We start from the raw sequence: 71,855 nt of genomic DNA, 5'->3' as shown, positions 1-71,855 counted from the left end.
TGGTTTTATACATTACGACACCACAACATTTGAAATTATGATATGTCAAATAATTGCAGTCCTTTTGATTTGCTTAAATATTTTGATTTGATTAAAGTTTCTATATTACGCAAAATTGACTCTTGTGAGATTCAAGCCATGTTGGAATTTTGTTACCTGGAGTTGCATTTTGTTTTGTTCATACATGTTTGGGTAATCCTTAGTTATTAGTCTGTATCTCCAAAACTCAAAATTCTCTTTTCTACTTTGTGATGTCATGAAGTGATAATTCTCAAGTTAACAGCTACCTTTAACCCTATGTTCAGTAGAGATCGCAACTCCAGGACTGAAATCATTCAAATAATTCTAGTGAAAGTGTATGGAGTTTAAAAACATAGTGGAGCACTTCCTGTATTACCACATGACATCACAAGGTTTTTTAATTTTGAGAAAACTCATACACAGTGCATAAATATACAAGGTTTGTGTGTGGGAGAATGAAACAAAACACAACTCCAGTTATGTTTGTGATGAGGAAATAATATTATAACAATTAACAACCCTTTAAAGACAATGCCAAATATGCTTTCATTATTATCAAGAGCAGCTTTTGAAATTGAGACTTTTTTGTTAAGATCTTATTATTTTTAAACTTGATGTCACATGTTGCTACTGTCAAATTATGAAAACATGAGTCTATGAATAAATGGGTGTAATGTGAGCTCATAGGCATAGCCCTGAGCAGTAGTTTTTGTGGATGGATGATTCTATTCTTTTTTTATCATCATATGTAGGACTTGACTTGTGCTTAAGTTTTTAATTTGGCTAATATAGTTTAATATCAGAGTGTCATTGTATCGTGATTCTGTGGTGTCTTTGGTGATTTAGGGATGCACAGATCTAGTTTTTACAGTTCTGATACTGATATCATAGCTTTATGTATCTGCCAATACCTGATAACAACAGATACCAATGCAAAGAGAGAAATATCATTTATTTTCTTTAAACAAAAAAGACTAAACTGATTCAGATGTTGGTTGGTGTTATGCAGCTATAATTTATGTCTCAAGTAACTACAGCTTTTCATAAATAAAAATTTGAATTTGTATGTTCAACCAGGATATCAGCTTAACCTATTTGGAGGCTGATATCCGATCCAGCAATTTTTTCAGTATCGGATTTCAGTAGTGGATCAGTCCATCCCTAGGTTTTTGTTCCTGAATCAAAAACATATTATATTTTGGGAGATTTATAGTTGGCATAGTTTTCACACATAGTTGGTTTTCAAAGAATTTTACCATAAAACTGATCTATATCTCCACTGCTGTGTAAACATAAACTCTTCAGATAATATTTATGATCATCCATATAGGTCTGGGTACTCTCTGTAATGGTATTGTCGTGCGTGGGTCTTTGATTGACAGGTGTCTCGTGCCGATCCTTGTACCAGAATTGGGTTGGCTTATATTAGGTTCACTACAGACCGATGTAATTGCTTTCTGTATATCTGGTGCATAGGCTGTCTGAAAACCAATAAAATAATTTTCCACTTAACTTTCCACAATATATTGATATTGGTCATAAAATTGAATTATAAATTATAATTATATATAATTATAATTTAAAAATACTTTGGCTTTGTGTGAATTAACGCTTTTACGGTAATTTCAAAGTTCATTCTGTCAATTGTAATAAGCACTTAATTAATTAATTCAAAAGGTTACATAACAGTGTCCTGAGCTGACTTTATAGACTGTTCTAAAAATGCTCAATGCAATAGTGGGCTCCATGTAATTTGCATTGTATAGCATTTTTTCTTTCTCTTTCTTTTTTTCAAGTCAAAATTCAGCCGCACCTCTCTAAAATCTACCCCACTTTAGCCTGAATAGAGGAAGATACTGTTTGCATTGGGAGTCAATTAGACCAACGGGAGCTGCCACACACACACACACGGGGCATTGTGTTCATTTCGGTCCGCGTCGTCATGGCAACAAGCAGCAGCTATTCAATGAAATGTCAAGGCATTCAGAGAAACCTGTGGTGCACACGCCCTAGATAGCGAATGTCCAGGTATCTACCCAGGTTTAAGACAAATGCATTCAAAATGCTATTAAAATGGGTGCATGTTTTACCTGGGTCACCGTGCCCTTTTTTTTTTTTTTTTTTTTTTAACCCTTTAGGTTGTCATATTTTAAGAGTTACAAAGCACACAAGGTTTAATAACTGAAAAAATAAAGATGGAAAGACAAGCACATAAAGCATGGTAAAATCATGGTAATAGAATAGAATTAGCATAAACATTAGAATATTATAATAGTATAAATTATTTGAATGGCTGGAATATTCATTTATACTGTCAATCAATATCAAATCTAGATACTCAGTTGATCAATACAAAATTACATGAACAACACAATGCACCTTTCCTAAATAGTTTTATGTGGTCTTCATCTATTTCATAACTAGTATAATCCCACATATTATTGGTAAAGAAACTACTTTTTGTTGAAAATTACATTACAATGTATTTTTACATTGTGGTATAGCCAAATCAGTATGGAGCTTTTTTTCTTGTTTGAAATTTTAGAACCATGACAACACCTGTCTTATCTCAGTTACCATTCCCTTTCTATTACTGTGCTTTTACTGTGTGCTGTGAAGTAAAAATGCAACAAAAAAGCCTTATTGAGGTGAAGAATGGCACAAAAATCAAAAGCTGGGCAGACTGCACCAACCTCTTCAGGCGAGATATTGCCACTCACAAACAAGAGTTCAAGAGTACACCATGTTGTATTGTGAGTTGCCTATCTCACTTCTCCAGGCTTTATATTGGTTTTCAGAGACACCACAGTCCCTGCTATTTGATGCCATTGTGCACAGAGTAATACTGGATATGCTGTTTGTATGTAGGAACCCTCCTCTGGCTCCACTGGATTAATCAACACTAATAAATCTGAGTCTGCTTCCTGTGTCATTAGCTGCAAATCTCATTATGTAATCGTAACAGGCAATGTGGAATGAGAAGAAATAGTTTAATGAATGAAATAGGGTTGTCAAAAGTATCGGAAATCACATACTAATTGATACCAAAACAGTACTGAAAGTAAATACACATTTCAGCAAGTATCAATACTAAAAAGTCACAAGACAGCAATGAACCTTTCCTGAATACATTTAGAATGATCTTGAGCTGTATCAGAACAAGTATAAGACCACATAGACAAGTACAGGCACATGGACTACTATGCAACCTACCTGGACAACTGAGGGATTACAGAGATATAACACCACATGGTAAAATAAATGAAAGTACTATGATTTAAAGCATGATTTGTTTTTTGTTGTTTTGTTTTTTTAATATTATAATCATGGTATCTGAGTCAGTATTGAGTATCGAGTCTATTCCTTAGGATTTGAAAGTTTGAAATGTGAGTATTGTGACAGTACTAGAATGGAAACAATGAGATCCAAAACATTTGTAATTATATAATGTCTAATATTGTATAAGCTCTATGTTGAATCAAAGATGTGGCATTTACTGAAGCTATGGCCTTCTCCATATTGACCATTTCCATCAATACTGTGCCCTTCCGTTTGTGGAAAAGAAGATATTATATTAGCTTTTAGTATAACACTGAACTAGTCTGCAGTCCTATATAAACACATAAAAATATAACTACAGAAGCCACCATTGGCAAAGCTTGCATAAGTCAACTCACACAATAACAAGGGTGGATTTACTATAAGTGATTGCAAATGTTGGAACTATTCTTGACTTCTGGTATCTATTGGTATAAAAGTCAACACATGCATTTCTACACTCACTGGTTAAAAGATTAAAAATGTATTATGTCATTTTTCTGGTGGGAAGTATGCTACCTGGTTGTCCCCATAGAAATGTTATTACTCTGAGTGTAACAGGTGTAAAAAAAAAAAAAAAAAAGAGAGATCAAAGAAAAGAAAGAAGTGGGAAGAGTGAGGCGGGTCACCTCTCCACAGATCTGGCCTGTTTCTTAACTTGATGGCAACCCCGGTGCTCGTATCCATGGATTTCATATCCAGTCTAGGGAAAACTAATCTTGATTCGTGTTCGTTTCCTAGATCAATTATGCACCACTTTTTGACAGGACAGCAACAGGTGCCAAAATTTGTCATGCCTGTGAAAATGTGATGCTCACCAGGAGTCTCTTTAATTACAAGTCTCACAAAGATTTACAAAAATTCAGAGAACTTATCCAGTATCTATCCTCCCCATTTACAGAAGAACTTGGTCAAGAAAGGGCGTCTGTGATAAAAATCAACTATGTTAATTACTGATGACTGCTGTCCAGATCCCAGAAGGGAAGAGCCGGAAAAACAGAGTAATTTTGCGTGATTGGTCAACCTCCACCAGCCTATAGCCAGTTTCAGATTCTAGCAGTAATTCTCCCCCACACCACACTGAATTGTAGGTGTTATAGGACTCGGCAAAGCAGTCAAAATGACCCATAACTGCCGGTTACTCAGGTCGACCAATTTACCCATCACACTGAACTCTACAGTGTCTGGGTCTGTGTGAGTTAATGACACAAATGTGAAGCCTTCTCATAGTGTTGATTCTTCACCTGCCGTGTTATGTCCCTGCCACTCTCCCTGTGATTTAGCCTCCAAATGATGTGATCATGGCTTATTTTAAACCTAGATATCTCCACCTGCAGTGCTGACATCTGGACAAGCTGTTAACATGTGGTTCAGTGTGGAATTGCACTCTATTTTTACTGTAATGAGTCAGTGAACAGAGCTGATATCAAGCTGAGAATTTCCCATTTTTATCTTTTTTGTGGCTTTATATGCACAATATATCACAATTGAAATTACAAGTTGTAGGTCAATATGTACACAGGTTGAAATCAATCTAATAAAAAAACAAAATATCTAGTTATTTTATTGAACAAGCAATGAAAAAGCAAAACTGGTACCCCTAGGGCCTATAATTTAGACTGCTAGAAAATATGCCTGGAAACAAATGCATGGGATTCCTGTATTTGTTTGACAGTTTATGTTTCAGCCTTCACTCAAATGTTACTGCACCTGGATGTGTTGAAATGTGCACAGTGAACAGAATCATACTTCGTAAATCGTAATTGCAATACTTGTCCAAACAAAGTGCTTAGATCTTTGTCCAAAATTTTGAAGCTAGTTATGTGGTGACTTACTGCCCGTATCTAGGTTCTGTATCTTTGTAGGTCTTGTTTCAAGACCACCCAAACTGCCCAAACTATTTTCATCTTGTTTACCACTTTGACATGTGCTCCCTGTTTACCAACTCTGTTTGGTTTACAGGTTAATTACACTTGGGCAGTTTTCACAAAAATGAACACACTTTCATGTAGTGATATATGATAATAGTGTAAAGGTTACACAGATCAGAATTAAATTCCACTGGATTTTAAGTAATACTAAATACTAAGTACTACACAAAATGAATGTTAGGCTTTATTGTGTGTGCATTTAATTTAGGAATGACAAGATTTTCAGTTAATCAGTAATCATGATTATCCAGTTTACTGCTGTGTCAGTACTGTCAATAATCGTGAGTAATCAATAAATAGTTGTTTTTAGTAAAAAATTTATATTTTGGCATCTGTTTGAGGGTCTCCTTTGAGATGTTTTTGCTTTGTCCAGAATGTTCCACAGTATGGCATTAACCCAAGGAGACAAGCAACTGACCTCATCAGCCCAAGTTACAGGTGAGATCTGTGGAGAGGCAAGCCCAAAATGTAAGCAATTATGCATGTGTAATTGAATAAATGCCAAAATATATTTAAAGCCTTACTGTGGAACATAACCCCATGGAGATAGGAAGGGGGCGGACTACTTATTTGAAAAGTTACAGTGTGTATCTTTTAATAACATTTTCCAATTCCATTATTCGACATAGCACTCACCTAGTCCAGGTATAAAGGTGTTCAGGAACAAGCAGATGACCGCCAGGGGGAAAGGCATTGTGGGTATGGCAGCCCTCAGTGGTCCTTTCTTCTCCCTCACCGCCACCACTACCCCCCCACCCGCCGTATGGGCCCCCACTGCTGCTTTGGGCCCCAGGCTGTCCCCACTCTTCATACGGCTCTGCTCCACTCCTGCCTCCTTCTGTGCCATCGTGTTCCTTTTTGTGTCAAGAGATTGGAGCACAGTCGGTCAGATGTAATTGAATTTTCGTCTTTTTAATCACACGTGTGCTGTATTGATGAGTGACTGGAAGTGTCCCCGAATGATCAGTCACTAGTTGAGTCTGTAGAGATGATGTACACTAACAGAGCACAAAGCACGTGTAAGTTTCAAATTGTAAACATAATTTGCATTTACGGTGAAATCAGTCAAATTTACAAATAAAATTGAAAATTCTGCTGTTTCCTTGAGGTTTTCCTGATTTGAAATTCCCAAGATGCACTTTGCAAGCTACTGCTCCATCACAAAAGTCCTGTTGTTTTGTATCCTTAAAGTGACCACACAGTTGGGTTACTGAAGTCCAGTGTTTGCTACCTTATTTCCAGCTCCAAAAATATCATAGTTCCTTGAAAAACAATCTGAAATCGATTCACAAAGCCGAAACTTTCTTTTCCTCTCTGTTTTTCTCCCTCTTTTAGTGAATCCACGCTGAACACACCCCTGTACAAGACACAGAAGAGATGTATGGTGGTGCCGCCCCCCTTTTTCTACTACTACTCCCTCTCTCTCCTTTTCTCCACTGTCTCCTGGCCCCTCCACTCCCTCCTCAGCTCCCACCATTTAAAGACACAGTGCACCGTATATTCATTCAACAGTAAGTACTATAAAAAATTTATATAATTTAAATATATATTCACACATGTGGCTTTTGTGGGTTCACATGTATCTTACCACCACCATAATAATCCAGTCCCCCTCTAAATGTATGAGTTTGACAAATTAATTATGTGAGTTACTGGTAGGCATGGCAGTAGGGATTATATCAGAAAGAAATTTCAAAAATAGTTGAGTTGAAGTTCAATTATAATATTGTGTATGTTGTCTTTTGTAAGATTATTATGCAAATAAGAAACTTGTAGTGCATATAGAAACTTCTAGTGCATATAGTTCCCATAAGAATTTTTGTCCATTTTTGTCTTTGCCCATTGCCCATTATGGTACAGATAACCCTATGCCCTGTCAATAATTTTTTTCCCCTTATGACATCATGTATTTAACGAGATATATCTATATTTCCTTATATTTAATTTTTACTTGTACATACAGTATACGCATATATAAGTATGCCTTGCTTGACACCAGTCTTTTGCTATTTTTGCTGCTTATTTTGAATTTATTATTACCATTTATATTTTTTTTACTGTATTATTATAATATGTTGTGTTGTGTGAGCGACTGTGTCCAAATAATAAAGTTTGTCTAAATCATTTTTATACTTGTGAGTCAAATTTATGTGTAGTTGGAAACTATAGATTGTTCTTGCATAATTCCCTCATAATGTAGCATATATATACTTGCTCTCTTATACTTTTCTTATCAACTATAATATTGTGGTAAATGGTCATGGTCACATTTTACATTTCCAGCACTTTTCCATCTTCAAGGCACTCAAAGCACTTTACTTATCTCTTACTTCAATAGTTGCTCACAGATCAGGGGTCAGTTATAATGTAAGATTCCTCTGCATATCCTCCTACTTTACCACATGTCTGAAACCAATGTCCAAGAATAGCAGGAGGGTACACACTACAGTAGTGGATCTAAATGACCTATTGCTTGTGAATGGGCCATTGGTCGCTGATTATAACCCTGCATTTAACTGGCATTTATCCAAGGTTTAACAGTAGCATTTAGCAGTAATGATCAGAGCCTTGTGGACTGATTTGGCTTTTGCATGCATTCCAACACTACATTTCTTCCCATACTTTTGATGCATCCTTAGGGGACATGTCAGAATTGCACATTAGACCTTAGAGGATTAGCTGATGCAGAAAGTGTGTGTTTATATGTGTTATGATGTTCACTTCTTTATTTTTCATTCATTACTTAACTCTTTAATGTTTTACTGAGAGAGGCTGTCATGACATTGTGCTCAGTGGGAGAGTAGTTACTGGTCTTGTCTCTTGGGTCTATTATATCTCAGAATGAAAATAGCATGTGTTCCTTGACCTTTCATACTCAAAAGTATATGTGAAAATGAAGACTTGTTTTCAATTCTACAGCCTACAGCTTAACAATTTAGGAAAATTACTTATTGTGTTTTTTGGAAAGCATCACAATTACGATAAGATTTGTGATTTTTATTTCAATAGTAGGATTCCGTTGTGCACATTGTTCTAGTAGCATTAAAGGTGCATTACGTAACTTTCAGGGTAGAGGGTCCACCGCCTGCTTGTCTCCATGGAGATGGTATTACTTTGTCTGAAACATTTCAGTGTGGCATTAAATTTATTCATCTCATTAATTCAGTTATAGGTGTTAGGTGTAGGTGTTAAGTAATTTAACACCTACAGTCAGCAGGCCAACATCTGCACTGATCTGACCAGTACCTTGGTCTGGTGGCATCTCCTGCTTATTTCCATGGAGAGGGTTAAGTTTAATTCCATACTGTGAAACATTCCAAGTAAAGCAATAACTATCATTGAGACAATGTAGGCAGACCGTTGCCCAGAGACGTTACAAAGTGTTTCTTTAGCATTTGATGAAAGACTGAAATATGAGCCACTAATACAAGAATCACACACATCTCAAACCATGTTTGTAGAGGTCTAAAATACTGTAGCAGGATATCTTTGTTTGCAAAGGAAATTTAAATAATTGCAGTCTTTCTGTTTTGCTAATTGCCACCAAAAATAGCCATATTTATTGGATTGTTATTCATCCTGTGTATTATGTATTATTAGAATGCATATAGTGAGGCTTGTTTCTTTAAATCCAAATTTGCAGTTTACATCTTTTCCTGAGATACGAGAGCTTAAACACATGTGAGGAGACATTTGGACATGTCCCTGTCATATTTCAGCTCCTTCTCGGTGATTATGTAATATTGTAATGCCATTCACACATATTCCCTTAAGAGTCTTCAGTGCATTCATAACGAGGTTTATCAGTATGAATAGACAGGGCTGGGAAATGAGCCAAAGATAAGGTACAATATATAGGCTGTGAATGCCAATGAATGAAATATAGAGTAAGTATTAATATGGGCAGCTTGGGAAAAGCACCAGGCGACAAGATGAAAGAGGTGTCTGTGTCAATATCTCAGTAATTATTCATGCGACCAGCCCAATCCCCTAAAGACTAGACATTTTGGCCCGATGTTTTAATAGGTGGTGTTCAGTGATGTCATAGTCTCCTATAATATCAAGATGGAGGACAACAGGTATACATAGAAACAGACATTGTATTTTGATTAAGGGAGAACAGTTGCTCAGTTAGTAGAGTGTTTGTCCACTGATCCAAAGGTTCCTACTCTCCACATAAACATCACTGGTTGAGTGGTCAGATACACTCACCCGCAGGGTTGGCTGGTGTGATTCCAACTCCCCCAGATGAATGCTGTCGTTGTGTCCTTGGGCAAGACACTTAACCCACCTTGCCCCTAGTGTGTATGAATGTGTGTGTGTGAATGAGTGAGTGGTTTCTTTATGTAAAGTGCTTTGAGTGCCTTGAAGGTGGAAAAGCGTTGTATAAATGTGTGACCATATCTAGTTTTCTACAAATTGCATGTACATTAATGAATATATATATATATATATATATATATATATATATATTTTATATATTTATATTTATTTATTTTTTTGTCTACTCCTTTCAGTGTCATCTCTGTTGATATGAGTGACTATGATCTCTAAATCATGGAAAAGTTGAGTTGCCCAAAAAGATCTATGTATAGCCTAAAGTTCATGTTTTGGTTTGGCAAATAAAGGGGCATTTCTGGTGGACGGTCTGAAACCTTTTTGACAATGTGGAGATGATATTGTTTTGCGACAACCACACTGAGGCATAATATCTATTTCCATGGAGACAAGCAGGTGATGCCAGGCCAAGTGTTGTTTTTTTTAGCAATAAAAAGCTCTTGTAATTGATAGACACTGTATCAAACTTTCATCCCATACTATGCAACATTGCAGGGAAGGCGATAAAATCTCCATGGAAACACGCAGGTGATGGACCCTCCACCAATAAATTTATTAAGATTCATTATTAACTATTATTGAACCCTCACAATAGTATCAAAAAGTGGGAATAGTTTTTCTTAAAGTATCCATACTTGTGTTTAATTAAATACAAAGAGTACAGAGAGGTTTGTATGTTTTTTGTTTTTTCCATGTATTTGTTATTATTAATATGTCCTATACTTTTTTCATTTTCTGCTTCTTACATGGATTCCTCCCTGTGTCTGTCATCTCATCTCTCACTTCCAGTGGCTGTCAACACGAGCCCTATTTAAACACAAGAGGTCATAACACAATAGAAATCAGCGCTTCACTGAAATCACTCTTTTGTGTCTCGTTTTCTCCTGTTCCTGCTTTCTTAGCTCTAGGTCGTCTCCTAGCAACCGAGGATGCTGTAAGTAATTAAGCCATTGATATTGATCTTCAGTTTTGTGGTGCCTCTTTCCCACTGTCCATCATCTCATCCTGTAATTTAAAACCGTTTGCCGGTTTTAATTTCCTGCTAATCTCATTTGAAGCCCCCAATATGGTGGCTGTGAGGTAAAATTTGTTTTTCATGTAAAGCAGATGTAAGGGTGTGTATGGGCAGATTGTGCGTCTGGACAATCTCTCAGTAGTTATCATTGGGTCCAGCTCCAGGCGTATTAATATGGCAATGTTAAATATGCATACATAAATATTATACTAAGCTTCATTATGTTTTGGATAAGTTTTTTTTTTTTTTTTAACTTATGATGTTTTCAGAATTGGTCCGGGTTTGAAATTTCAGGGGACCTATTATGCAAAATCGGCTTTTTGTTATTGTTTCCCTTTCTCATTTACCCATAGTTGTGTTTAGAGTGATTCATTCATGTTTGGGTCATCTTTATTCTCCTGCATTGAAGGCCTCATTGCTCTAATCTACCCCCTGGCATTTATGGAGGCGTATACATTTAAAGGAGCAAACCTGAATCAGCTCCTAATACCGCATTGGGCTCCACAACTCCGCAAGAAATTAGCAGACTGTTATCAAGTAGTATCGGAAAGATGGATAGATAGATACACTATATAGCAAATAAAATCGTAATATGTCTTCTTAAAAGTCATGCTTTTTGGGGAACTTCTGCATCAGTTATAGGCGAGTTTCAGCTGACGTCATTGTTATTAAAAGCCCGCGTTGCATGCTGGGAAACATTTTGGTGGGAGACAAGAAACACGGTAGCGGTCAAACACAGTACGTGACCTCGCGTATTTATCCCCGATAATGGTAAATTCCTGCTGCATTATCGGATGCACAAATAGAAGCACGGAAGAAGGAAAATGCCTTTTTCGTATTCCGAGTGAAAAGAACCGCCAACGGCGAATTAAACGGCTTTCAAACATCCGCAGAGCAAACGTAGAAGATCCTAGCAAACCGTGGACTGCAACAAGTTCAACAACGCTTCGGGACTCTTGGAGGCTTTCATCTTTTCTGCTGTGAATGGCCCAGGAGTTTCCACCAAGTCATTGTGGATATCACCGAAATGAATATTTGGCCAGGTAGTTGGCGATTCCGACCAGAAATTTGGTTTGGTCCACCTTATGTAGGGGTTGAAAAGGGTGAATTGGCGTCCATCGTTGCTTATGACCAATTTCTGGTCAAATGGTCTTCGGTCCTCTGCCGTTAGAGTGGATAAATAACCGGGATCAATACCCTTTACGTTCTTTCTCGCTCCGTCCGTCGTGTTGAATTAGTGTTTCTTGCCGCCGACCAAAACAATTCCCAGCATGCAACGCGCGCTTTTGTCAACAATGAAACTCGCCTATAGGCTATGGCACCTGTATGATTTCTGCATATTAAACGTTATCTTCTAAAGTATGTACTATTTTACATTTACAAAAATATTAAATATATCATGCTTCTTTTTGTTGACTTATTTGATCAATGTTTTCATTTGTTTAACAACAGACTCAACATGTACAAAATGCACTAACTGTATTGGCATGATTTGTACGTTTTTCTCCAGTGTAAAAACTTGATAACTCTGAATCTGTAAGCCAGTTTCCTTCTCAGAATTTCTTATATGAGAAATAAACAATCCCAATTTGGAAAATATGTAATAAATTGAAGAATAAAGTGCACTTAAATGTCTAATTATCGTTTTGTAGTTAAGCTCACTCACAGACCTCATATTTTTATCAACTGCACTATAAGTTCTTCCATTGTTTGCTATGTAAGACTGACTATATGGGTATTGCATTGGTCTCTTCAACCAACCAAACTGCATTAATCATCTTTACTGGAGATTAGTAATTGCCTATTATAAATTGCCTATAGCATGAATAAAGATTTGGTTTTGCTCTTATGAACTAAAGCTTTCAAGCCTGCTTCAAACAACTGACAAGGGCCTAGAACTGTGGAGAGGGCATGCTGGCCCTCAAGTACTGAAACTCCACTAAACCATAATTGGTCTACTATCTAACTGTGCCATATATAAACGTCATTGTTGCACATAAACAAGTAAACAAGACTGTTTAACCACAAGTTGATGTGTCCAAGTTAAGCCTGTAAACTTACTTCACATATATACTGTTTAAAGGTCCTATATTACAAAAAAAAAAAAAAAAAAAAAAAGCTTTAAGCCATGTTAGAAAGTTGTTTCATCATCAAAACATACCTGGAGTTGTGTTTTGTTTCATTCACACATGTTTGAGTAAAATTGATCTTCTAGTCTGTACATTATAACAGAGATCAGAAAATAGCATACTATAGACCCTTTAATAATTGTATCTGTCCTTTTTTCTTCGTTCTCCCAGGGTCTAATTTATGTTGATCTCATGTGTCAGGAAAAGCCGACATCACATGGAGGTTATTTATACACTGCTGTTGGTGTTTGGGCGCGTGTGCACATGATGGCATCCCATTGTGTAGCTCAGCCTGGACCAGATCACCGCGGCAACAGTTTTTTTCTTTTCCTAGCCTTTCCCCTTTCATGTGTCTGACTCCAGCGAGCTTTAATGTTGCTCTTTGTTCATGCTTTTTATTCCTCCCAATTCCCCAGAAAGCTTTGTGAATTCCCCCTGTACAAGTGTAACACAGCAGTGTTTCTGAACCAACGCTCTTTTAATGTTAAAATCAGCAGGCTGCTTTTTGCCTAGCAACGCTGTAGCCAAGGTCGCTCACTTGTTTCAGTTTTTTCTCCTTTTTGCAAATGTGGGTATGTTTGTGCAGAAGAAATGAGGCAATAGAATATGAACTTGATTACTTGAAGTTATAGATACTTGTGCTGTGCATCTTGTTGGCAAGCCGAGGTGAAATGGTTAGTGTGTCATAAGAGAATGATTTTGGTTTTACAGGGTACATTTGTGGACAAGGGAGTAAGAAAGTTGTAAATTAACACATGCAAGATAATGCCATACTGTATAATGCCGTACTGTGGAACATTTCACGTAGACAAGCAGCTGGCAGACCCCCCTCCAGCAAAGTTACATAGTGCACCTTTTAAATATACAAGCGTCTTGCTGGAAGAACTACACAGATGTCCTATTTTGCGCTGTCTGTGGTTTCCTGAAATGAACTCTATGAGGGGTGTGTGATTGTTTTCCCCATTTTAATAAAACAGGAAGTGGTTGCAGTTAGAGACACACCGAAATCTGATAACTATCTGATTTTGCAACTTTAAGATCAGATTAAATGATATGAAAACCAAAAAATCTGATGTGAGTAATTAGAGAGATTATTATCAGAAAGAAATCATTTTACTACAACCACTGAGGAGGTTAGAGCACTGCTAAATGTGTGCTTGATCCAGTAACCACTAGGGCTGAGTATCATTGAGAGGCTGCTGATACAATACATATCTCAATACAGGGCACTTTCAATTCAATACGATATATTTTTAAACGATTCAATATGGTTCAGTAAAAAACAAAGGCTCTGTCATTGCTGTGATACTAAGTTTTTATTAAACCACTAAGCTTGTGCAAAGGTAATATGAAAAACACAATTTTACTCATCAAAACAGCGAAAGCGTCAAAGGTATTGCATAAACAAGTTTCCTTTCTCCAAACAAGCAACACAATTGTAGCTCTTTCACAAAATAATTTAGTAAAATATACCAAAGAAAACACTCTGGTTGATATATTGATACAGCAGCCCACAATATCAGTACAGTATCATGAAATACACACATACAGAACATTCATTAATGGTTGATCTTTTATATGGAGTAGTAAGTAATAAGTAACCCTATCCATGGATCCAGCCTGATGAAAAAATAGGACCATTGCCATAGTGATTAACAATTAAAAAACATTATTACAGCTCAAGTACTCAAAATGTTGCATATCACAGGAAGCTGAAACTGATGAATAGTGCTTTTTGGTGTTGAATTACAAACATCTTTCTAACACAGAGGGACTCTACTGGTCCGCATTTCCACTATTACAAATATTTAAGCTACAATGGGCTACCACACTGCGACTGCCCTTTTAATAATATATTCACTGTTTAACATATTATCACATTTAAATCTTTACAGGTGATAAACTACCAGCTCGGTGTGGCCTAGGCTTTCATCCTTCTCCTCTGTCTGCCTCCCCATTTCTCCAAGGCTACAGGTAGTAGACAGCAGCGCATATGCAAATTTAATAGGACATCTCCCCACTGCCACTGTAGCCTGTGCATGGTCTGTTTCACCATAACAACAAGACAAAATGCAAACACCGCCTCATAACAATGACAAATCTCTATTGTAGCAGTCTGGAATGTAATTAGTTCTCAATAAGCCTTTTTTAATCTGAAATATTGAGTTTGAAAAGTGGAACACCAGCTAAATCTCCAGGCCAATTAATATGCAAATGTATGCAGCGGGGTCTTGCAAGAAACCTAATCAGACCATCTTACCGTAATGGGTCAGCCACAGAGGAAGTCTAGTCTCTCAAAATCTTTAGTGAAATGACAGCTGCGTAGACTACATCAAGATATATACAAGTTGTTCTAGGCATTGCCCGCTATTCCAACCTTTCCACCCTTACACAAATATTTGAACATGCCATAGTGTCTATCTGGAAAATACAACTTTATTTTACAATCATGTTTACATACTTCCATGATAGCGCAACACCTTTAGTCTTTTACAGCTGGTAACCGTGCAGTCATGATGATTTAAAACACAAGCTTGTATCCTTTTATTGCACTGACTTTTATTGCCCATAAGTGCCATTAAACTCATGATTAAACTATATTTCAATAGCGTTCTTGCTTCAGGCTGTGGAGATGAGTGTCATCTGGTGGCCACGAAGGTACACTGCATGTTCAGAAAGGTAAAAGAAAAGATTGAAAAATAGGCTGTGTGAAACTATATTGCAATGTAGAACAGTGGTTGTGGTCTGTATTTCCACTGACCTCAAATGTAACCTAAAATAATCAGGTTATGACTTTAAGAGTCATGTTCAAATTCTAAAAAACAAGTTAGATGTGAGAATGTTTATGGGTTTCACTTACAACTACACAGAGGCAACATTTTGAGGAATTATAAAATATAAGATAAAAGATATAATATTTAGGTTTAAATTGCTGCACTCATGAAATGTATGTATGTGTGCAGCTCACTTTCTTTTAAATGTAGTGGACATTTTAATCTATTGAGTTTTGATGAAATATCCACTACACAATGAAGTTTAAGTTAAGTTGTTAATCGTTATGGCAACAATTATATATTTTTTTCATCATTCATGGATATACTTTAGCCTTGTTTATTTCAAATGATATCCAATAACAGAGATACATTTTGTCACTGCAGCCTATATCTAATACTATGTGAACAGACATCGCATTTGACATTTGTGATACATATTTTTCCAGAAATTAAAGAAAGACAGAATCCTGTGTTTTATTTAGTATATCGTAATTTGTTTATTTAAAGATAAAATACATATAAGCTTATACGCATAGAAATAGCATCACCAAAAGGCCATATTGTGTTGAGCATTCATTGTGTCAGTGAGTGCAATAACAAGACTCGAAACTGGAAAAAGCAGGCAGAGTAACAAGTGAATATAAGAAACTTGATCAGGGTATTTTTGCAGCTTGAACAAAAAAATCATAATGCTTAAAAATTTACAATTACAGAAAATGCCTTTGTGGTTTATGGCTTGGGTTTATCTTCTCTCATCAACAAATTTGGTAACATTTGCAACCCAGTCTGCATCATGACGAACACAAAATTCCTTGCCATTCTTCATTTTTAAACTGAAAAACACACAGGATATAAGCTCATTACACATATTTGTACTTTAAACATGTTACCGTCATCATTTATAAGAGTTGCTATACTCACATGAATGCGGACTTGGCACAGTGTGAGCTTGTGCTTCTGTAGTCAGCCACTCTCTTTTTAGGCAAGGGGTCTTCTATAAAATGAAAGCAGCATTCGTCTGGGGTGAAGGCACCTATGGAGAGAAAAAAGGAAAGAAATTGTAAAAAATAAATAAATAGATAAATTCATATTAAACCTTAAATTTAAGTATATATCTTACCCTGAGATGCATAAACAGTGAGACAGCACAAAGCTACCACGCCCAACGCTATGATGATTACCTTTGCCATTGTTGAGGTTTTGTGCTCTTTCTCTGCTGTCTGAATTATCTATGTGTCTCATCAGAATCACAAACCTTGCCTTTTATCCCCCAGTGTGATGTGGGGTGAAGGGTATTACACAAACAAGTTCCATGACAAATACAAGAGGCTCGAACAAACTGGCGAGTGTGGTCGTGTGGTCAATGCTTCTGAGTAAAAAGGAAAAGGTGAGATGAGAGGAGGGGGACATTGTGGTTTGAGAAAAGCGACTCATGCATATGTGCAAATGCAATGTGGTTATATTTTAACTTTGCACGTGTTAAACAGAGTTAGTTGTTGAAGCCATTATATGTAACCACCGGAGTAGATTACAATGCAATTAGATTCAAATGTTGTTGTGGTATTAAATTTGCTGGGACATTTATCATTGTTAAATTGACTTAAAGCATGGGCTGAAAAAAATTTATATATTTATTTCCTTATATATATATATATATATATATATATATATATATATACTTTAACAGCCACATCAAATCAATAACATCCGCAGCCTTTTACCATCTAAAAAACAAAAGCAAAAATCAAAGGTTTACTGTCTAAAGCAGACTTGGAGAAACTTATCCATGCGTTTGTCTCCAGTAGATTAGACTACTGTAATGGTCTGCTCACTGGTCTCTCCAAACGAGCTGTGAGACAACTGCAGAACATTCAGAACGCTGCAGCTCGGGTCCTTACTCGAACTAGGAAATACGAGCACATAAGTCCTGTGCTCAGGTCTCTGCACTGGCTTCCTGTGCCTCAGAGAATAGACTTTAAAGCAGCTCTGCTTGTGTACAAGTCTCTCCATGGCCGAGCACCAAAGTACATCTGTGACATGTTAGTGTCATATGAACCATCTCGCACTCTGAGGACCTCAGGGACCGGCCTCCTGCTGGTGCCCAGAGTCAGGACTAAACAAGGGGAGTCAGCGTTTCAGGTTCATGCAGCTAAAACCTGGAACAGTCTTCCTGAACATGTGAGACAGACTCTTCTGTGACGCTGTTTAAATCCAGGCTCAAAACATTTCTGTTTAACTGTGCATATAACTGAAAGGTTTTCATTCCGCACTCTTCTCTCCAATTTATGTCTCTCTTTTTTAATTTTAATCTTCATGATTATTTATGTTTTGATTTGTTTTTATTATGATTTTAATGTATTTCTTATTCTTTAAAGCACTTTGAATTACTTTGTGTACGAATTGTGCTATACAAATAAACTTGCCTTGCCTTGCCTTGCCTATATATATATAAAAAAAAAAAAAGTGTTTCTCACCTTCCACGGTGGTAGGTCTCTCTCACCCTCATTCAGCTCGGGTCCTCTACCAGAGGCCTGGGAGCTTGAGAGTTCTGCGCAGTATCTTTGCTGTTCCCAGTACTGCACTTTTCTGGACTGAGATGTCCATTGTTTTTCCCGGTATCTGTTGAAGCCACTCTTCCAGTTTGGGGGTTACAGCCCCGAGTGCTCCGATCACCACAGGCACCACTGATGCCTTTACTTTCCAGGCTCTCTCCAGCTCTTCCTTGAGCCCCTGGTATTTCTCTAGCTTCTCGTGTTCCTTTTTCCTGATATTACCATCGCTTGGTATTGCGATGTCCACCACCACGGCTCTGCTCTGTTTCTTATCCACCACCACTATGTCTGGTTGGTTCGACATCACCATTCTGTCAGTCTGTATCTGGAAGTCCCACAGGATCTTGGCTTGGTCATTCTCCACAACCTTTGGAGGTGTTTCCCACCTTGATCCTGGGGTTTCCAGCCCGTACTCTGCACAGATGTTTCTGTACACTATGCCCGCCACTTGGTTATGTCGCTCCATGTATGCTTTCCCTGCCAGCATCTTACACTATATATATATATATATATATATATATATATATATTATATATATATATATATATATATATATATATATATATATATATATATATATATATATATATTATATATATATATATATATATATATATTATATATATTATATATATATTTATATATTTTTATTTTTTTTTTTTGCTATAATAATCTTGATAAAAATATCAAGATTATTATAGCAATTTCAGTTTTCTTAATCACGATTTAGTTCACACACAGATATTTCAGGCATGTCTAGTTGCCTCAACATTTGAGAGATAAAATTTTCAGTCTTAATGTAGGATTGATTTGTTTTTTTATTTTTATTTTTTTTAAAACGAATAGGTTTATTTAAAAAAAAAAAAAAAAAAAAATCTGTAAATGTACCAGAATTAGAGGCAATTTTGAATCTGTAGTTCCTGGACAGATGGTAAAAGTGTCACTTTTGCACAAAAGATAAGTTATATAAAAGTTATGTGTGTAATTATACAACAGTTCAGTTAAAAGTGAAATACAAACCATTTATTTTATTTATTTAATGAGATATGAGATTTATTTGTTTTCCTTTGTTGTAATTTTAATTTAATTTTAGACTATTTGGCTCATTTAAGTTGTAATAGGGTAGTCATTTATTAATTTGTTTAGTAATTTAAATATGGTAATATTCTTGTTTCATTTTAGTATATTTATATAATATATTCAAATATTTCAAAAATATATGTACAAAACATCAGATGCAGCCCTAATTACTTTACAATTACTTTGCTGTGTGTGTTTTATGTGGGTTATAGAGTGAACACCACAATAAATAGTACTATAATATACACTATTACTTTTGCCACCTTGTACCACCTTTATTACTGTGGCCTGTAAAAATGTGGGAGGAAATCTTCAGAAATAGCTGAATGCGCAGAATTGCAAGTTCCATCTGAACATCTAGTTACACACTGTGGTTTGGAAACAGGAAGAAAGGCTCTAAACACAAAGGTTAAAGTGAAATTATGAGAAAATTCTATTCAGTGTCTAATAGCCTCTCTTAATTATAATTTACACAAACACATTACAGTACTTGTTCATAGATACATGACAAACATATTTTCGGTAATAATCTGATAATATACACTATTGAGCAGTGGGTTGTTTTGATGATGTGAAAAGTTTTAAATGGAAACTGGGCTCTGAAATGGAAACATATTATGATTTATTCAGCACCTCTACCCTCTCCAAGCATTTGAGCTTTGCCAAGAGACCCATTATGATAATATATTCAGTATTCACTGAAATGCAGGTTTAAGGGTTGAAGCAAACACAACAATAAAATATCATGACTGTGAAGTAATCTGGGAATCAGTATTACAACAGAAAAGACAAAAGTCAGAGATTGTTGTCATTGTTGTTGTAAATATAGCTCTGAATAGATCAATGTTTTTCTTTCAATGGCTTTCCTGAATGTTATCTCTCATTTACCTCTGCATTCCAAATCATGGTCTTTTTAGTGTACACACATCTTTCATAAAAAATACATAGACCTAACAGTTCATTTTAAATGGTCTCATATCCTTAATAAAGTTGTTTCTTCTTCCTTCTTGCTCCATTCTCCTTCAAAGCATATAACTTAATGCAGCAGTACTACTTCTGACCACTAGGTGGGTGTACAGAATAATCTTTTGAATCACCCAGTGGTTTTAACGTCTAAAACACTTTCCACAAAACCATAGAAAACATTATAATACAGTTTATATGTATGGCCAGCCTAAACTTTCTTTCACATCTATTTAACGATATAGTTTTATGTTAATTGTATATTAATGGATTGTTTGTTCTGCTGCAATATGGGATACAGATGATTCAGAGTAGAGGTGAGATCGGGCCTAAAAAATCCAGCCCGACCCGACCCGGCCCGCGGGTATTAAAACCCGACCCGGCCCGAGCCCGACCAATTAACTTGATTTGCAGGCCCGAGCCCGAAGCAAACCCGAAATGTCATATTTTATTTGTGAGGACTCGGGAGGAGGAGCAGTGCTCAGCGTCGAGGTGCCAGTCTTTTTGCTCTCGTATGAAAGCAAAGCGCCACATTGACGACATTCAGCGAAGCCAACGCAAGTTTCTGTAGCATTTTCAGCAATCAATTTGAAGCTTTTCCACACCTCACTCTTACCGGTGCGTGTTTGTCTTTTCAGTTCTCCTGCCTTTAGTTTAACTTCTTGCTCCTCCATATTGGGGATACCAGGTCAAAATAGATGCAGACTTGCGGAGGGGAAGATTATTAAATTAAGAGGGGGCGTTCACGTGCGCAGAGCTCTGGCTCTGCGGATCCTGTTTAGTAGTTAAATAGCAATTACATTACACTACTTCTCTGTTTTATCCATATTATTTATTTTATAACAACTATTCCTTAGTTTAGTATCCACACATCGTTTTAGCATACATTTTATAAACATATATTTATTTGAAGCCCGAGCCCGACCCGACCCGAAGTAATGATTGACATTTTAGACCCGACCCGACCCGAAATTCGGGTCGGGTCGGGTCGGGCTTGGGCTCGGTCTTAAGATCTTACCTCTAATTCAGAGTAAATCAAATTTAGACATTTCAAGGAGAAAGATATTTTTATTTTAATACTTTTAGCTTTTCTTTAGAGATATAAGGCCGGCATGGCAACGCAATAACACTGACAAGTTGAAACAAGTTACATAGTGCACCTTAAAGAAAATTTTACTTTGACCAAAAATATAGTTTACTTTCTTGAATTGTTTTATACTTATATACTTATTTATTACTATTACTAGAACTATTTTAAAATTTAAACATGTCTGAAATATGGAAAAGTCGTTTTAACTGATGACAGTTTCTTTTAAACACACACTCCAGACCTGCTCATGTTTTTGCATTTTAGACATATTCTTAGAAATATGGCTCCTGGTGGTCTGGGTGGTCCTGTTTAAAACACATTGGTGGATTCTAGTGAATTCTGACAGTCCTAACATTGGACAGGGTTGAAATACCAGCCCCTCTCCACTCTTCCTAAAACATAATGTTCCCAGATAACCCTCTGTATCAGGGAATCCCTCAGCCTGACACTTCTTACGTAACAATGACGGATATTTTGATACTGCGCTACTCTCACAAATAAAAAATAGTACATCACAATTACAAGTTATCTGTAGCCCTTTTATCTTATTTTCTTACATGGACTCACTGAACTAAAATTATATTTAGTAAACTTGTAGGTGTTGTCACATTTTGTCAAACCAGTCACCATGCTATAAATCATATGTGGAAATTTCAATGCACAATAGCATGATAAAGTTAGTCTTATCATAGCAGTTTGATGGATTGCTGTTTTGTTTTCTTCCCATCCAAACATATCAGAAAACACTCTCCAACAAGCTCTACTACTTATGCTGCTGCTCTGCCCATAATTTTTTTTAAGGCAAACAGGAATGATAAATTTGATGTCAGATATGAGTAGAATTCCTGGAAAGATTTGATCGAAATACCAAAATTCTGTGAAAATGAAAACCACAAATCTAAAACACAAGAATACTGCATTTTTGTCATGCAGGTGGGTTTCATCACAAAAGGAAATTGGTGAAAAAGTGAACAAAAGTTTTTAAAGATGCACTGCGCAACTTTTCTCGTGTAGGGTACCACTACCTGCTTGTCTCCATGGATATGTTATTGCTTTGCATGGAATGTTCCTGGTATGTCATTAAACATATCCATCTAGCATTTATTCATTACATGTGTTTCTATTGCTCAAAAATGCATTCATTCCTTCTGTGAATAGGGGTGACTCTCCACAGATCTGAATTGTTGTGTAAGGTAGTGCTGTAACCTGCTTATCTGATCAGTCTATGCTATGAAACATTCCAAAGCAACAACATTTTCATGGAGACAAGCAGCAACTGTCAACTGTCAAAATACCCAGTGGATGTCAGAGATACCAAACTCATACTCATTTGAACAGTATTTATCCTGAAAAAGAAATTATACAAATAGGGAAAAATACCTTTCCTGAATAGTCTTAGTATGATCTCTAACAAAACCACAGGATTACCTTTGTCAAGTTTCCAAAAAATGCCTATAAGCTCTTATCCCACCTACTTCAGACATTTGAGTGACTAAAGACCACACCCAATAAATACTCAAAGTTGTCATTAATGTAAATGCAGATGTATCTCTTTACAGATCTATGATAATGCCAATAACATGTGAGTCACTGTCTCTGATGATCATGACCTGCTCTCACACATGTCACCACGGCGACAAAGGCCAATTAACATTTAGGTGTAAAGTGCGACCTTGTGACTGCTCCTCCCTCCGCACGCCCAAGGTTTAGGTTGTTAGTCAGACATGGGCCCTCGGCTTTAGGCTACTGTGTTATCTAGTTTACCAGAAGTATTACATCTCTACAGTATTACATCTTTATGGCAATAGCTATTGTTACTATTTGACTATTACTACTATTACTATTTGAATTGCTACAGCTGCTACTATTTCTACAAGACAGATTACTACTACTTTTGCTGCTACTGTTGCTGCTGCTACTAATACTACTACTCCTATACTACTACTACCACTACTACAACTACAACAATTACCACCTCCACAACTACTACCTCAACCACTACTACAACAACTACTACTATTACTACTATTACTATTACTATTACTACCAGACTACAATTACTACTAGGGTACTACTAGATTAGAATTAGAATACATTTTAAATTTACCTTTATAGAAATCCTCTTACATCAGAATCAGAAAAGTTTTAATGCCAATTCCAGTGAAAAATATTCACAAACTAGGAGCTTTGGCCGTATGGTGCAACATACATTCATTTATTTTGACATTTTGTGACTTGAAAAATGTGAGTCCTGCTTGCATAATGTCCACCCAGTCTTCTACGATTACAGTTCCCATGATGCTTTGGGGTGTATGTGTATCATATTGTGATGTATAGCTTCCTTGTGCGTCTCTACACACCCATCTATCGCATCTATTTAAAATAACAAGGACAGCTGACAAAAAACGCCCAGTACATAACATAGGACAAAAAAAGTTCTTTATTTGGTTAGCGTTAAATCATGTCAAAAGTGGATTCAAACAGATATAATTTTGGGTGGGTTTTGTTCTTTCCTGATTTGTTTTGTGCCACTGCTTTGACTTAATGCTTAAGATTTCACCTTCCAGGAAATACCTAAATACTGTACTTAAAATAGTTGTCCTGTTTGTACCACAGTTTGTTTTTCTACTTAACTTTGAGTGTCTCTGGGTGAAGTAAGGGTAAGCAAAAATGTCACATTAAAGATAAGTAAAAACATATCACTTATCTTACCATTTAAGATTAAAAATGGAATAGGAATATATACAAAAAAAGACTGTTTAGTACCTAGACTAGAGGATTGGTGTTTCATATTACTAATACCATTTACCAGTCAATGTGCTCTGACCATTTTGAAACATGGTCTAAGCCAGAAAACCCAACTCTTTTGGACTGGTAATAAGCATAAACATTTTTCAGGGACTGGTAGAGGGAGGCAGGGCCAGTAATAATAGAGCAATCTGTATACAACTCTTAACCATACCTTCAAAAAAAGGTCTGAATACTCCTGTCTGCTGTTTACCAGGTTAAGCATAGCAGTATAGTTTCACATAGATATGATGGAGAAGAAGTAGACTTACACAAACTTCATTGATCCACAAGGGAAATTATTTGGACACAGCACATCACAATATATTATAATAACAAAGAAAAAAGAATATGAATGATATAACAAATTCTTAATAAGTAGCAAAAATAGCAAGAAACTGTCTAAGAAGGTATAATTATATAAATGTATATGTACAAGTAAAAATAAAATATAGAAATATCAGCTGTATACAAGAGGTCGTAAGGAAAAATGTACAAAACTAAAGCTCCTTTTAAAAACATATACTATTTTCTTGAGAGGCCCAGTACCAGATGGCCCACAGTTTGGAACCCCTAGTCTAAGCCATACAGTTTTTAGGTTCATCTGACTTCCAAGATGTTATTGATTAAGTTTGTTGGCTATGTTTAAATGTTCATTATGTCATAATATGTGAGATATTATGTTATCCAGAATGGCATTAAACATATTAATCTTGCATTTGTTCAATTACTAATGTTTTCCTCCACACGGTCACCTCTTCACACATCTGGCCTGTAATCTGGCATCACTTTCATGTCTCCAAGTCTAATACTAATAACCTTCATGGAGACAAGCAGGTGACTGACTCCACCAGAAAAAAGTTACACAGTGCACTTTTATGTCATTACGCTCTGTAAATGCCTAAATTGTTGTTTCTAAGCTCAGGGTTAACATTGCCCTAACCCTAACCATAAAATCCACATTCTCTGTACACTGAAGAATAATAATTATCTATAATATAGCTGTAAAACTGACATGTCTGTATAATATGTCCAAAATATTATGATCCTCACATAGCCCCTAATGATCTGTGTGTGAAAGTGCGAGCGGGGCTCAGGGTGGGACACAGAGGAAGCAGCAGACATGAACCCCACTTCCTGTGAGAGATTTTAGTTTGTAAATGTGCTTTAGTTATAGTCTGAGGGGATGAGGCCTGCACTCATATCCTGTCACACACACATACATGTGCACACACAAATACAGAGGTGTCATGTACATGTGTCTACTACTATTACTACTAGACTACTACTACTACAGCTACTTATAGTCTAAGAGGATGAGATCTGCACACATGCACACATGCACACATGCACACACACACGCACACACACACACACACACACACACACACACACATACACACCGAGTCGTGTACATGTGTAGAAACCTCCTGATAATGCAATAATGTGGAGTATGTACAAGCGGATGAGCCAAGCAATAGATTTCAAACATGTCATGATTTTGCTATTTCGTGTAATGGAATCAGTCACTGATAAAATGGCATAAATGTGTTCAGATCTGTTGAAAAATGCATAAATAACATTCATATCAAACAAGAATCATATAAATTGTAAAAAAAAAAAACTTTTAAGGGCAAGTTAGCATTATGATAGTGATCGCTTGTTACATGTGACTTCATGTTATCTTAACCACACCCAAGCTGCAAGGAGCTGATAACTTACCATCCTACCAGCTGATAAAAAGTGATCAAAAACATATATTTCAGTGTTCAGGGCACTGCTACTGTTAAATTCCTTCTTTTCCTCTATCTGCACTAACAGGGATAAGAAGAGGAAAAATAAATTAAGTAATGAATAAACATTTTAATTACATGTTATGTAATAGTAATAGCAATAGTATCTTACCACCACTGAATGTGGAGTGAACGAATAATGCACTGTAAAGCACTTTGGGTGTCTTGAAAAGTGCTATATACATGCAATGATTAATTAAATAATTAATGTATTTTTGAGCAATAGAAACACCCATGATGAATAAATGCTAGATGGATATTTTCATTGTTATGGAACATTCCAGGCAAAGCAATAACTTCTCCATGGAGACAAGTAGGTAGTGGAACCTCCACCAGAAAAGTTGCACAGTGCACCTTTAACCATTCCACTCTTAATAATTAAGAGAATGCAGTTCTAGCATGTTATACTTATTTTTGGTAAAGTGTTGCCACGTATTCTAATGCTGGTATTTTAGTTCAAATAAATGACCATCCACAACTGAAGCAGAATAAATGAACTTTTATTAGATTTTGTGGTATTCCGACAGATCCGACAGAAGTGTTACATCTTTGAAAAAGAAAGAAAGAAAGAAAGAAAGAAAAAAAGAAATCTTACTGTTTTCCAGTTTACCAGTCTCTGTGTGTGGCCATTGTTAAATGCACCCATATGTACGTGATCTCAGGATACACAAACATTTGGTGGGAAAAAGTGATTTCCTAGTAGAATTTAACGGTGCACTTGTAACTTTTCTAGTGGAGGATCCAGCACACTCCATGGAGATGTCATTGCTTTGTCTGGAATATTCCACAGTGTGACATAAAACTTACCTATCTTCATGACAACAAGCAGGAGGTGATGCTATATGGCCATGTTACAGGTCAGATCTGTGGAGAGGTGAGCACACTGACAGTAAGACCTTTTTCAAAGTAAAAACACATGTGATTGATAAAATGTAAGATAGATAAGTCTAATTTTGTACTGTGGAAATATCCAGGCAAAACAATAAGGAGACTAGCAGGCGATGAATTCAGTCAGAAAAGTTACAGACTGCACCTTTAAAGGGCCCATATTACACTATTTTCTGATCTGTATTTTAATATTATTTCCTCACCACAAACATACCTGGAGTTGTGTGTTGTTTCATTCACACAAGTTTTATTTAACACCCAAACCCTGCATAGGCTACCACTTAAATATGCTACCTGACATTAGATGTAAGTAAGAGCATTTTGAGCTAATAAGCAGACTAATAACATGTGTGAATGAAACAACTCCAGGTAAGTTTTTGAGAATGTAAAAGCTCAAGTCAATTTTGTGTAATATAAGACCTTTAATGTACTATGTGGATATCCAGTTAAGCTGAGACCTTAATGTGAAATACATACAGACATATACTGGCTTATGGATACAACATTTATTACATGTTTACATATTTATACATTTAACTCAAGGCAAGAGACATCATGTAGTGTGACCCAATCAAACACATTAACTTTTGTAACATAAATACCATACATATGATGGAATAGTGATTCTCAAAGGATCAGTTAGTTAAAGTGTGCCAGAAACATAAGGTTATTTTAACATACTTTCTTTGTTTTACATTAAGTCAAATGTTGTAAACGTTATATAGAAATAAGGCATAGTAAATAAGTAACATATTGAAAATCCCTCAGACCAGTTGAGAACCACAGAGTACAATATGACATGACAACATCCAAACTTTTAAATGTGCAATACAAACACTGCTCATTAAAATGTTATCACAATTAAGACAATAATCACAGTCATTCTTAAAGCATATTAATGAGATGTTTTATTTCTTGCACTGGCTACAGAAACAGTCTTTCTCATACATTGATTCACAAGGCCATATCTTTGAAAATGTTGTCAGTAAAGTTACATTAATACATACATTATTGTACACAGTTTTTTATGAGTTGATAATTTTACAGATGTTTGAATCATAATGCTGTAGTTATTGTTCACATTGTCCTTTCAGTAGTTAAATTCAGTCCAATTTTTATTTACTTGTAAGTATCTCCTAATAAAATCTATTATGCCTTTAACTCTATTTCTTTAAGTTCAACATGAGGTGAAATAGTAAAATAAACTAGATTTAAAAGGCACCCTGTGAGGTTGTTATCACGGCTACACTACTGTTTACATTATTTAACAGTAATTACAGGCTTCTTCGTAATAAGAGTGTCTCACAGGGTAAATCTGGAAAAAAGAAGATGGAATGCAATTTTCATCTACAAGAATGATACATTTTCAAAGTAAAATTTGTTAATAATTGTTGAGGATTTAAACTATTATGCTACATATATTTATATAATTCTAATGGTATTGATCTAGCCTGACAAGTTATCTGAAAGTTTTATTTTTTTAACAAATAAATCTTAATATATCAGAAATTTTTTTTTTTTTTTGAAAATTAAAGGTATTTCTGCTGTTGGAAACATGTGGTCTACCTTAAGTAGATTTTAACTGAATAGTGTTTTAATACAGAATGAATGCTAAACAGAAAATTTCCATGTCAAGTCATCTTACAGTTTCACCATTTCTTGTGCTTAGCCCAACACGATTACGTCTGAAACTGTTGTGAGTAGAGTTTGGTTAACCAGGCTAGTCACTGACAGTCCTATGAAGCTAATACTCTATAATGTAGTGTAGAATCTATTCTTGGATTTTCCTTTTGGATGGGGGGACCAAATGCGCAGGCAGGTCCGGGGGCAGTTCATGTCCCTCTAATTTTACTTTAATGAGATGATTAGCCAGAGCAAACTCCTCGTCATCCAACATCCCGTCTTTATCAATATCCGCAAGCTTCCAGATTTTTCCTAGTACTGTATTAGGCAGTTTGGACTTCACCATTTCCTTCTTGGCATTGGCTCCAGTGACCTTCCCGTTCACAGGGGACAGGGTGTAGAAAATCTCATCGTAGGCAGGTTTGTCACGAGCCACTACCCACTCAGCTTCATCGATGCCTTCACCCGCTCCCTCTCCGTACCCATGACCAAACGGACCATCCAAAGTCCCATCGAAAGCCCCGCCCTTGACCACTGGGTTGGGTTTCTGCGTCTCCTCTTGGCGGACCAGAACCATGAGGCTGGCGATGTCATTGGCCAGCATGTCGTCCACTGCCTCCAAGAGTTTAGGCTTCAACGGCTGGAACTTGGTCAGGTCCTGAGCTTGAAGTTGGTCCTGAACAAGAAAAATGTCAAATTATTACTTGAAAAAACGATCATGAGCATCCATATATGTTTTTGTAGTAGCACCTCTCCTTAAAAGGGTGGGAGAGAGGGTGTACATGTGACTGTGAGTTGGCTGAAAGGGAGTTGGGTAGTTATGGGTGAGTATGAGGAATGATATTGTCTATGTAAAGCCACAGGTGGATGGGTGTGAAGAAATGAAAAGCACTTTAGAAATACATTTAATTGATTTATATTGAAATACCCAGAAGGGGCATGCTGCAGTCCACACCCTTAAATTTAAAGTATAATTTAACATAGTCTTTACATACTGTGTTCAGGCTACTTTGCTGGATTAGATATTGGTGTCCAAATATTAATTCAGCTGATATCCTGGTTGGACATAAATGGATAAATGGATGTAATAAGACTACAGTATTTACTGGTTGTAATCGTCCCAGAAAGTCTCATAATGTTTGAAATTTTATTTATACAAAGCTGTTTTAATTCAGTTTAGTATTTAGTTGAGAGCTAAATAACCGCTGACAACAAATTTGGATCAGTTTTGTTCTCATTGTGTTTTTGTTTTAAGAAAATAAATGCTGTTTTCAGCCTCTGCACTCATTATTGCTTGATTTCGTGGATAATCAGATACTTAAAGTATTGGAATTGGTATTGGAACTGAAAAAGCTTGGTCTTAATTTTTCATTATTCATATCTGAGTAGCAGTACTTTAATACCACTCTGCCCATGTTTTGTTGATCTAATATGAATAGTTTTGTTGCAGTTGAAACGTGAACTGCCATTATCACACAAGTAAATATACCTGCATCTTCTTGAGATTGGGGAAGTCTCCAGGTGAGATCTGGTGCTCCCTCTCGATGCGTTTGTAGATGTCTCCCAGGCTTGCGATCAGCTCTTTCTTTTTGTTTTCCTTTCCAAATACAGAAGGCATCTCTTTCTTCAAGGAGCTGATGATGTAGGCATGGACCTGCAGTTAATAAAATAATTTATTCATTCACAGAAATTTTGCAGTCCAGCTGTAACCAATATAAGATGCATTACTTTAGATAATTTGTGTGCCTTTAACTAAAATAAATAATAAAAGTAGTTGTGAAAAAAGTAAGTATCTAATTTATAACGGATTAGGTCAGACTCTTGTCTCATCTGCTCCTAATCCTGAGTTGTGTCTTAGGGGATTTGTGTTCTGTTCCACCCAAAACATCAATGGTTAGAGGATTATGCAATGTACATATTATATAAATATATATGAAATCTAACGGTAATTTTATAATTATTTATTGAATAATTATTTGTTTTTGATATATTGGTCACATGTACTAAAGGGCCCATATTACGTTCTTTTCTGATCTATATTATAATGTTGTTTACTCCTCACAAACATACCTGGAGTTGTGTTTTGTTTCATTCACACATGTTTAAACACACAAACCCTGCAGCTAGAATGAGTTCTTCTCTCAAATTAAAAGCACTCAACCTTGTTCCACCTTGTGAGCACAAAGCATTTTGAGCTTTGGATATAAAGATAGAGTAATATAAAGGATTACTTCAACGTGTGAATAAAACAAAACAACTCCTAGTGATAATGATATGAACTTCACTAGGAATATTATATTATCATACTAGGAATACTAGGAATATTATATTATCATAGGAATGTTATAAAATAAGCACTTCCACAGTTTGGTCTTATCCCAGGTCTTATCTCAGTTTTGAATCACACACCCCTCAGCTGCCACACAGGAAAATTCTATTCACATCACACTTGTTTGTTAAGTTTATCTTGTGTCCCTCAATTGCTCCTCGTGTCTCCTTGAACCGACAGCCTCCGGGTTGTCACCTGATTTCCTCAACAAATACAAACCAGGAAGTCCTCCATCCAGGAAGAACAAGCACATATGTCAGGATCTATTAGTGATTTGACAGTGGCATGCTTTTTCTGTCAAGGTTAGCAGCTGGACTGGGCGTGGAGGGAATAAGAGATGAGTGGGAATAAATAGGAAATCAACACCTTTGGAGGTCGGAATATTGATAATAATTAAATAACGGCACTTGTGTTTCCAGGGAGGTGAATGCATGAAAAACTGTCAGCCAGATTGTGTCATTGTTACAAATCCACTGGTCAAACATTAACTATGGCTACCAATAATACAGATAAAGTACCTACAGCATATACAAGAGGTAGAGAGCTGGTATTTTATGTTAGGTGCATAGCTTCCTGTTTATAGATGCCATTTTGAGTACTTTTCATCATACAAAATTGCTATGGCAACAGTAGTATTTTTTTTTATCACCTTGAAAGCCATGGATAGGAAAACTTGGTGGATATATATTGTAATTTTGTATCATATTTACAGAATTAAGGTTTAGTCATAGTTCATACTGCTTCTCATTTGAATAAATAATACAAAGCAATTTTACTGCACTGATCTGAAGGACAATGGGGGATGTTAAGTGTAGATTTCTTTTGTAAATTACATCTGAAAATGTAGCTGCCCTAACATTTTAATACTTTTTTTCACTAAATTATAATCTTTTCTTTTTAAGAGGGACTAGGAGGTTCTTTATTAAGTTCCCAAAATTGCTTCATAGTAAATCCTGAAACGTAATCATTTTCGAACTTCACAGAACTGCATTATGATTTAGCACTTGCCTTGGCTAGTCTTGCCCTCTTGATTAGATCATTGAGTTTTCTGAGTGCTGCATTTCTAGGTAAAGACTGAATGTCCTTGAAGAGGTCCTGTTCCTCGGCCTCAAACAGCTTTCTGTTATCAGGTATGAGGAGGGGGTGGGACCAGAAAGAGCCAATGTAGACACGGATCACCTGTCCAACACAAAGCAAAATCAGACCACTATAAAAGTCAATACAAGTCTATGTAGTTACACTGCCTAAACAGAACATCTACACAAACAAAAATGGATTATATTCAGAATATTAATGTCTGAGTGCTTGCTGCCTGCTTGTCTCCATGGAGATGTTATTACTTTGCCTAGATTGTTCCACAGTATAGCATTAAGCAATAACATGTCCATGGAAACAAGCAGGTGGTGCACTCCAACAGCAAAGTTACATAGTGCATCTTTAAGTGAAAAAGTCTCAGTTCATTTACAGATATTTTTTCTGGTATTAATTGGTTAAACAATTATTATAAACCTGTCAAAATACCATTCAATATTTGTTTTTTTTTTAAATTAGAGCCAAGTGAAGTAGTGATCTTACTTCCGGAGTGTTGACGATCTTCCCCAGAGACCACATCAGGGCTCCATACACTCTCATGAGCTGTTGTGTTTCAATCTGGTCAGCCTTGTTCAGCACAACTCTAACAAAACAAAAGCATTAAGTTAAAATTCAGGGATAAATTAAACATAAAATTAAGCTGTTTTGCTATAGGTCACCTTATTTTATCCTCATGGTTCTTCAAGGCCCTTATCACCTCGGAAAACTCATCAGAAATATCCAGCTTGTGAGCGTCAAACAGCAAAATGATCCTGTCCACTCTCTCTGCAAACCACTCCAACACCGCAGCAAAGTCATATCCTGCAAACAACAAGAAAACAAAATATTATAATTCTTAACATGTGAAATATTGCAAGATTTGGGGTTAAGAAAAGCACAAAACTCATAGGTCAGTTGTTTCTTTCGCAAAAAACAAACCAAAGCTTTTTACTTTCTACTCTGTTGCAATTTTCCCAAGAGCAAGGACACCAGGTCACCATGGCGACGCCCATATTACAACATGTTGAGAGAAAAGTATATCTGCTTACACACTGTTAACGCAAAACACTTTATGAAATATTTAGCAAAGAAAAGCACATTAGCAGATTTAGTTGACACCTTTTTGGTTAAGAAAATATTACACAGTGTAGAAATACTTTGGTTTAGCTGATAAAGATGTCCACGTTGAAATGAATAGACCAGATATTAGAACATGGGTTATTGGGTGCATAACAGGATAATGTGGTGATTTGTAATTTGATCTCATTGCACAGACTATCCCTGTAGCTCAAGGACAACGCTTGGTCCAACCTGAAGATTCCAAAAGATATGAGACAGGAACAATGGACAATGGACAAATTAAGACGCAGTGTACAAGCTTATTATAAATTATCTGTGTATTTTAGTTCAATTTTTTCAATACATTACAACAGGGCTGGGCAGTTCATCCAGAAATCTTGTGATTTGGAGACATTTGTTTATTTTTTGTGTTTACATACTTTTAATCAGTGTAATTTTTGTTTTTAAAGACAAAATGAAATTTAATTGAAACTAGAGATCGATGATTCATTTTTTTCCCCCATTTTGCCCTACCCTGACAGAATCATTGTTGGCTTTTGTTAACAGGATTTTTCACAATCCTGAATCAAATTGTAGAGATTGTAGAAAAAAAATATTGATTTTAGTTGATCTGTTTAATTCTGGATAAATGTCAATTAAACTTTTTTTTTTTTTTTACTCACACGTTCTTGATACAAACACTTGAAAGAAGAAAATAATACAAGATGTTTTCAGCTAAATGGTAGAGTATTGATCAGTGCATTAGGCCACAAGAGCAGTTTAATGTTAGTGTTAAGTTAATGTAGTGCAAATGGACTGATTGTACCATTTGGTCATAATACAATTACCACCACAACACTGCTTCACTGCATGGGAGCATTACACGTGTTTAATAATGTACAAAAATACAAGAAGGTTACAAAAAGGGCAAAGCGTACACTGTTACAATTGGGAGATACCTTGACAACATGAATTTAAGTGGATCTTTCTTCACAGAGGCCACTCTTGGTCACATGTCTGGGCAGGGTCACCGCTAAGACGCTAAAGCTAAAACACTATTCCCTCCCAAGAGAATGTGCAAACCAGTCCATCTGTCAGTACTATTTTAATGCAGGAAATAGGACTAAACTATGCAATATTTATGTAAGGAGCGTTGTGTATTCCCAAATCATGTGACATGTGATCTGGTGAAGAAGAAGCCAAGTTTTCCACAAATTCTTCAAGATATCCAAGTTTTTTCGCTATGCGCTTTTGCAGAATCATTGAATACCTCCATATGGACATCTATGCAGATAGCTATAGCATGAAAATTCTTCATCTGAAAATGTGAACACAAATTATATAACAAAATGTCAAATGAAAAAAAATAGACTTGATCATGGGTATGTTAGTTTGTTGTTCAAAAACTGTTAAATAATGACATGAAAATTAACACTTACCAGTATAATTGCCAAAAAGACTAGGGATGTACCGATTCAATAATAGTATCAGATACTGAGGCATGATACTGAGAAATGTTCTGTTGCTTCAGCCGATATCCTGTTTTTGTGTAGTTACTTGTTGTATAACACATTTGGATCAGTTTTGTCTTTTTTATTTTTGTTTAAAGGAAGTAAATGCTGTTTTTAGTCTGGGCATATACTTAAAGGTGCATTATGTAACTCTTTGGTTGGGGGTCTGTCACCTGCTTATTTCTATGTAGACCTCATTACTCTGCTTCAAAATGTTCCACAGTATGGCATTAAACAGCATCTTACATTTATTAAATTACAAGTGGTTTTATAGCACAAAATAACTCGAAACCATTTTGATTGTAAGTGGGGTTGCCTCTCCAAAGATCTGATCTGTAACCTGGTCTGGTTTGGTGTCATGAACAATCCAGACAAAGCAATAACATTTCCAAAAAAAAAAATCCCCCAAAAAACAATGGCAATATTTTGTTTCTACATTAAAACAAAACATGTTTGATTTGACAACATGACTTACAATTATAACAAATAGGGTGAAGACTAGTAGTTGGGTACATGTGAATGAAATATACAGCTATACCAGTGCTTCCCAGATTTCAAGGTCTCCATGAAAATATTATTGCTTTGCCTGGAATGTTCCACTGTATGGCATTAAAGATGTATTTTACACTTATGGACCATACTGTGGTCTACTTTTCTTTCTCATGGTCTACAAGACTATGAATATTTGAATAAGAATTGTTTGCGCCACAGTCTGGGTGGTACTTGGTAGGTGCTCAGTTTGCAAAATCCTTGTATAGTCCCTAAAAAATACGAACCTCAAACCACTGACTGCTTTAACGCTACAAATAAAGTGGTCAATGACTTTTCCAGGCATGAAGTTGCAGACATGAAAACAACCCAATGAAAAATGTTGTGTGAAAAGGGCAGTGGTACAAGGGAAAAACAAAGGAAAGTAAGTAATAGCAGTCATTTAAACATCCCAGCGTCGTGTAGACTGTAAGCAGTTGTTATGGCAATACAAAGATCTCAGTGGGAATGCTGGCTATGAGACAAACCAAAGTAAAGCAAGAAGGACCTTTGCGAACTTTGTACTAGGGTGGAGCGTCTTTAAGAAATAATCCAATTGTGATTGTTCTGGCTATTTGAATTGTGATTAGATTAGCAATTTATCTTTTAGAGAGTTCAAATAACCAGTACACAGTAATATGAACTGCTGAACCACTACAAAAGAATCACATACATTTAGGAACATAGAGGTCTGAACTACAGATTTGCGCGTAGTTTTGTACACAATATTTTTGGTTTATGCAAATTATAGTATGCTACCTAGAGGAGCTGCCCTTTTGTGTAATTGTGCTATCTTTGTAAATGTAAAAACTGAAATTAGATGTACAACAACTCACCCTTATGTAATAGATAAACCTATGTCAATCAATATTTAATTGTTGCACTGTTTCTCCTTACAACTTCTTGTATATAACCGAGAGATATATTTACTATAATTCTATATTTTTCTTTTCTTGTGCATATTCAATATTTACGCCTTATTTAACCCTTGCTATATTCGTTACTTATTTCTATTTATAGTTGTTCCTGTTCTTTGTTATTATTATATTTATTGTGAAGTGTGAGGCACTGTGTCCAAATACGGTAACTGCCCTTGTGGATCAAACTAAATCTAAGTCTAACCTAATTTATGTACATGTTACCTTTAGTTTAGTTCTTACTGCATACAGTCAGTACCTAAATTTTATGGGTTCCCTTGCAAATTTACAAAAGAAAATGCTATAAATAACTATGCTGAATTGTTGAAAACCCCAGACTTTGTCCCAAGTGATCGAACTTTTGAGCAAGTTGATGTTATGGTACTTTATGTGACTGTGTACAAGTCTCTAGATTGCACATTGGCACACTGGTAGAGAAAATGTTGAATCTAAAAAGACTGCATTATTTGTTGACACCATACAGTATCGTGGCCCATGGGGTTGTGGGCCTAGTATCTGTCTCTACTTCCTGCTCTTTGAAATGAATGAAGCATAGTCCGCTTGAAAGTTCCAACCTAAAATAAACACATGAGGGCAAATGCAAAGGAAATGCTGACAGAGTGGTTCAGACTGCAGTGGGACCGTCCCGTGACTGAAAGAGACATAGACAGTGGCTTGTGTGTATTATATGGTGTATGTGTTACCTCGACTGATTCTCTGTTTCTCTCCCGACAGAATTCCTGGAGTGTCAATAACGCTGATGCTTTCCAGAACAGGATTGGGCAGCTGTGCACAAACAAATCTGCATAAAAAGAGAAGAGAGTATCAAAGTATTGATATTGCAAAAGTGACTGAAACAATTATCTATATCGCAATTAAATATGCTGTGCCCTCATTATAAGGTTCTATCTGCATTCTGGGTAGTAGGCTATATGAACCTAATAAAATACCAAACTTCACAAAATCTTGATAATAACACAGAAAATATACATGGACTAGTATATATGAATAGCATAATTTGTACAAAACCATCAGATAGAACATTATATTTCTAAGGAGAGTAAGGACTAAACGAGGAGCAGTTAAAACAGAGCAACCCACTGCTCCAAGTTGTTTAATCCACTTGTAACATGGTCCCACCAACTGAAAATCACTTTTAAATCTAACAACCTTTTCAATCAATCAATAACTTTCTTTATCCCAAAGGGCAATTCAATTTGCAGATATCTGGTCGTCAAAAAAACATGTACATACAACACACACCATACATTCAAACCTCAGTTCATCAAGGGGACCCATTAGCAAATTTATTTTCCATTTAAAGTTTTATGGCAGAAGGAATAAAAGATTTAGCGTAGCAGTTGGTCTTTTGTAGTGGGATGACAGATCACCTCCCACAGGGCATTTTGGCTGTCCATGGATGTTCAAAGCATTTGTTATTTCTGTTTTAGTTGAAGCTAGTCTCTCCTAACAGTAGTTCATTTGTTTACCCGTTGCTGTGCTGTGGCTCACAGTGTAAGGATACAGACCAGTGATTAACTGTTGCCAGAACTACCTGTGTGGTTATACAAAAAAAAAAAAAAGCACAGCAGTTAGCGTTAGAATTTGCACTGACCCTGGAAAAATATTGCAATAATACCATCTGACAGAAAATACATTTTTGTGTGGAATTGTTGATATTGGGCTGTTTAAATGATTTTCCATATTGTGTCAAAAAGTAAATTAAAATGTCCCAATAATATCGATATTGCATTTCTTAACAGCCATACTGCAGTTTTTTACAATATCGTGCAAACTTACTTCAGAGAGACACCCTGCAGAAGTGTAAAATGCTCCAACAACAAGCTTTCTCTTCACTTTCTATCCCTTCTCAGTACTTGCCCCCATGTGCTTTGCCCTTTACAGCTGTCTAAATACTGACAGGTTAGTGGTTGTCCTCACATGTAAAGTCAGCAAACATGACAAGGCTGTAAAAGAAAGAAATACATGTCCCTAAAGGATGACTGTGCATGCACCAAGCAGTAGTTCTCTTTTTTCCTCTATTCTTTCAATACAAATGGGACCATTAAGTTTGACCAGAGCAGGGAGTAGAGGGAAATTCAATCAGACAGGAATGTAGAGTGGTGTTGCCGATTCTAGCTTGAACTCCTCTTAGACGTTTTATCTTTGTGTGCATACTTTGACAAGACAAAAAAAAAAAAAAAAACCCTTATGAAATATGACTTGCTTGGCTGTAATTCTACCATACAAGGTGTCCTCATTCCAATGTTTTTCAACTGATAGGTAGACTGGTGAACTATGAAAATATGTAGAGTTTGACCATATTCTATTCTATTTTTCTCATGGTGAATTAAAAAAAAACAATATAGGTGCAAATGTCGGCTCTTCTATGTTTCTTAAGTAATTCCATTTATTATTCAGTATAACAGCATGAATATATGAGTGTCCAAACCTACTTCTTTATTTACTAAAGACAATGGGTACAGCTAGGCTTACATGCTTAAACTATATAGGGATTCACCTGAATATTTACAGAAAGATTTATGACAATATTGGTGATGTTTAGTCACCAAAAATGCCATTATATTAAACAATTATAATGGTTTAAGTCAATAATAGAGAATGTGGATTAGATACATGATGACACAAACCTTCAATTTCCTCAAAAAGTGAATTTTATTGAATATTAACTAGTTGTAAAATATTTTTGTACACTCTGTTTTTGTAGATTATACTTATGTGTGTACTGTAGTGTACTTTATTCACCTGTTAAGGAATGCATTTCCGAATGCGTTGAGTTTCCTGAAGGGCTTCTTGGGGTCAACCACTAAAGCGTTGCCGGGGATGACGCCCTCTGTGTCGCCGTGCATCACAGCGATAAAAGAGTCTGTGGTGGGTTCAGGGCCGATTCGCATTCCGGGAAAATCTTGCTCCAACAGGTAGCTGTAGGGGTGATAAGGACATGTAGCATTAAGCAAAACATGAGATTTCCCAGCAAAGGACAATAATAATAATATTTAGGTATGCAACTAAATGCTTATGGTTCTGTTGACAAAATGGTCCACCTGCTTGTACTTCCACCTAATGTATATATAAGAAGGTTATTAAACTATTGTAGACATTTCCAATTTTAGTTTTAGCTAGTCTAGATAATTAAGACTATGGGTTGACAAAACATTGCACCACAAATTGTATATTTTGTATTAAAGGTGAACTATGAAATAACCGTTATGGTGGAGGGTTTGCCACATTCTTGTCTCCTTGGAGATGTTATTAAATTTCCTGAAATATTAACTTACCTGTCTCCATGGAGAGAAACTGTTGATGTTACCTGTACCAAGCTACAGGTCAGATCTGTGGAGAGGTGACTCCACTCACAGTATGAATGCAAGTTTTTCGAGGTATTTTTGAGCAACAACGTGCAAGACAGATCAATTAAATGTCATACTGTGAAACATTCCAGGCAAAGCAATAATATCCTATATGAAGATGAGAAAGGAGTGGACATCCCATCAGAAAAGTTATAGTGCACCATAAATTGTAATATTTCAACTGTAGCATATAAGCTAATAAAACAAATTTTGCTTTTCTAAAGATAACCTGAAAATGAAGAATTAAATTGCAGAATATTTTGCCAAAAACCTGCTCGAACAAACCCTTTTCTTATCTCAGCAGCCAGCATATCAGATGGTATGAGTTATCAGTTAATCACAGCATAGGCAAACCATCTGCTGCTTCGGTTTCACAATGATAATATAACATGACATAACTATGACAGGAGACTACTCTAATTATCAGGATTAATTACACAAGTCCAGTAACTTTGGTTAAAACAATAAAAGCTGTGAAGATAAAACTCCTTGTAAAACTTTTGACCCCATTTGTAACTGTGATTGGACGACACTACAGCTGATTCTGACCTCATGTTGGGTGTGAGAGGTTGAACCCACAGCTGTAATTCACGCGCATTTTTACTGTTAGCAAATGAAGATTGGTGTGTTTGTGTGCACTTTCGCCATGCTAACTTTGTGGCACACACCATAAAGAAGGCTTAGGCAGAGACTAAAGGAGCTGTAAATCTTGTTAGCGTTACAGAGGAATGTGTGTATACATTTTAACAGCAAACAGATGTAAGCACGATTCCCTAAAAAGATCTCCTGCCCCAACCCTTGAGCACACACTTTCCTGAGAGAGTGCAGTGCCTGGTAGAGCCATCACTACTTGCATACATACACACATTCTAGAAGGGAGTTGGTCCATTGCCTATATAAGCAATAAATCTTATGTATGTTTTTTATCATAGGCAAAATAGTCCAAGACATGACAGCTCCTATAGGGTAAAGCCATGCATCAAAATCTATACACTTCAAATCCTTATTACATCACAGGGCCCCAGGAACAGCTATAGTTTGTTGTTAGTCTGTTCTAACAAGGACTTTGTATAAAGAATACACAGTTTACAATGTATGGAATGTATGGATTATATGGCGTAAGCAAAGGGAAGTAGTTTTTGGGCCAAAATAAATGTTAAGTTAATAAATAGTTCTCTAGGGAAGCAGCGTAAGTTTTCAAAACCACAGACCACAATAAAGGCAATAGCAATTATGTTGGGAAACACTTAAGGGACTTGTCTACTGTTATGGACTTAAATCATCTGCTACTGTATTTTTGTTCTGTAAAAAGTTAAACAGAATTGATCGTAGTACTTTGTAAACTTAAAGGGCCCATATTAAGCTATTTTCTGATCGATGTTATAATGTTGTTTCTTCATCAAAAACATACCTGGAGTTTGTTTTGTTTCATTCACACACATTTATCACATAAACCCTGCATATTTAGGCTGTGCTCTTCTCTCAGACAGAAAACGCCCTGTTCCACCTTGTGATGTCATACAGGAAATGCTCCACCTGTGTTTTTAAAATCCATACACTACACTAGAATCATTTGGATAATTTCAGCCCTGGCATTGCCCATTTCTACTAAACTGAAGATAAAAGGTAGCTTGTAACTTGTAAACTACTGCTTCATGACATCACATGGTGCAGCAGAACATTTTAAGCTTTGGAGATGTAAACAAACTAATAAACCGGGATTACCCAAGCATATATGAATGAAACAAAACATAATTCCTGTTGTATGTAAAAATGTATTTAACAACATTCTGGGTTAAAGCTCACAAAGGTCAAAGAGTCAATTTTGTGCAATATAGGCCCTTTAAGCCCTGATCACTCTGTCTAGGTTAGAGATTATAAACAATAATATTCATATGCCTTATGTAAATCAGTATTACTCGATAGTTACATTTTTAAATTGTTAAAAATAGCTTGTCATAACATGGTAATGCACGTTGTTTCACTGAAGAGCATTTCACAGGAAGAATCAATACATGGTAAGTGACCCAAAGAAGATATGGTCAATTAGAAATCAATGAGAGATTATCACTTTATCCTTCTCAGCCCTGAACTCATCAGACAGAGCTATTTTCACAGACTAGCCTTTCAATGTTGATTTAGCTCAGATCATAGACCAGGTAGTTAACTTCTGCTAGGCAAGCTTAGCCACTCCTTCCCTCCTCTGACACACAGTTACTCAGCACTTTGTACATTCTGCAGCCTCCTGTTACAATGCAAGCTCAGGCTGCTGACTACAACCAGCCAGACATTCAAAAATAACAACAATTATTATAAGGATTAAAATTTAAACTTAGAAATGGAGAAGATAGCTGGTGTGTGTGCTGTCTGGTATTAGCAGGAAGTCACTCATCCTCTTTAGCTTTTACTGGCCTATCCTTCTAATTTCCAACAGAGATATGGGAGTGGATGGCTGTTAGCAGCTGGCCTACAGTTTCAAAGAGGCTCAGCACCCAGATGCTAATGTGTCTGTCACTGATGAGTTACTGTGAAATAGACGAGAAGATGCTCAAAGGAAGAGTGATATTTGGCAATGACAGGAAAATCTAAGAAATTGCTACTTTTTGTTGTGTTGTGGGTCCAAAGCTCTGAGAACATTTTAGTTGTAAATGAGTACATTGGTTTGTAATGATTAATGAACCATAATAAGTAATCCTGCATGCTCTTGCTATACTCTTAAACCTGTACCAAAGTAGGGCTCGTATTTTAAAACTAAAATATACAAAAACTAGATGCATATATAAAGGTAAGTTATATGTGTTTCCCATGATAATAAAAGAGAATGCTCCTCAGATAGTCAAAATTTTTTCACATCAATCTTATGACTATAATGATTGTTGCTCATTATATTGCTTTAAAAGTGTCTATTAAGATGGGTATTTAAATAGTACATAAATGGGTGTTTACAGTGATGAGATAAAATTATTCATTACAAATATTTACTCATCTATGAGTAAGTGAATCACAGAAGTTCACTGGCTAGTGTGTGATAATAAACTCTCCTTGTGGATTTGATTAAACAGCTGTGGCTTGGGGCGTGTTTATCCATACTGGTTTTATTTGCAGTTTTTTGGCCAATTTTGTATCATGATGAAGTCATCTCTCACACATGCAATTTCAACTTTGAAACAGACTTTGGGTGTGTCTCCTGATCTCTCCTTCTGTCTTCTATCTTTCTGGCATCTCATTTGGGTCTAATGCAAATGTGTGCTCACCGTATGAAGCTGGTTTTGCCTGTAGAGTATTGTCCCACCAGGAGGACCATGGGCTTGTTGTCAAAGTCAGCATCTTCCAGTGCCGGAGAGTGGAATTCGTGAAACTTGTAGCTCTCCTCCAGTGGCAGAAGCTTGGTTTTGTAGAGTTTCTTGAGTCCATCACTGACAGTCTGGAAAACCTCTGGCTCCTTCTTCCTCCTGTCATCTGTGCCAAGCCAGCTGAACATGGCTACAGTTTTCTTAATTCAACTTTCTTCTTAGAAATACTGCTTGCTTTGTGCAGGTGCCGAGTAAGCCAATTTGCACTATAACACAACTATAGGCTAAGGCAACTATTAAACGTGAATGAATAGTATTGTGTAGTATAGTATTTTATATTATGTCAATACTAATAAAACAGGATGTTTGGCTACTTCATTTAAATGCAACACATGCAGTCCATCAGTCCTCCATTGTCCAGGCCACAAAACACAGACTATCATTCAAGGTGTAGCAAAATCTATAAGATCTTAGCAGAAATCACAAAGCAAATGAATAATAATTGTCAAACTGTGCACGCCCAGCATCACGTTACCGACTCAATATCCTCCAAAAAGCGCGCAGGAATCCCAAAAATGATGCACAAGGCTGCTGTCAGTAACAAGGCAGGCTCCGTTATTGTTGAAAAGCTCCTCCAATGAACCAAACCTGCACGCTTCTTCTATAATTATTATAGTATCTTTCCTCTTCTTCTAATATGTTTAAGTCATATATTTGAGCTATTATTCTGTTCTAACCTATGTAGCAGCAGCTGATGCGCACCAGCTCAATTTAAATGCCGACTCGATGGAAACCCGAAACCCGGCGGAAGTGCCCAAAGCCTGGCTGTCCGCCCCACCGTGGTCCCGCCCAGTGATGGGAGCTGAAGCCGAGCAGGAGGCGGCCATGACGGACACAGAGAGGAGAGAAGACCGGCGCCTGGGAGAGCACAGCGCCGCCTGGTGGTTACAAGGGTACAAGGCATCTCCAAAGGTAAACTGGATCACATTGTAGACGGAGGACTAAAATAATTTATCTAAATACGTTCCCGAGGTGATAGAAATGTTCTTTTATTGGTTTATAAAGCTCTTAATGGTCTTAGTCCTATTTATTTATCTGATCTGCTTTTATCATATGAGCCCTCTCGGACTCTCAGGTCCTCAGGTAGTCTCCTTTTAGCTGTCCCAAGAGTTCAAACTAAAACTCACGGTGAGGCATCTTTTAGCTTTTACGGCCCCCGTCTGTGGAACAGTCTGCCTGAGGATCTGAGGTCCGCTGCGAGTGTTCATATTTTTAAAAGTAAACTTAAAAACATATCTTTTTAATTTAGCTTTTAACTGAAACTTTTACCTGTTTTAACTTAAATTATCATTATTATTGTTATTATTATGGTAGTTTTAAATTAAATTATCATTACTATTTTATTTTGTCTCCATCTGGTCTTAGCTATACACTTTTAATTTTTACTATAACTTTTAAGAGCTTTATGTTTATTAGTTTTGTAGTTTTTATGTTTCTGTTTAAATTGTGGTATGGGGGGGGGGGGGGGGGGGGGGGGGGGGTGTTAATTAATGTATTAAAAATTTTTCTGTTGCATGTGAAGCACTTTGTGCTACATTTCAAATGTATGAAAAGTGCTATACAAATAAAGTTTGATTGATTGATTGATTGAGAAATGGGAATCTTGTTATAAAATACACAATTATACGAAATAATAGACTTATTATATGTATGACACAGACTGATTATAAGAAAGCGAATATAAATGTAGACTGATCTCACACCAACAGATGTCGCTATACTCCACACTATTTTCTAAACAGGCTTACTCTTCATTTCATTAATGCTTGTTAGTAGACCTACTAGTATATCTTCTTTTGTGAGTCCTTCAAAATGCCTTTTACTAAAAAAAGAAAAAGACTTAAATGTGAATTCATTGTGTTATGATTACCACTAAAAGCAGCAAACACCCTCAGACTGCATTAAACTATAACATCCTTTTTACTCAATAATTAGGCTTTTATTGTTTATCTTGATTTCTACTTGTATTGAAACCTGGCGCTTTAATGCTATTGTTTCAAAAACATCATGTTAACCTGTCTTTTGCCCCTAATGTGTACATATACATTTATATAGCTAATTTTGCTTTATTTGGCACCAGTATCGTGCTATTTTTTCTACTTATTTTGAACTTAACAAATTCCATTTATATTTTGCTCTTTGTTATTATAATATATTGTGATGTGTGAGTTACTGTATTCAAATAATTTCCACTGTGGATCAGTAAAGTTTGTCTAAATCTAATGTGCCCCAGAATCACACTTAAACTTTATGTGTATATCACTTTAAATTCACATAAAGTTAACTGATGTATACATTCAATATTTCAATTGTTTGTCTGCAGGGCTGGTCTATTGGTCTTTTCTCACAGTCTCTCTGGTATAAGCCGTAAGTGAATAAACAGGCTACAACAATAGTAAATATTGTGATGATTCATTTATAGTACACTTTTAAACAATAAACATGGGTCATTAATTCAGGAGTAAATGGAAGTGTAACAAGACAAAATGCACAACAACCACATACTACGAACAATGTTAACACAAATAAAAGGTAGAGCCATTTCAAAAGGTAAGTAAATAATAACTAATTTGTCAAAAGGCTTAGTAGGTTATTATTTGATTAAAATATAATAAAGTGCTCCTGATCTTCATTCAAAAAATTCACAGATAACACCACATAACTGTAGCAAAAATAATAATATAACATACAGCATAAACATCAACAGTTAAAACAACTGTAATGCAACATGTAGAATTTGAAATATAGAATAAGCAAACATTAAATTTGCTAATTAGCTAAGCTCCTTCATTTGGGAATAATATATTACTGACTTGTGATAAATGCATCAAAATACAAAAATATAATCAATATTCAGCCCTACAGAATTACTTAAGTGCTTGAGTTTTAGATAATATTAAGCTGAGGTAAAGTGTTCAAAGTAATATATTTACCCAGGTTAGAACGATAAATATAAGAGCAATAAAATATACTGTAAAGAGAGGCAAAATGCTCTCTGATTCAGCTCAAACTGGCATTAAACAATGATCACTTTGTAAAGACAATGGAATAGACAATATGTCTTACTGTATATGAATTAATAACTTTAAAGGTCCACAATGTAACCTTTTGTTCTGCATGCTTTGCTTTAAATGTTCCACAGTAAGATATTACAACGTGTCTATGTCAATTTAGGCAGGCAAGCGACCAGACCAAGTTACAGGTCAGATCTGGGGAGAGCCATGCACACCCAATCACAATAAGACTGCAGGTGTATTTTTTTTAGCATTTTTTGGCAATAAATAATACACCTGTGATTGAATACATACTGGCGAGATAAGAGTAATTAAAAAACAGCTCCAGGAGACAAGCACATGGTGGATCTCCCAGCAAAAAAGTTACATTGTGCACCTTTAATTTTACTCATCTGACACAATGAGGTCCCACTCTGCCAAAAATTTCCCTGTCTCTGACTGATCACTCCCAATCCTCTCTGCATCTAACAGCGCATCTTCTTCTGATGGCTGCCTCACGAATACAGTCTCCAAATTAGGCCGTGCTCCTCTTTCCCTCTGTCCAATCCCCAAATCAAAACCTGGTATTGTTAATATCTGACTGGTGGGACTCCAGTCGAGATGAAGACAATCAGCATCTTCGTCGTCCTGATCTTGAGAATCCATGTCTTCTGTGTCGTCTGCTGGAGGCAAACCACATGCTAAACCATAATCATCTGCCAAGGCATCTGATTGGTTAGTTGGCGGTACGGGGCAGACATTTTGAGTGGCGTAACCAGTAGAACTAATGACATTTGCCTCATCATTAACATTTGAACTCTGATTTTGGTTGAATTGTAATAGCAAAGTGCCTGTTTCTGAATTTTCTTGTAGGCTTAAACTTCGGTCATTTTCTCCCAATGTATTCTGTAATGCTGGATACACTGATGATGACAATGATTTCAGGAAAAAGTTTTGGGAAGCATAAGGTCTCCCAGAAGATCCAGGTTCAATTGGCCACTCTTTTTGCTTGTATCTTCCAATCAGACATATTCCAGCATCTGGCATGTCCACTTCTTCAACAGTCGGAGACACAACCCCATAGTCGACCGATGAGTTACGTCTAGCAACAAGGGGTGGGGCTCTGGGTCTCTGAAGCTCAGGGCTAGGATTTGATACAAGTGACAGTAATTTTGTACAAGTGTTTAGTGGCACCTCTTTAACAACCGAGATGACAAAAATGTTTAAATCATCAGGTATCGGCAAAAGCGAAGCGTGGAAAGTGGGCGGATTCTGTTGGAAAAATAAAAAAATTATAATTATATAGTAATGTGTGTATGTGTGTCTTAAACAGCTATGTTCACATATGTTATTCCATCTGATCATGTGAGTAATCTGATTTATTTCTAATTGTTAAGACCTGTGCAAGTTTTGACAAGTATAATCACATAAAAAGGGCAATATGGAAAGAGTTTTCAAATTCATTGTACTTTGTCTTAAAAAAAAACAACAGTTACTCTAAAATCCTGTGCTTAACTGACTAGTGTATTGAGTATTGGTCTTAAATCTCCAGCACAGACCAATATTATGTTTTGGTTGACCCTCTACCTAAAGAATACACAAGTGACTAGTGATAACTGCAAAAAATGTGACTTCACTACTCTCTTCAACGTTTCTGGTAAAACAGGGGTTGTAGGTGAGTGTGTAGTAAATTTAAAGTACAGAATTCAGCGAAAATAACCAAAATTGGTTTTACACATCAGCCTTTAAATATAGACAGAGCTCATTGGCCATCGGTCTCTCTGGCTTATAAACAATTGTTATCAGTTATGAAAAAACCCATATCGGTAGATCTCTAAAACTGACACAGGTCACCGAGTGTTTTTGATGATCAGATCTCTTTTGTGCATGCAAACACACATCGAAACATACTCTGGTTATCTGATTTTTACTGGTCACGTAAATGTACCCAGTGTTATGAGGAAAGATATGTTGATATCTTTCTTACCAGCATGTAAGGGCTCTTCTGGTCTTTTCCCGACAAATACTTGTGGAGGATGTAGCCGCCTACAGCCAGTGAAGACAGCAAGAACACCACTGGAACTGTTGTGTAGATAACCATTTTCTCAGCTTGGTCAATGAGTGGATCTGCAAAGAAAGGTGACAATCAGTTAGTAATTACCATGATTAGGGTCTGAAAGCTGAGTCATATTATTTTACAGGCAACTGAAGTAAAAGATTTAGACTGTAAGTTATTTCATACTTTTCTACTTGACCAACTGATCTTACTGCTTTAATTGAGTATAATTGGTTTGATGCAAATGGAAGCAAATGTTTCTTAGTATTAGGAGTGGTAGTTGGTAGTTTTAGGTGCTGTCTCATTTTAGTACTTGTACAAGTTGTACTTTCATACATTAACTTTAACTTCTTTCAGTGTTTTGATATGCCCAACTAAAATGAAATTTACCACCCTGGAATTTCCAATTGTTACCGAGTGAAATGTAAAATGTAGCTGTTAACTTGAAAACTACCACTTAATGACAGAGAAACAGAGCATTTTGAACTTTAGAGATGTACAGTCCCTGAAAAAAGTCTTGTCGCTTATCCATTTTGTAGAAACAAAAGCTTATAACCTGACTTTAAATTAATCGATTGGTTTTAGAAATGTCTCATATGAAAGCTAAAACCCTCCCAAATTATGCTCAATATACTAAAATAAATTTGCTTCACTGAAGAAAGACTGATCATTTAATGAACACAGAAAGGTCAGATTTTGGCAAGACAAAAGTCTTGTTGCCTTGTCATATGATGCACCCAATCCTAGATTACAGCCTCACCTGTGATCAGTTACTGATCAATCAGTTAGTGGGTGTGTATAAAAAAAATCCCAGCACACCAGACCTTCACATCAACTGCAACTTGACCTCTGACAACATGCCTAAGATCCACCCTGAGACCAAAGTGTTAATTATCAAGAGGCTGAAGACCAGATCCACTGCTGAGGTGCTGACACCTTCAATGTGTCTCAGCGTCAAGTACAAAGAATAAGAAAAAGATCTGAAATGACTGGAGATGTTTTTGACAAGCCCAGGTCCGGCAGACCCCGCAAGACAACTGCTCAGGAGGACCATTTGTTGATTCAAAAATCCAAGGCCAGCCCCTTTTCCACTGCAGCAGAGCTCCACCAGGCCTGGTCACCTCAAGTCCCTGTGTCAACCAGAACAGTTTGTAGAATTCTGTCTCGAAATGGCCTCGATGGTCGAATCAGTGCACAGAAACCAGCACTAAACAAAAGGCAATTAAAAAATCGTGTGGCACTTGCCAAGTCCCACAGCCTGCTAAAAGGATGGACACTGGAAAAGTGGCAGAAGGTGGATTTCTCAGATGAATCCTCAGTTGAATTACATCACAGCCACCGCAAATATTGCAGGAGACCTATTGGAGCCCGCATGGATCCAAGATTCACTCAGAAAACAGTTAAGTTTGGTGGCGGAAAAATCATGGTCTGGTGTTACATCCAGTATGGGGGTGTGCGAGACATTTGCAGGGTGGAAGGCAATATCAATAGCCTAAAATATCAAGAAGTATTAGCTACCTATTACATTCCCAACCATAAAAGGGGTCAAATTTTGCAGCAGGATGGTGCTCCATCGCATACTTCTATCTCTACATCAAAGTTTCTCAAGGCGAAGAAGTGCTCCAGGACTGGCCAGCCCAGTCACCAGACATGAACATCATTGAGCATGTCTGGGGTAGAATGAAAGAGGAAGCATGGAAGGCAAAACCAAAGAATCTTGATGAACTCTGCGAGGCATGTAAGACGCTTTCTTTGCTATTCCTGATGACTTCATGAACAAATTGTATGAATCATTGTCGAACCGCATGGATGTAGTCCTTCAAGCTCATGGAAGTCATACAAGATATTAAATATGGATCTCACAGCACCACTACTTAATTCACTGACGTTATGCAACATATTTTTGTATTTGAAGTAACTTATTTGTTAAATTTTCTGTAGGTGACAAAACTTTTGTCTTGCCAAAATCTGACCTTTCTGTGTTCATTAAATGATCAGTCTTTCTTCAGTGAAGCAAATTTATTTTAGTATATTGAGCATAATTTGGGAGGGTTTTAGCTTTCATATGAGACATTTCTAAAACCAATCGATTAATTTAAAGTCAGGTTATAAGCTTTTGTTTCTACAAAATGGATAAGCGACAAGACTTTTGTCAGGGACTGTAGACAAACTAATAATGCAGCATTACTCAAGCATGTGTGAATGGAACAACATTCAATTGACAACATTAAATTAATAAACAGCATTCAACCCAAATACCAACAGTCGTCATACAGTCTCATATTCAAGGAAGTTCAGTTGTACTTTCATTTATGTGCTCCAGTTCAGTCTCATTCCATTCAAGTATTTTAGCGTGGAGTAAAAAGTACCCTCAACCTCCCACACCTAGAAACTTTTATCTGTTACAGGCAATTGAAGTAAAAGATTTAGACCGCAAGTTACTTCATACTTTTATTCTTGACCAACTGTTCATAATGCTCTAATTGAGTATAATTAGTTTGATCATAGGTTTGTGGTAATGATGCAAATGAGACCAAATGTTTCTTAGTACTAGGAGTGGTAGTAGTATTAGCAACAATTGTTTTTGTTGCTGTCTCATTCTAGTACTTGTACAAGTAGTATATTCATGCAATAACTTTTACTTCTTTCAGTATTTTGATACCCAAGTAAAGAAAAAATATATCTCATCTTAAGTTTAAAGCCGCATTACATTAATAACATTCAACCCAAATACCAAAAGTCGTCAAACAGTCTCACATTTAAGGAAGTCCAATTACTCTTTCATTTATGAATCCAGTTCAGTCTCATTCCTTTCAAGTATTTTAGCGCGTAAAAAATGCACTCAATCTCCCACATGCAGAAACTTTTGGCTGTTACCTTCAGGTGTGGAGATGCACTGCCACGGAGAGGAATAATGTTTGGAGGGCACATGCCTGTCCTCTAGTTTTGTTTTGGCAGAGAAACAGTATTCGGTTCCTTTATCCACGATATGATACTTGAACAGGTTTCTTCCCCATGTGAAGTGTCGCTATAAAAACACAAAAACAATGAATATTAATGTAGCAAAAACAATGACAATATTGGGACAAATACAATATAATGACTATACTTACAATCATTCCAGTGCGAGTGTTGTGGATAGAGAGGTTATAGGTCATGTGGGGGTATAGTGTCGCCATGGAAACTTGTGGGGTGTGGTTGTCAGGGTGGTATCTCATTGGTCCTTCCATTGTGATAAGTGCATATTTGTCATCAACTTCCACAGAAACATGCGGAGGGCCAAATTCAGCTGCAGAAAAATAGGAGAATTATAAATGCACATTCATGTTCATATTGTGGGGTCGTTCATATTTAAATTGACAGTAACAACAATTTTAGATACCTTATTTCTAGTTTGCTGTGATTTATGCATTATGTGTTGGACATTTTACATTCAGTAATATGTAAACTAGATTTTTTCAGTATAATGTAATATGTGATATGTGAAGTAAAATACAGCTTGTCTTCTGATTGGGAGTGAAACTTCTCGATTGCAACTGCAACCAGCTGAAACGTTCTCTACATTCTACTTGAACTGTTCAAACCATCTTGAGAATACCTAATCTCATCTGATCTCAGAAGCTAAGCAGGGTTGAGCCTGGTAAGTCTAAGATAGACTGTTGTTGTGTCATTAGGCAAAACACTTCGCCCACATTGTCTAGTATGAATATGTTGTGTGAGTGATTGGTGGTGCAAAGAGGGGCATCCTCGCTTTTTTCAGTCTACCCCAGGGCAGCTATTGGTTTCAGTAAATGTAAAATGCTGTATAAGACTAATGGATTATACACTGAATTACCAAAATAAACCACAATGTTTAGAAAGAAATAAAACCTTTGTTTTGAATTCAAAGTTATGAAAATAAAATTTAAAAAAGCAAAACTTACTCTCAATCTTAGGATCAAATCTGCTGGGTGTCTCTACCCATTTTGAGTGTTTCTTCTGGCTCAGAGCACGGACTTTGGCGAAGTATCCATGCTCCAGGTCAGATGTCTCCACACTCAGGTCGCACCAGGTCCTTGAGATCTCAGTACAATGATGGACAAGTCTCCAGTGAGCCCGCCTGTCCAAACTGTCCCCATATCTGTCCACAGAAAGTGAAATCCACACCACAGATAAACAACCTTAGTTCAATCTTTTGTTCAGTCTCAAGCAACAAGCCAGATTAAATTTCCCTTTTACTTGTTGCTTTGATTTTTGATTACCCATTCTTTGTTGGCTATTGCAAACGTATGTTGGAATACAGTGAGTTCAAAAGGTAAATTCAGAAATGCTGAACCTGGTATTTTCAACGGTTGACTAAATCCAAGAATTCTCGGTATTAAAACATATTTTTTGCATTTGAACAACATTAATTTTATCTGCCCCCACCTGTATTAATCTTGTCCTATAGAATGCTGTGATGCCATCTGACACCCAGCAGTTGGAGTTGTTACAGAATCTTTAGCTGCTACAGGAATAAACTAAATATTGCTGTAAAACTATGAGATGCTATTCAGTTGTTAAGAAGCATGTTACAAATTATAAACTATGGATTCTTTTTTTTTTCCCCACAAGTTTTGTACTTACATTGCATAGCGCACATTGTACTTGGTATCAGCTGGAGTGCCATAACCTGGAGACCATTTCAGGATATTTCTAAAATTTTCAGAAGCGAAGGTGACGTTGATGGGGTTTGGGATTGAGGAGAGGGTTGCTGGAGACAGGTAAATGGACAAATTCAAAAGTTAGTGTTTAAAGTAGCTAAAAAGGTTTTCATTGAAAATATGAAGCTATATATATATATATATATATATCTATCTATCTATCTATCTATCTATCTATCTATATATATATATATATATATATATATATATATATATATATATATATATATATATATATATATATATATATATATATATAGGCTCCTGAGACAGTCCAGCACATAACTGCAGGGTGTAAGATGCTGGCAGCGAAAGCATACATGGAGCGACATAACCAAGTGGCAGTCATACAGAAACATCTGTGCAGAGTACGGGCTGGAGATCCCAGGATCAAGGTGGGAAACACCTCCAAAGGTTGTGGAGAATGACCGAGCCAAGATCCTGTGAGACTTCAGATACACATGGACAGGATGGTGATGGCGAACCAACCAGACATAGTGGTGGTGGATAAGAAACAGAGCAGAGCCGTTGTAGTGGACATCGCAATAACAAGTGATGGTAATATCAGGAAAAAGGAACATGGAAAACTAGAGAAATACCAGGGGCTCAAGGAGGAGCTGGAGAGAGCCTGGAAAGTGAAGGCATCAGTGGTGCCTGTGGTGATCGGAGCACTTGAGGCCGTAACCCCCAAACTGGAAGAGTGGCTACAACAGATACTGGGAAAAACAATGGACATCTCAGTCCAGAAAAGTACAGTACTGGGGAACAGCAAAGATAGTAGAAAGTAAAAAGACCAACCACTGTGGAAGGTGAGAAACACACACACACACACACACACACACACTATATATATATATATATATATATATATATATATATACACATAATGCCGTAATTTTCACACTTTTTAAACCTCCACTTTATCGACAGTAGAAACTGTATCATAGCTCTGTTTATTCCACAATGCAAGATATTCACACATTCAAAAATAAAAGTAAGGTTAATTAATGACAGATGGTGGAATGGCTTTCGGTTTGAACAATGTGGAATTTACAATACTGAATCAGTTTGGTAGTACTTGATAAGGCTTTAAACACATTAGGTTGTTTTTCTGTTCATACTTAAGGAATTATACAGTATGTAAAAAGCTCTGTAAAATACTGTGCAGCCTATCTGAACATGCTTCTTTTGTTTGCTGTCACCACAGAGTAGGGTTGGTTATAATCATTAACCTTAAAGTGCCATTGGCGAGTTGGACTACTCATTTTACTAAAACACACTTAAGTTCATTATATTTAAGATTTTACAAAAACATTTCCAATTCTTTTTCTAAGTTTTACAAATGTTTAGGTTTACATTTTTACTTTCTGTTTCAGATATGAAGCTATGGAATTCCATAAGTTTCTCTTACGAGCATGGGTCAAAACTCCTCTAATGTACATGGAAATTATTCTTTGACAAATAAAAATATAACGTTTTTATTTTGTTGAAATAACTCTCCACAATAGAACTGTCTATTTCCTGTAATTTTCAGCAGATTTCTCAACATTCCTTTGCAAAGTGGTTCGGGTAAAATGTATTATTGCACCAAATTAATTAAAATGTATTATTGTACCAAAATTAGAGAAGCATTCATACCTGTCATGCGCACTTTAATCTGGCTATTTAAATATGATATAACTCTGTAAGTTGAAATAAAAGAGTGTCTTTAAAACAGATATATAGGCAATAACGTACCTGTACAAAAAACAAGCACAAGAAACAGAGTGATCCACATGTTTTTCAGATGCTCTCATATTTTTGTGTGAAAGTCCTTCGTAAACATCTCAGTGCGTGTTCACTTGCCCCAGGTCTCCGTGGCAATAGCGCAGAGGTGGATAATTTGCCGGTGGGGTAGAGACAGGTGCAGGTGGCGGCCTCAGGAAAGGCGGCCTAGAAAAAGAGGAAATACGCGTCTAGGAGGCGGTCACAGGTTATGTTACTGGTTAAATTACTCAGGTTCCTTGAGAGAGGAATGTAACCTCACTTGTTTGTGCACATGCTGTAACAACGGTGTGGCCAAGTTTGCGCAGACCTAATGCTATTTTAATTAACCCTTTACAGTGAACTGTTATTGAATTGTACAGTTTATTTTGCAAAGAAGAACTCACCAGTCGAGAACAAATACATTTCTTTAAGGTTAAATTTACAACACATGGGTTGCATGTGATGGGCAACTTCGTTTCCAAAGAATATTCTTTGGAGACGAAGTTGCCCATCACATATGCAACCCATAGTTAACACACATTTAAGGCTTTTCACAAATGGATTTTCATATGTTTTGGCCCGATCCCCAACTCATGAATCCTGCCCAGTCTTAAACTTTCTGTATTTAAAAGAAAACAGACAAACTTATGGAATAAAATCACACCGACATATAGCGCACGCACCATGGAGTTTGTGCGATTTGCTGAAAAAAGAAAAAAAAAGAAAACAAAAAAAACGGATCTATATGTTGTGGTATTTTCCTGACGGATTGTTTTTGCGGAGACACTGATTGTGACTTCCGGTGCCTAAAAGCTAGCAGTTAGCATCGAAGCGCTTATAAATAAAATGCCTACAATATTTGTTATGCTGAATTCAAAATAGAATACATTTACACCGGAAAACATGGCACTCTCGATGGAAACACAGCTTCAGAGCATTTTTGAAGATGTTGTGGTATAAATGCATTTATAAGATATCTTAAAAGCTAACTTGCAAGACGCAATGACGATATTATTGCACATCGAAACTATAAGTATTAATTACAACATGTATATTTCTATGCCATATGGCTTAGGCTTCTTTGCTTATTAATGCAATAACATACAAACCTGTAAGCGTGATGTTGCTCTAAGCTAAGTAAATATATGTTTTGTTTTGTGTTTTTTTTTTTTTTTGCAGAAAACTGAGATGATAGAAGAAGCCTTTGCTGGGTAAGTCAAGCGAATTCTTATTATCACTCATATTATTATTATGTTCAGTCTCGTTAAGTGCATTCTGTTTTAGCATGTTTATGGACACACCAGAGGATGAGAGAACCAAACTGATCAGTTGTCTTGGTGCCTTTCGACAGTACTGGGGAACTTTACCACAGGTGAGACTCAAAAATAAATGCACTATTCGGCTATTAGATTTATTAAACTGTGTATAATGTATACATGTGTGTATTGTACTCATCTACAGGAATCACATGAGCAGTGTGTGCAGTGGGTTGTGAGGTTTATACACAGCCAACACAGTCCCAAAAGAATTGCCTTCCTCTATGACTGCCTTGCCATGGCTGTGGAGACCAGCCTCTTAACACCAAGGTAAAAAAAAAAGACCATAATAAGGTTACATAATGGTCATTTTTGAAACAAGTTATGGAATTAAATTTTTTATTGGTGCTACGTCTGTAATTATTATCTAGGATGGTTTGCGTAGCCCTTATAAGCTCAGACACACTGGAGTGGGAGAGGACGCAGTTGTGGGCGTTAACCTTCAAACTGATCCGAAAGATCATTGGTGGAGTGGACTATAAGGTACCAGATTATTTTTATTTTATTATGTATTTACATAAATAACTGTTACTCATAAAATGCCAATAAAACTGACACCGTGATCTTAATAAATGTCTTAAATAATTCAAAATTGATATTTTTTTATTTGACATAACTAGACTGATGATTTTGATTTTGCACAGGGTGTTCGGGACCTATTGAAAGCTGTGTTGGATAAAATCCAAACAATTCCTACCACTGTGAGCTCAGCTATAGTGCAGCAGTTATTGGCTGCGAGAGAGGTAATTGTTGTTTTACACTCTGGACTAATTTATTTACCATTCAAAGCTTTTTCAAAATGTCTTGTTTTTGTATCGCAGGTAGTAGAGTACATTTTGGACAGAAATGCATGTCTATTGCCTGCTTATTTTGCCATAACTGAAATTAGAAAGCTTTATCCAGAAGGCCATTTGTCACACTGGGTAAGTGTTTCTTCCCAGTTAGTAAATACTTTTTTGCAGTTTTACCACTCTGTTCCAATTTATGTTACTTACCCACCTTTCTTCATTTTCCTAAGCTTCTGGGCAGTCTTATATCAGACTTTGTGGATAGTTTTAGGCCTACAGCCAGAATCAACTCAATCTGTGGTAAGAGAAATTTAACACATTTTCTCTTAATGTAATTGTGATTGCTTTGTATAGCGCATTGTCATGGTTTGATTTTTCAAATTCTAAAGAAAGAGATGGATTTTTTTTCCAGGTCGCTGCAGCTTGTTGCCTGTTGTAAATAACAGTGGTGCCATCTGTAACTCCTGGAAGTTAGACACCACAACTCTGCGCTTTCCTCTGAGAGGCATGCTGCCATATGATAAGGTATGATGCAAATAAACTAACTCTTTCTTATAATATATGGTAATAATTAATGTACAGATGAAAAACAGAAGTGATGCTAATGTTGATGTCTCAATATTTCCAGGACCTGTTTGAACCACAGACAGGTTTGCTGCGATACGTTTTAGAGCAGCCTTATTCAAGGGAGATGGTCTGCAACATGTTAGGTCTCAATAAACAGGTAATTTATACTAATGGTGAAAAGTTTTTTCTCCATATCCTTCCAGATCCCCACACTGTCATGTATGAACCTTCACTTTCCTACTTCGCAGTTTCCTCAGTTTCATCTTTATTTTGATATTTATTTTGTGTTTTCTTTATAGATATATATTCAGTTCAGTTTCCACTATTCCCTGCCCTTTATCCTCCACAGGGTTAAAGATTATCTATAAATTAAGACAATGCTGTGAGCGTGTCCCATGATGCACTGGTGTTAGTTTACTCTGTTCAGTTCATGCCATTTCACTTCAGCACAGCGATTGGTATTGAAAAAAGTAAATGACCACTATTAACAAAACTAAAACATGCATATATTTTTAACCAAAGTTGTCTGAAGTGATGCTGAACAAACAGTGTACTGTCTAGCTCCCTAGTCACTGCTTTCTTTCTGTCTCTTTTCTCCCTCTCTGTTCTGTCTTGCATTTTTCCTCTGTCTTCTTCTACCTTTCCTCTCTGGTTTTGCGTTGTGTCGGTCTCTACAATGCGTTCTATAGACTCTGAACATTGCCCAGGTATGTTGTTATTGTTCCTCTTTCTGGTCACATGACCTGCAGCTAACCAGCTCATTGGACGCTTTTTTTTTTTTTTTTTTTTGGCAACTTAATCCCATGAGAATCCAGTCAGCAAAAAGAGCCCTTAAATTAAAAAAATGCAAAATGGCACAGAGCTTAATGTGGTCACAGTGGGGAAATAATCAAAGACAGATACAGGAAGTATTCAACATTTTTTCAAGCAAGAAAATTATTTACACAACATCAACAACACAAATAACCAAAGCCTGACATCACAACTCCACAATCGCACACTTGATGAACATATATGAACATATTAATTCATTTCAAATGAGCGTAAGCTAATGCTAACTTAAATTTAGAGTATTTTGTACTGACTTTTCTTGGGCACCCTGCTGGTGAGACATCAAGCTTTGCTGCGCTGCATGTGTGGATGTAGTCTGTGCCTGTCGGTCCTCTGGTCTCTGACCTGAGGCTGTTTGTGGAGCAAACCTGGGCAAAACTACACAATAAGAGAAGATCCCACAGCCATATTTTGTACATTTCTGCTAAACGTTGATAAAACTACTAAAACTATGGAGCTGTTTACCTTTTCTTTTATACTGAAGCCTTTGTACTCCATTTCCTTTTTTTGACTTCCTTCATAGTAATCCGATATATTTTTTGAAGCTGTTTCCTGTTTCTGTCACCATATTTTAGATAATTCAAACATAGTTTGCAAATATGGAAATATTTCATTGATGCGTCACTTGTGAGATTAAGAGCTGTGTGTGTATTTTGCCCAGGTTGGAAGTTGTTTCTTAATGGTTATGTGACTGGATGAGTGAACTTTGACCTGTATTGTGTGATGATCAGTTGATGTTGCGCATTGAAAAAAGAGGCCTCAAGGAGCCTTTTTAAATATTGACACAGTTACATGTGTTGACTAAATTGTAAAGTTTAACCCATTGGCTATTTTGCTGCAATATAGCTGGCCCTCTGATATAGATTTTCATTACTGCGATAAAGTAATGAAAATATTTTGTTACGACAAAGAGGAATCCTTTGGGCCTGCTTTCTAGTTATCATTTCATATCTTCGCTATTTTCTATTTCTCTGTCTGTTTCTACTCTACATTCTACTCACAACTTTTGAAAGCATGATTGTCCCTAAAGGCCCCAATTGTTCACTCTATCACTAAACCCTGCATGTGTGAGCCTTGTGTGTGTTTTCTGTGCTGGTTTTACTAACTGATGCAGTATTCATCTGCTTGTTGTGGTGTTACTACTTATTGTGCTGTCAATACTAGTTTAAGTGTCGATTAGTATCAGATTTTCAATACTTCTGAACCTTTCTTGTATAGCTTTACAATGATCTTGAGCTGTATCAGAACAAGTAGAAGGGCACATAGACTAGTTTACACCTATGGACCACTATACCGGGATTACAGAAATATAAGACTGCATGGTAATATAAAAGGAAGTACTATTATTTAAGATTGAAAATCAAATTCTATTGTCTATTGTTCTATTATAATTATCATTGTGGTATTGGAATTCCTTAGTATCGAAATCGAGTTTGAAATGTTTGTATTGTGACAACACAAGTTAAAGCAGTGCTCTGTTATATTTTTACTTAATAATTGGCTTTTTTATGCTTACTTTGAATGTATTAACTGCTGACTGTAATAATACTGTGAACGCAATTTTACAGACACCAAATTTAAAATATTGGAGAAACGAAAGATTTTGAATTCTTTGTTTTTTAACACTTTTTTGCTTGTGTCTCAGTTCGTTTTTAATTGGACTCCCTTTATATTTCTTTGCCCCATAACACTTCCCTTGTTCCCAGCATAAGCAGCGCTGTCCTGTGCTGGAGGAGCAGCTGGTTGACCTGGTGGTGTATGCCATGGAGCGGTCCGAAACAGAAGAGCACTTTGATGCAGACATCGGAGGGACCAGTCAGCTGCTATGGCAACACCTCTCCTCCCAACTCATCTTCTTTGTGCTGTTTCAGTTCGCTAGCTTCCCACATATGGTCTTGTCATTGCATCAGAAGGTAAGAAAAGTGGATAATTGCAATAAAAGAGAGAACTGTGGAAAATCAGTTATGAAAAGTTGAAATCCTACTTTTGAAACATAGATCAGAAATTGTATTGTAATAAAAAAAAAAATCCAGATTCTGTTTTTTTTTCAAAAATCATACAGCCCTACTTTTTAGTTTCTTAGCAGTTCTGACTTAAGTTGTGATGTGTGTGTAGCTTGCAGGTAGAGGCCTCATCAAAGGGAGGGATCATCTCATGTGGGTGCTGCTGCAGTTTATATCCGGCAGCATCCAGAAAAACGCCTTGGCCGATTTCTTACCTGTCATGAAGCTGTTTGATCTGTTATACCCTGAAAAAGAGGTAACCATTATATCATTCACTAAAGATTACTGGTGTTAATATGGAGGGGAAATATATGATACTAAATGTGTTTTTTGTACTTTTTGATTTTAGTGCATCCCTGTTCCTGACATCAACAAGCCTCAGTCGACTCATTCTTTTGCAATGACATGCATTTGGATCCATCTGAATAAAAAGGCTCAGAGCGACAACTCCAAACAACAGATTCCCATCCCACACTCTCTGAAACTACACCACGAGTATGTCTCCAAGAAAAACTGTTTTGTTTGTTTTTCTTTTTTTTTTTCTTACATACAATTGGTGCTTCTTCCTCTTACTTTCTAGTTGAAGTTTGAATCTGGGCATCTCATTTTGGACAATGGTTGATCCTACATATAACTTTCACTGACTATACTCCACTGTAGATGAAAAGTTATGTGCTTTTTTACTTGAAAGGTGTCAAATAAATACACTAAAATTGTTCCAAATTAGCACCACAGTGTCCAATAGCTATATATATTTTTTTCATTTTACCCATTAAATAAATAAATAAATAAATTATGAAGTATTATGCATTAATACACAGTGACCTGGCTGGAACAGAGATTAATTTTAATGTAAAATTTTGCTTTCAAAGTTAAAATATATATACATTTTTCCCTTGTTTATAGGTTCCTCCAGCAGTCCCTCCGTAACAAAACCCTGGGTATGTCTGACTACAAGATAGCTCTGTTGTGTAACGCCTATAGCACAAACTCCGAGTGCTTCACCCTGCCAATGGGGGTCCTGGTGGAGACCATCTATGGAAATGCCGCTATGCCGATCAACCTGCCTGGAACCAAGTGCCTGGCATCTGGATCTGTCACCCCACTGCCCATGCACCTGCTGGACTCTCTCACTGTTCATGCAAAGATGAGGTATGCAAGATAGTTATAAAACCAGTGTATGTACTGTTTTCAAATTTGGGTCTAAATATTTTTTGCTTTCCTTTAGTTTGATTCATAGCATTGCAACACGAGTAATCAAACTGGCTCAGGCGAAATCGAGTGTGGCCCTGGCTCCTGCGCTGGTCGAGACCTACAGCAGACTGTTGGTTTATATGGAGATCGAGTCACTGGGCATCAAAGGATTCATCAGTGAGTGCTTTCAGTTAGCCCTGTCACCATAATTTCTATATAGACTTATCGTTTAATATATGAAAGATGGAGCAATAATTTTAGGGGGTCTATAGTTATTGTGGGGACTTTTTCTTAATACAAGTGGGGGAGCTTTCTGTAGTCTTATTACAATAAGACTTGAGCTGTGAAGAGTCGAATAAATAACTTCTATTACTCACTATAGATGCAAACTAAGTTCTAAAGTGTTTAATTCTGCTATTTATTATTATTGCAGCTCATGTTTTTTTTTACCATTTTATATTTAGAATAGTTTTTATTTAAGGGTTATTGTTTGAGTTTTATACATTATTTTGAACATTATTGTTTATATTTTCTTCAACAATATATCGTACTTCAAAATTTGTTATCATGACAGGTCAGGTTTCAGTTATTATTTGTGGTTTTTAACATGCTGCCATACATTAAGATGAAGATGTATGTATTGCAGGCAGCATTAGACTAGCTTTTCAAATTATTTCTATCACTATGGTACATTCACCTAAACCACAGCCATCAGAAATCTTTACAACTGCATATAAACAGTGATTTAAATTGTTATTTGTAACATTTTACTACATATTAGTTTACTTGGGGCATAAAGTGTGTAATTGCATTCTATCTGTGCAGGCCAGTTACTTCCTAATGTATTCAAGTCTCACGCCTGGGGCATCCTTCACACTTTATTGGAGATGTTCAGCTACAGAATGCACCACATCCAACCACACTACAGAGTCCAGCTGCTGAGCCACCTCCACAGCCTGGCAGCAGTACCACAGACCAACCAGAACCAACTGCATCTATGGTAAAGCCAATACTAACACTGTGGGTGGGACGAGACACATTTTCCAAGACGAGATTTTGGATTTATTATATTATTATAATAAGTTGTGCTGTTTAGTTCACAATTTTGGCATTGCTTTTTTTGAATTTACTTTATTTAATATTTTGTCATCACTGTATCAGTGCTTTTTTGGAAATAGTTTCTCAAGAGGTGCACTGTGTAACTTTTTGGTTGGGGGTCTGCCTGTGCTTGTTTCTATGGATATGTCATTGTTATGCCTGCAATGTTCCACAGAGACATTAAACAGACTCGGCCTTACATTTATTCAATTACAGGAAGCATTCTGACTGCGAGCAGTGTTGCATCTCCACAGATCTGACCTGTAACTATGCTAAGTCTGGCATATGTAAATACGAATTATACTGTGAAACATTCCAGACAAAGCAATAACATCACCACGGAGAAAAGCATTTGATGGACCCTCCACCAGAAAAGCTACACAATGCACCTTTAACCTTTTTAACACTTGGAAGCAAATCTCACAAGAGAATTTTTCTCATGTGGGCACAATCTTTTGTTAGTTTTGTCTTGCAAGATGTGGCACGAGATCTTGTCCCATCTATACTAACACTGCATTATTCATCATACAACACACTAAGGAGAGCAGCCTCATTAATACCTGAACCATATGTTTTTTACAGTGTTGAGAGCACAGCCTTGAGGTTGATCACAGCTCTGGGCAGCTCTGAGGTGCAGCCCCAGTTCACACGTTTCCTCAATGATCCAAAAACTGTCCTGTCCGCTGAGTCTGAGGAGTTGAACCGAGCCCTCATCCTCACTCTTGCCCGGGCTACTCATGTCACTGGTAACAGCAACTATCTTGAATTATTGTATAGATTTACAACCACAAACAAATCACTAACTCCACTATCTGGGCCAGTAGAAATATACTGTATATGCACTGCTTATATGACTGACAGGTGATTTATTTTATTTTTTATGTTGACTGTAGGATTTTCCAATAACAGAATTCATTTAAATGTATGCAAATTCTGTAGACCTTGCATGGTAATTATCACATTTGCTACTTGTACTGCACTCTGTAATTCAACAAAATGGCAGTACAACCTTTGCTGATAGCTTATATACAAACTTCAAATTCAAAAAATGCCTGTAGTTAAATCGGCTATTTAGTATTACAGTACCGTTATATTAATTTTGTGAGATTGAAGAAAGGCGCATATAATCAAGAGAGAAATATTCTAATACATACAATACAAAAGAGAATTTTTAATTTTGCTTTAGTTTATCCTCCAATAGAAACTTCATCTTTATTGCATTTCATAGATTTTTTCACAGGGTCCGATTCTATTCATGGAACTTGGTGTAAAGACATTTTGAAAACCATAATGGACTTCACTCCTCACAACTGGGCCTCTCATACTCTGTCCTGCTTCCCTGCTCCTCTACAGGTAAAACAAAAAAGCACAACAAATTCAACTTTAGCAGTTCTTTCATTCCCCGGTATTTATTTTGATCTTGTTCTTTCAGGCTTTCTTCAAACAGAACAACGTGCCCCAGGAGTCCCGTTTCAACTTGAAGAAAAATGTGGAGGAGGAATACAGGAAGTGGAAGTCCATGGCCAATGAGAATGACATTATCACACACTTCTCAATGCAAGGGTCCCCTCCACTGTTCCTCTGTCTGCTGTGGAAGATGCTGTTGGAGACGGACCACATCAACCAGATAGGCTTCAGGTCTGTTAATGCACTCTGCTTGGACACAATTGTTCTGAATTTAATGGTAAACAAAAGGACATATCTACAAATGAATTAAAGGGACTGTACCTGCTTTTTATAAGACTAGAATTAGTTTTATGAAATATTTTTAATGGCCACAAACCAGGAAGGAGCGCTGATGCACTTTTGGCCAGCTAGCATAAAATTAGAATACTAGGAATGCATTAGAAAAGTCCTCACTTTCCTACACATTCCTAACATCTGACCGCTCTGAACTGTTTATATGTTGTTGTTTTTTTTTCATGGCCGCTTGTTTAGACTCTGGAGAAATCGATGGTTCAAAATGTTCTACCTTTTTCATATTTTGGTGACAGTAAAAATTAGCTACAGCTCCTTAAATAAATAAAACATTTTTAACTATAACAATTAGCAAATTATGTAAAAACACCATAGCAGAAGAGAAAGGCCAAACTAAAAATGAAGAAACACACTGCACAATTTTTAGTATGAATTTTAATAATTACAATCAAAACATTGTACATGGCTCTAATTAATTGTGTGGCAAATATTTATATATTTGTATATTAATAACAGTACAAAGAAATTACTTTAGGGAACATGTCATGCATTGCTTCTTCAGTATTTTGAAGCCAGGAGGAGTTTCACATGTGATGTTATGGCATCTCTAAATGACTGTAATTGGCCCAGAGGGGATGTCCCTCGCTCTCTAAACAACATCTGTTTAGTTAATTGATCCGGGGGGAGGTCGCTGTGGTGATGTTGTGGTGTGTTTTGGCTGAATGCTGTTTGTTCCTCTCCTTGTGCTGAATCTATGAAGTGTGATGATGGTGATTATGGGAACTGCTCACAACCTTGAATTTCCTTTGAGATTATTGAAGTTCATCTCTCTATTTTCTTTTCTATCTTCAGAGTTCTGGAGCGTATTGGGGCACGAGCACTGGTGGCTCACGTGCGCACCTTCGCAGACTTCCTGGTTTATGAGTTTTCCACATCGGCCGGGGGACAGCAGCTGAACAAGTGCATTGAAATCCTAAATGACATGGTGTGGAAGTACAACATTGTTACCCTGGACAGACTCATCCTCTGCTTGGTATTACACACTCTTACTGCATATAGGCCTCCCATAATAATCTGCATCTCAAAGCAACTAACCACTCCTTTGAAGATGTGAGGTACATCATCATCTAACTTTATTATAGATACCTAGCCCAGAGTTAAAAAGCCACACAACAAATAAACAGATACAGATCCTAGCCAAAGAGAAAAGGTGGTATGAGAGAGGAGTCATTGAGGCTGTTTTTGTTTGGAAACACAATCTCTCTGAACAGAAGTGAGGGGAAAGCCATTATGCCAATAGGTGTGAGATCACCCATTAGGGACCTAAATGATTATTCAAAATATGACTCAGGGACAGTTCACACTTGCAGTTCAATAGACTTAACTAACAAAAGAAACTGTAAACAACTAGGTGCGGTAGTTTCAGTGTAGTTAGCTCCTCCCATCAGACAGATATAAGACAGTGGGTCGCCAGTCTCCAATCAGAACTGGAGTGGTGAACTTTGACAGAATAAAATGTCTTTTGAGTTGACGCAATAAAACAATTTGAAGCATGACACATAAACACATGACACAGGTTACAATAAATTATCACACTGAAGACATGTTTGTTATTTATAATATTCATAACAGTTACAGGACAAATAAGCCAGATTATAACAATTTCCATCTGTTGTCCCTTGGTCAATATAGGTGATACAGAAAACTATAAAAAATAACAGAACAGTAAAAGGCCATTTAAAAAGGTTATTAACTTGGTTTTCCTTTGCTTTATGCCAACCCTTAAGCATGATAATCACAGTAAAAAGCACAGTTCAAAATATGAATGCTTAACACAAAATTAAGAAAAGGGTCACCACACCACTTGTGCAGATACTGGGAGCATACAATACATTTGAACCTCAAAATAAGACTATTGAACTATGTGTTGATATAGTAACAGCCCAAGCCATATATAACACTCTTATATAACTTGTAATTTCCTGGTAGTTCTGCTCTCTATATGTCAAGATCTGGTTGACATGTCATTTGTCTATGTCTACAGGCGATGCGCAGCCATGAAGGAAATGAAGCCCAGGTCTGTTACTTCATCATCCAGCTGCTCCTGCTCAAACCCAACGACTTCAGGAACCGAGTGAGCGACTTTGTCAAAGAGAATGCTCCAGAGCACTGGCTACAGAGCGACTGGCACACCAAGCACATGAGCTACCACAAGGTCTGCACTGGTTGACATCGCTGGAGGTGTTCTATAATGCATTTGTGGGGCGGACGATTCAGCATTTTCCATGGTGACACAATGCACATATGCCAAAAACAGCCCAAAATGATTTAATCTAGTCTGAACACAATACAATAGCTAGCTATCTTGTGACAGTGATTTTACGTGTGAGAGACTTGTTAAAGCGCACAAATCAGTTCACCTGTTGTAGTTCAAACTAAGTCAGCTCTTTCTGGTCCGACTGTGTTAAAATAAAGCTCAGATTCAGTCTAACTTGAGTAACTGAGCTTCCAACAGAGCAGTGCTTTCAGAGTTTAACCTCACACCCCCAGTGAATGTTGATGACTACAACTGCAAAATATTATTAAGTAACAGCATGTATTCTGTGTGTCCTCTTCACAAGTGATTAGGAAGGAACATACAAAAAAAGACAACGGTTATTTGTTAATTAATTGGGTAATATGATTGGAATGGGGCTACAGGGAAAATAAAGACCAGTTTGGAGTGACTTTAATGTGCTGAGGATGTAGTTGAGACCTGACCCCCGCCTCCAAACCTAGCCTTCCTTATTTCTATATCTTTTATTATTTTATTGAGGTTACTATATTTTATTACTGACACATTTCTAAGAACATTAGACACAAAAAGAGGTCACTGTATAAATGTTAATTATACAGGAATTTACAGTATTTGATGAAACAGTAGACTGCTATTTCCTTAGTGGGATTTGACCCAGTTGTCTCCCTTTGACATAGAGATCATATGATAAAGCATAAATATTAAATTTTTTTCTCACATTTGGTTTAATATTTTTTCCAGAAATATCCAGAGAAGTTGTACTTTGAGGGCCTCGCTGAACAGGTGAACCCTCCCATGCAACTGCAGTCTCAGTACCTCCCTATCTATTTTGGAAATGTGTGTCTGCGCTTTCTGCCTGTTTTTGACATCGTCATCCACCGCTTCCTGGAGCTTCTCCCTGTTTCAAAGTCTTTGGAAACTCTGCTGGATCATCTGGGAGGCTTGTACAAGTTTCATGGTGAGATCAAAGTCTGTACTGGGCAGACTAATACTTGAAAGGTGCACTGTGTAGCTTTTCTGCTGTCTGTCTCAATGGAGATGATTCTGCTTTACCTGGAATGTTCCATGGTTATTGGATGTCATCTCCATAGTGACATCAGGTGACACCAACAGGCCAAGTTACAGGTCAAGTCAGTGGAGAAGTCACCCCATTCACAATAAAGATGCATGTTTTACAAGGAATTTATTTACAGTAATTTGAAGAAATGCAAAATGATAACTTCAGTGCCATGCAACATTCTGGGATAAAGCAATAAAACCTCACTGGAGACAAGCAGATGGCTTGTGGCTTGCAGGAAAATTTACATAGTGCAACTTTAACCAAACCTAAAAACAAGGAACTACTGGGTTATATGTTTGTTTACAGATCGTCCTGTGACATACTTGTACAACACCCTTCATTACTATGAGCGGCATCTGCGAGACCGGACAAACCTGAAGAGAAAGCTGGTTCATGCAATCATGTCTTCACTCAAAGTACAAGGAAAACATTTATTAAAAACACACACTAATCCTCTTTTAACCACTGGCAGTGCTCTGGTCTTTATTTACATAAGTTTATATTGCATTGTTTTTGTCTTTTTTGTGATAGGACAACCGCACCCCTGGTTGGTGCTTAAGTGAGACCTACCTGAAATTTGGCATGAATCCCAGGGAGGACAATGTGTGGATCCCAGACGACACTTACTACTGTAAACTCATTGGACGCCTAGTGGACAATATCCTTCATTAACCTTATTGTGGCGGCATTTAAAGTACTTAATTACACCCGAGTGGAATAGACCAGTCTTTATTGGGTCTTTTAAAGCCAAAAATTACAGATGTTCAACCCTTAATGGATAAATTGTGTGCAATAGACAACTTCTATTCTCCCTTTGAAAGTTATGTAAAACAGTATTGTTTTCTCTTATGAATTTAGTTTACAGCCTTAAGTTGCATACTATATTTAATTTTTACTATCTGCAACAGAACCAATTTTTCTTTGGAAAAGTAAAAAATGTAGAAGAAAATGTAACTTCCTTCAACATTTTTAGACTTTGTGAGCTTCTTGAACTCCAATATTGAGTCCTTTTGCAAGACTTTATTCTGCCTGTGAAATCCTTAACTCCTTTGTACCGATGGCGGGCAAATCCCCAGGGCCCTTTCCAAACTGTGACTGGAGGTTCAATGAGTTCCCGAACCCTGCGGCCCATGCACTGCACGTCACCTGTGTGGAGCTGATGGCTCTGGCCGTGCCCGGGAAGGATGTGGGGAATGCTCTGCTCAATGTTGTTCTGAAAAGGTTCAAAACTGGATCAGAATTTAATAATAATAATACATAAGACTTATATAGCTTTTTTTTGGACACTCAAAGATGCTTTACAAACAATACAAGTTTAATCATGTTTTTGGGTTCACTTACACTATCCACATTCTACTTATTACCAGCCTACAGTAAAGACGCAATGTGTAGCTTTTCTGCTGGAGTGTCTGCCAAATTGGCTCTGTGGAGATGTTTCTGTTTTGCGTAGAATGTTCCACAGTATGGCATTTAACTAATCAGCCACCAAAAAGCCAAGCAGAATGCGCCAACTGGCCAAGTTACAGGTCATATCTGTGGAACCAGAAGTGTACCAGATCAATGCATGTTTTTCAGTGTATGTGAGCAATAGTGATTGAGTGATTGAACACATTATCCATACTGTGGAACATTCTAGGTAAAACAATAACATCTCCATGGAGATAAACAGGTGGCAGACAGACTCTCCAGCAGAAAAGTTACATATTGCACATTTAACAACTGGTAACAACATGTAATAGCAATGTTCCTGGTTATGTATTGCATTGCTCTTAATCAAGTATAGTGTAAAATAAAGTGTTTCTATATTGAAAGATGACAGTTACATTTTCTTTTTGCAGTCAACCCTCTGTGCCCAGGGAGAACATCACAGCCTGGATGAACGCCATTGGCCTTGTCATCACCGCGCTGCCTGTGAGACGAACATGGACACTTTGACAAATGACGCCCTTGAAGACAGTTAACATTCTCATGTCCTGATCTGTCCCTAGGAGCCCTACTGGATTGTTCTGCACGACCGTATTGTGTCTGTAATTAGCTCGCCCGTGCTGACTTCGGAGACGGAGTGGGCGGGCTATCCCTTCGCGCTGCTAGACTTCACAGCCTGCCACCAGAGTTACAGCGAGATGAACTGCAGTTATGTGCTGGCCTTGGCGCACGCAGTATGGCACCACTCGTCTATTGGACAGTTATCGCTGATTCCCAAGTATGTGCCACAGCTTATTTACAGTTTTGGAGGACGCTAAGGCTGGGCAATATTGACAAGATTAATTAATTAATATATTTTTTTACCCAATTACAATACTTGATGATATGGATAAACTACTAGAAATGTGCGAAATCTTCTTCTAATTGTGGTTGAAGTTAAAGCATCAAACAAAAACTCTATGGACTAGAATAATCCACAAAAGTATTGATGGGTTTTAAGCTATGTCAACCATCCCCTGTGGTCATAGCAATTAAGCAGTTCAGTTCAAATGAAATTATTATATCTTTTGAATGGGGAAAGGTCCTCACCAAGTCTTTACGAAGGAAGGAATTGTTTTTCTGAAACCCATGAATATGAATATCAATAAGAATAATAGGAATACCTTGCAATCAAAATCACTTCCTATAAAATATATACTCAATATTAAAATTTTGCTTTTTTTTTTTTTAATTATTTTTTTTATTTCCCAGCTATATAGGGGGTAACTCAGTGTTTGCTTATTAACAGAGGAATCTGTGGTGTGGGCCTTTTTCTAAATGCCTTTTACTTTGGGTGTGTTCACTTTTTGGACCTGGTTTGAGCCCATTTTAATACCAACGTCACTAGTCCTGGTTTATTACTAAAATGTAAGATTTAAAACTTTAACTTTAAACACCAGAGTACAAATACATTTCACATTATTTTTAACCCGTCAATGTACTCAGCAATTTTTTTTCTGTCAGCACAGCCTACTTGAAGTGTTTTTTCTACATGCCATTTAAGTTATCTGAAAATGCTCTTAAATGTTGCTATAGGTTCCTGTCTGAGACTCTAAAGCCCATAGTACAGACTGAGTTCCAGCTGCTTTACGTGTACCATTTGGTGGGTCCATTTCTGCAGCGCTTCCAACAGGAGAGGACACGCTGTATGCTGGAGGTAAAAACTTTTCACTTAATTCAAATGCAGGACATAGTTTTACATAATGTTTAAATGTGTATTTGTCTAATAACACTTCTGTGTCAGATCGGGGTGGCCTTCTATGAGATGCTCCAGGCTGTGGATCAGCACTGCCAGCACCTCAGCTACATGGACCCCATCTGTGACTTCCTGTATCACATCAAATACATGTACACAGGAGACAGTGTTAAGGAGCAGGTGAGACCTATAATGCTGACATTCATCTAATTAGAAATCAAATTCAAAAAAAGAGAGAAAAAAGGATCTTTTGCATCTTCTGTGTTTTTATTAATGGGTTATTATTTGGCTAAACAAGGATATTTACATCATTTGCAATGATACTGAAATTACAGTTTTCCCATTTATCCCATGCATAGATACATTTCTACATTGACATATTGAGACTATAATGCTTTAACTTTTTCAGTTCCATAAAGTAACTGAATTGTTTTTGTAGTCATTGCCATAAAATGCTTTTATGAATTTTGAACAGTATATTTAGTAACAGTATTATTGATAGATGTACGTACCATGGCAAATGCTTTTATTAGGAAAGGGTGTGTCACGTACATTTCTTTGCAGTTGTGTGAGTAAATTGAACTCAATCCACTACTGAGTGCACTGAATGTCTTTTCTCCTGTATATATATTGCTACACCCAATTTACATACTATTACCAGCGCCTACGTAATCCTGCACAGAGAATAGGAAAAATGACAATGGAAATAATATGCAATACCAATGCAATGGGAGCCTGTAGAAAGGGAAAAATATGTAATTTTCCCAGATGGGGAGTAAGAGCCAGTTTTCTCTATTCATGACATTGTATTTTCCTATGAAATAACCAGAAGTTCACATATGTTGAACCAGATCAGTGCATTGTATCAGTGACTAGACCCACAAACCCACTGTATTTAAGCAAAACAGCATTTGAACAATATGATTTAGAAGTGCCCTAATTTGGCTAGTCCTAACTAAGCAGCACTTTAGAAAATAAGGATGGGTGGGGGTTGTGTTAAAAACTGCACTCATTTTGATGTTCAATATTTAAATCATTTATTACTTTGTTTTTATGCCGCTGATAACCTGGACCTGAGTACAGTGTTTTGTTTCTGTGTTTTTTATACTGAAATGACAAATAAGTTCTGATTCTGCACCCTGCCTGTATTAGATATTATTGGCGTATAGCCCACCTGCTCTCTGTGCACTAACGTTCCTATTTCTTATCTGTCCAGGTGGATCAGATCATCATGACCCTCCGGCCGGCCATGAAACTCCGCCTTCGCTTCATCACCCACAGCAGTAAAGTGGAACCCTCGGCCTCAGCTCCTGCCGCTGCTTCTACTGCCCCCGTGCCCACCAGCTCTGCCCCTCCCGCCCCCTCCACCACCCCCACCTCCTCTGCCCCAACTCAGCCCACCCCCTCCGCACTCACATCTACCCCCACGACCGGGTCCCCTTCGCCTGCCTCACAGCATACACACACAGCAATGTAGGTACAGAATGTGGACTCTAAAGACTATGCGAATACAACACGATTTGAAATACTATGGATTGAGTAGTTTGTGACTGAAAGTGGAATTCAAATTTTCTGATATTATAAGACTCACACAAGACTTCCTTTGTAATGTCAAGTTTTTTACCTTTGTTTATAGTAGCATTTTATGGTGTACTTGATTAAAAAAAGATAATGGAATCTTCTTTTTTATGCTTTATCTGTGTTGTCAGATGTTGTCATTATTCATTTTAGTCAGTAGGTCTGGCCAGTACCACATTGGAACTTGTGGTTTCAAAACTGCCTTATAAAGGTCAACAGTGACTTCCCACCACGAGGTCAAGGAGATTTCACATTTATTTTTCTATTGTTTTTTTGAAAAACAAAAGAATACAATTGTTTTGAAAAAATCCAGATTTTGAAAGCGTGCATGGGGCTAATCAGCTATGT

At 36.8% G+C, this 71,855-nt stretch overlaps 5 protein-coding genes across 8 annotated transcripts in view; 1 reads left to right on the top strand and 4 right to left on the bottom strand.

Moving 5' to 3' along the window:
* The window catches only part of stum (stum, mechanosensory transduction mediator homolog), a 15,441-nt gene extending 9,041 nt beyond the window's left edge, over positions 1-6,400 (bottom strand). The window contains exons 1-2 of one of the 2 annotated variants that reach the window (XM_055149561.1): positions 6,346-6,400; positions 5,907-6,268 (exon numbers count right to left, since the gene is read on the bottom strand). In XM_055149561.1, the coding sequence (XP_055005536.1) occupies positions 5,907-6,117 (211 nt within the window). In that variant the 5' untranslated portion in view covers positions 6,118-6,268; positions 6,346-6,400. Of the gene's footprint in view, positions 1-5,906 lie in introns of both variants that reach the window. The other variant, XM_055149560.1, reaches the window with a different exon arrangement.
* Positions 6,401-15,998: 9,598 nt separating this feature from the next.
* On the bottom strand, positions 15,999-16,803 carry LOC110156516 (C-C motif chemokine 3-like). The gene is made up of 3 exons (XM_020920719.2): positions 16,647-16,803; positions 16,448-16,559; positions 15,999-16,359 (listed from the first exon to the last, which is right to left on the bottom strand). Exons 1-3 carry the CDS (start codon positions 16,714-16,716, stop codon positions 16,269-16,271), a joined length of 273 nt encoding a protein of 90 aa, XP_020776378.1. The 5' UTR covers positions 16,717-16,803; the 3' UTR covers positions 15,999-16,268.
* A 10,368-nt stretch (positions 16,804-27,171) lies between these two features.
* On the bottom strand, positions 27,172-43,172 carry ehd3 (EH-domain containing 3). The gene is made up of 8 exons (XM_020940789.2): positions 42,343-43,172; positions 38,484-38,660; positions 36,422-36,519; positions 32,383-32,524; positions 32,207-32,306; positions 31,640-31,810; positions 29,792-29,956; positions 27,172-28,978 (listed from the first exon to the last, which is right to left on the bottom strand). The coding sequence occupies exons 1-8, from the start codon at positions 42,567-42,569 to the stop codon at positions 28,451-28,453; spliced, it is 1,608 nt and encodes a 535-aa protein (XP_020796448.1). The 5' UTR covers positions 42,570-43,172; the 3' UTR covers positions 27,172-28,450.
* A 1,669-nt stretch (positions 43,173-44,841) lies between these two features.
* On the bottom strand, positions 44,842-57,781 carry il20ra (interleukin 20 receptor, alpha). Of its 2 annotated transcripts, XM_055149233.1 has the most exons (8): positions 57,675-57,781; positions 53,910-54,104; positions 52,096-52,222; positions 51,414-51,610; positions 50,604-50,779; positions 50,368-50,518; positions 47,422-47,561; positions 44,842-46,706 (listed from the first exon to the last, which is right to left on the bottom strand). In XM_055149233.1, the coding sequence occupies exons 2-8, from the start codon at positions 53,947-53,949 to the stop codon at positions 45,840-45,842; spliced, it is 1,698 nt and encodes a 565-aa protein (XP_055005208.1). In that variant the 5' UTR covers positions 53,950-54,104; positions 57,675-57,781; the 3' UTR covers positions 44,842-45,839. The 2 variants fall into 2 exon arrangements, with proteins under 2 accessions (XP_055005208.1, XP_020774972.2); XM_020919313.2 differs by lacking the exon at positions 57,675-57,781 and having other exon boundaries at positions 53,910-54,118.
* On the top strand, positions 54,709-71,625 carry med23 (mediator complex subunit 23). 2 transcript variants are annotated; one of them, XM_055149232.1, is made up of 30 exons: positions 54,709-54,872; positions 55,098-55,129; positions 55,203-55,290; positions 55,380-55,504; positions 55,606-55,717; positions 55,879-55,977; positions 56,056-56,157; positions 56,253-56,322; positions 56,435-56,547; positions 56,651-56,746; positions 59,127-59,333; positions 59,536-59,679; positions 59,773-59,918; positions 60,330-60,575; positions 60,652-60,794; positions 61,443-61,617; positions 62,298-62,461; positions 62,956-63,068; positions 63,148-63,353; positions 64,266-64,446; positions 65,458-65,628; positions 66,451-66,667; positions 67,076-67,185; positions 67,301-67,427; positions 67,825-67,990; positions 68,608-68,680; positions 68,758-68,972; positions 69,770-69,890; positions 69,978-70,109; positions 71,146-71,625. In XM_055149232.1, exons 1-30 carry the CDS (start codon positions 54,822-54,824, stop codon positions 71,404-71,406), a joined length of 4,206 nt encoding a protein of 1,401 aa, XP_055005207.1. In that variant the 5' UTR covers positions 54,709-54,821; the 3' UTR covers positions 71,407-71,625. The 2 variants fall into 2 exon arrangements, with proteins under 2 accessions (XP_055005207.1, XP_055005206.1); XM_055149231.1 differs by having other exon boundaries at positions 62,944-63,068.
* Positions 71,626-71,855: the final 230 nt, after the last annotated feature.

Source organism: Boleophthalmus pectinirostris, unplaced genomic scaffold, assembly GCF_026225935.1.
Source record: "Boleophthalmus pectinirostris isolate CB_2022bp ecotype Guang Dong unplaced genomic scaffold, ASM2622593v1 HiC_scaffold_13, whole genome shotgun sequence".
NCBI lineage: Eukaryota > Metazoa > Chordata > Actinopteri > Gobiiformes > Gobiidae > Boleophthalmus > Boleophthalmus pectinirostris.
The sequence above is the reverse complement of the archived record's forward strand: the minus strand, read 5'-3'. Positions and strand labels throughout refer to the sequence as shown.

What these genes read in the sequence shown, in the direction of transcription:
- LOC110156516 (XM_020920719.2), bottom strand. Translation starts at nt 16,716, where the DNA reads ATGGCAAAGGTAATCATCATAGCGTTGGGCGTGGTAGCTTTGTGCTGT. An exon ending in CACTGTTTATGCATCTCAGG is followed by an intron (nt 16,560 to 16,646) that starts GTAAGATATATA and finishes TTCTCTCCATAG; the next exon opens with GTGCCTTCACCCCAGACGAA. An exon ending in TGTGCCAAGTCCGCATTCAT is followed by an intron (nt 16,360 to 16,447) that starts GTGAGTATAGCA and finishes TGTGTTTTTCAG; the next exon opens with TTTAAAAATGAAGAATGGCA.
- ehd3 (XM_020940789.2), bottom strand. Translation starts at nt 42,569, where the DNA reads ATGTTCAGCTGGCTTGGCACAGATGACAGGAGGAAGAAGGAGCCAGAG. An exon ending in GGAAATGCATTCCTTAACAG is followed by an intron (nt 36,520 to 38,483) that starts GTGAATAAAGTA and finishes CTTTTTATGCAG; the next exon opens with ATTTGTTTGTGCACAGCTGC. An exon ending in AGAGGGCAAGACTAGCCAAG is followed by an intron (nt 29,957 to 31,639) that starts GCAAGTGCTAAA and finishes TATTAACTGCAG; the next exon opens with GTCCATGCCTACATCATCAG.
- il20ra (XM_055149233.1), bottom strand. Translation starts at nt 53,949, where the DNA reads ATGTGGATCACTCTGTTTCTTGTGCTTGTTTTTTGTACAG. An exon ending in TACAATGTGCGCTATGCAAT is followed by an intron (nt 51,611 to 52,095) that starts GTAAGTACAAAA and finishes TTCTGTGGACAG; the next exon opens with ATATGGGGACAGTTTGGACA. An exon ending in AGAAGAGCCCTTACATGCTG is followed by an intron (nt 46,707 to 47,421) that starts GTAAGAAAGATA and finishes TTTTTCCAACAG; the next exon opens with AATCCGCCCACTTTCCACGC.
- med23 (XM_055149231.1), top strand. Translation starts at nt 54,822, where the DNA reads ATGGCACTCTCGATGGAAACACAGCTTCAGAGCATTTTTGAAGATGTT. An exon ending in TGTTATACCCTGAAAAAGAG is followed by an intron (nt 59,680 to 59,772) that starts GTAACCATTATA and finishes TTTTGATTTTAG; the next exon opens with TGCATCCCTGTTCCTGACAT. An exon ending in CAGTTATCGCTGATTCCCAA is followed by an intron (nt 68,973 to 69,769) that starts GTATGTGCCACA and finishes ATGTTGCTATAG; the next exon opens with GTTCCTGTCTGAGACTCTAA.